Genomic DNA, 56,847 nt, shown 5'->3' with positions numbered 1-56,847 from the left:
TGACAAAGTCCAAAATTATCTTAGCAATAGAAACCAGGGGTAGGCAGTGTAGTGTTGGGGATGTTTTTTTATTATTTATTTTTAAACATGGATCTATATGCCTTATAATGCCTCACGTGGAGCTGTTTTGGAGATAATATGTAACATATCTTTTTTTTTCTTTTTACATATCTGTTGTATGATGCTGAACCATCAGTGTGTATTACTTGTGCCAGTTTTACTATGTCACAATGACTTTTTGACAGTGACACCTCATCTGTTCATATCACTTATCTCTACACTTTATTATAGATAAGGGGTTCATTTCCATTCTCTCTCTCGCCCTGCTAGATAATTTCTCAATGCTCTTATATTGCTGTAGGCCGACTTTTCTTCTCTAAACGAAGAGCATGCATGTGAATTGAGGTTGAGATTCTTGCAACAAATACCAACAACATGAAAGCTTGTCAGCCTTTCGATTTTTAGAACATCCGTTCCCTTATACTTGACATTGCGTTCTGCTAATGCATATGGGAAGTGTTCTTCCACACGACCTATTTGAAACCTCTCTACAATAATGCCAATATTCTAATATTGGCAATGGTGTTTGAACCCGCCCTTTTAGGCGCGAAGCTGTCAGTTATAAAAGCAGGCGTGCAAACACCATTCCTCAGAATTTTCTTCCTTCAATACAGCGATTCATCTCTCGTCTAGAAGCCCTCTACTTCGCTGTCGACATACACGAGCCAGCGGGCGGGATCTTCACGGCAATGAGAAGCATGGCAACTCCACTATATATATAGAGAGAGTCGCTTACGTGTTCATGTCTTTTTAAAGATGTCGTTCCGTAAGTGTTCCTTGTGCGAGAGGCACATCCTGCCATCAGATCAGCATGAGAGCTGCATTCACTGTCTGGGCTGCGCCCACACAGAGTCAGCTCTCATGGAGACAGACTGCCCTCACTGTTTGGGCATGAGTCTTAAGACGTTTCGCTTGCAAATTGCCCTCGTTCAGAGGGACAATTCAGCCTCCCACGATGTCGAGCAGGATGAATTTGAGGTGGTCCCGGCACATGCCCCACGAGCCCCTCAATCTCCATGTAATGCATCTATGCTGATACATTATGTGCGTGATGAGCTCCTGGCCTCTACGCAGGAGCGCACAGCCTCATCTCGTTCGGCGGTTCTGACGCTGGGGATGATAAAAAGATGTCATGTCTCTCACTGCATCAGGTGAGTGGTCAGTGGATGACGCTACTGCCCCTTCCCCCAACGAGGGCGAGGAGCGTGTACGCACCACTGACAAGGAGATGCTTCACGTCCTTTTAAGGGCGGTCAAAGAGCTTGATATCATGTGGTCTTCTCCAGAGGAAACTACACAATCTCGCCTTGATGAATTGTCGCCAGAACGAACTGTCAAAATCCTGGTGCACACCCTATTCAGCTCGCAGTGATTACATCATCTCCTGTGTGGATCACAGGGAAGAAAACGGTTATGCCCAACTACCCCCCCCCCCACCACCACCTTAAAGAGGCAATAGTGGCACATCTCTGCCCGATGAGTAGCAGGGCTTGGAGCTCACGCCCCATTCATCTTTCTAAGCATGTCAACTAATGTCCGCACTGGCTGGAAGAGCATACTCAGCGGCGGGCCAAACTGGTTTAGCACTCCACGCGATGATGGTGCTCCAAGTTTTCCAAGCTAAGCTCCTCAAACAAATGGACAAACAAGGCTACGATCCAGAGATGTTCAAAGAGCTCCGCACTGCTACGGACTTGGCGCTACGAGCTATGAAAGTCACTGCGCAGGCTATTGGTAAGTCAATGAGCAACCTGGTGTTTTTGGATCGTCACATCTGGCTGACCCTCATGGAAATGCGTGATGTGGGAAAAGCAACTCTATTTGATGCTTCGGTGTCTCCAGCCAGCCTTTTTGGAGGCTCTGTGAATAGAATTGCTGAATGCTATGTCACGACACAGCAACAATCACAGGCTATGAGACATTTTGTTCCAAAACGAAGCAGTACTTCACCACAACTGGCTCGCTCCCGCTCTGTATCAGTCGAGTGGCCAGCTAAAAACCCCACACCAGCTGCCTCAGCACCGCCAAATGTCGCTGCCGAGCTGCTGGTAAAGCCACGCAAGCCGTGGCCCAAATGAAGGCAGCCACCTCAGCGCAAGCCCTGCGCCGATAGGAACACCCTCCCCCCCGCACAGCAAAGCGCTCCTGACACACAATACTCTTCCCCTCTTCCCCACTGCTGTTCAAAATGTTTTTCAATATGTTGTTTTCTGTGTCTCACATTAATCACATGCAATAACATTTTCACATTATGCACAACTGCTTCCTCTTGCAAAAAGAGAACAGTGCTCGCGCGAGACGCTCACACTTTTTCAATAAGGGCTTTCCCACTCCAAAGCCCACACATTATGCACAACCGCTTCCCAATGGTGAGCGACACATTATATCATGTATGAACATACTAAGATTGTAAAAAGAGTACAGCGCTCATATGAGACGCTCACACTTTTTCAGTAAAGGGCTTTCCCACTTCAAAGCCCACATATTTTGCACAACCGCTTCCCAATGGTGAGCAGTGCATTGTATCTTGTAATGAATTACAAAGATTGAAAAAAGATTACAGTGCTCGTTGCACATGCACGAGATGCTCACACTTTTTCAATAAAGAGCTTTCCCTATTCAAAGCCTCACATTATGTGCAACCACTTCTCAATGGTGAGCAGCGCATTATATCACATTATAAACATATCAAATTGCCCTCTGTCCCGTTACGCAGATGCATGGCGAGCTCTTACTGGCACTCCGTCAGGGTGCTAAAAAAATTATCGAACATGGTTATACGATCCAATTTGCATGTCAGCTGACCCGTTTCAACAGTGTTCTGTCTTCCACGATTCTGTCTGAAGACGTGCCAGTGTTACGAGCCGAACACAATCTTCTCGCAAAGAACACGATAGAGGTTGTTTCATATGAATTAATAAGCCTGCTGTCCCGCTGCGTGAATGCGTGGCAAGTCCTCACAGGCATGTCAGCACTGGTGTTTACAATGATTGAGTGCAATCTGTGATCTGACCACACGATATGCCGGTGTTACATGCACAGACTGCAACACACACAGTGGGATTAACATAACAGCCGTTATTTCCTTGTTCTGGTGAAGGATGGCGGCCTTCGGCCCATTCAAGTTATGAGACAATTGAATCGTGCGCTCGTGACACACCCATTCAAAATGTTAACTCAGAAACAGATCTTATCGCACATCCGTCCTCAGGACTGTTTTGCGTCAATAGATCTGAAGGACGCGTACTTCATGTACCAACTGCACCGCGTTACAGGTGGCTTTTAGATTCATGTTCGAGGGAACTGCGTATCAATTTAAAATCCTTCATTTCAGTCTGCCTCTGGCTCCCCGCACATTCAAAGAAATTTATCGATGTGGTGCTTGCCCCGTTGAAAATGAACGGTGTGTGTGTTTTGAATTACCTCAGCGATTGGTTATTACTGGCCAATTAGAGACACTACTGAGCAAGCACAGAGACTTGCCATATGGAAAATCTGGTTTAATGTCAAATGGGTGAAAAGCACACTTTTCCCCAGCCAGAAATCTCCTTTTTGGGAGTTCATGCGTGTGCAGCTCATGAACGAGCACGTACCGACCATCCAAAACATTACCACTGAAGTCATTTCATTTTCTTGTGCACAGTAACACTGTCTGGCTGCTCTAGCACCATGGACAGCACCAGCCTTCTACCAACAGGGTGTTATGCTGGGTCAAGTTTTCAGAAAGAAAGTGCTGACCACAAATGCATCCAACACATGTTGGGGCGTGGTGTGTATTTGACGCCCGACTTTCGACACGGCTGTGACACGTCAACTGCCTAGAGTTACTGGCTGTCTTTCTAGCTTTGAGAGCTTTTCATTCTGATATTGTGAATCACCACATTCTGATTTGTTCAGACAACAAAACAGTAGTGGTGTATATATGTCACCATGACACACTGGCCCACGTATGCCTGCAAAATTCAAGTATGCGCTTCCCCCGGTGCGCCTCCTTCATTCTGTCATCAGCAAAGTCCGAGTGGACATGGAAACAGTCCTGTTAATTGTGCCGAAATGGCCCAATCAGTCCTGGTTTCTGGAGATGGTAGAAATACTGGACGGGCTTCTTGGGAAATGCAGCTGAAGAAAGATCTTCTCTCTCAAACACAAGGCACGGTCTGGCATCCCCAGCCAGAGCTGCGAAGCCTACATGTGTGGTCTTTGAACGGAGCATGCTAAACGCACCAGAACTGATGCATTAAGCCATAAACACCATTTTACAGGCCAGAGCACCGTCCACGAGATGCCTCTACACGCTTAAATGGAATGTGTTCACTGATTGGTGTCTTTCTTATGGCAAAGACCCAGTAAACTGACCCATAAATGAAATTCTCATATTTCTTCAAGAGCGATTAGACGCAGGATTCACTCCGTCAATGCTCAAAGTTTATGTTGCAACTATATCTGCATATCACGCACCTGAAGTTGGCGCCACTATAGGTAAGCACGATTTAATCATAAAGTTCCTTAGAGGAGCAAGACGATTAAATCCACCTCGGCTGGCTACAGTCCCGACTTGGGACCTAACTTTGGTCCTAAAAGTGCTCACAGGGTCCCCCTTTGAGCCTTTAAACTCTGTTGATTTGCGCATGCTCTCTAATAAGACCACACTACTGCTGGTTCTGGCCTCAGTAAAACGGGTTGGTGACTTCATGCACTATCAATTGACAATTCATGTCTGGAGTTTGGCTCCGGACTTTCAAAAGCCACTGTCAAACCCAGAAAAGGCTATGTGCCTAAGGTTCAAACCACACCCTTCAGAGCGCAGGTGGTTCACCTTCAAACCTTCTTCCCTGCTCCATTTAATTCAAATGAGGAACAATCCTTGAATTTGTTATGCCCTGTGTGGGCGTTACACGCATACGTTGAGCGCACCTGCCAGTTCAGACTGTCTGATCAGCTCTTTGTGTGCTATGGAGGATGCATGAAAGGAATGTCCGTCTCCATGCAAAGACTTTCTCACTGGATCGTTGATGTGATTGCCCTGGCTTACGAGTTGCAGGGTAAGATTTGCCCAACTGGTGTTAAAGCACACTCAACTAGAGGCATGGCCTCCTCATGGGCATGGACGAACGGTGTGTTTTTACAAAACACTTGTTTTGCAGCAGGATGGTCTTCTCAAAACACATTTGCAAGGTTTTACAACCTACATGTAACGTCTCTCTCTTCACAAGTCATCTCTGTTTAGAGCGCTTGCTATTTCATTTGCCAAACATTTACTTATGCCCCTCCCATTAAGTACAGGCTCCCCATCATTTTACACAACCGCCTGCATTCAAGCCATTGTAATTTACCATAAAGTCACAAGCACTTTCATTGTAAATAAACTTCCTTTCCAACTGGGTTCATGAAGGGGTTAATTCATACTATATGACTATAGTTCGTATATCCATTCTGAGTGCTCCCCTCCTGGCCCAAAATGAGGGTCACTCACTGCGGCATACTCATGTCGGTTGCCGTCCTGCGAGAATACAGCGTCATGTTTCCTCTCTGAGAGGTTATGTGGTGTAGTGCGGCATGATGGGATTCTGTTCCCCATATGCATTAGCAGAACGCAAAGTCGAGTGTACTGAGTCATAAAGGAATGTCTCGGTTACGTACATAACCTCGGTTCCCTGAGATGAAGGGAACGAGACATTGCAAATGCTGGCCACACTACAAGACTCAGAGTTCTTTGAGGTGCGAGCGATGCGCTCTTTGTCCCTCAGTCAGAATATTCTGAGGAATGGTGTTTGTGCGCCTCCTTTTATAGCGGACAGCTTTGTGCCTAAAAGGGCAGGGCTCAAACACCATAGCCAATATTAGAAAATTGGCGTCATTGTAGAGAGGTTTCAGCTAGGTCCTGTGGAAGGACACTCCCCATATGCGTTAGCAGAACGCAATGTCTCGTTCCCTTCATCTCGGGGAACCTAGGTTACGTACGTAACCGAGATGTTTGCACAAAAGTCCAATTGCTGATGGCATGCAGGTCAATCATGTTACTTTAAACATAGGGGGGTGCTAGAACACAGAGAAAAATGACATAATTCACAATAGAGCTGATGCTTTTTGTGTCGCCAGATGTGGAAGAATGTCACTAAAGCAGACTACAAAAGTAGCTAAAATTGTTGCTAGTCGCTAGATGGCTTTTTTACTCACTAAGGGGGGCAAAAAGTCACTAAATCTAGCGACAAAGTCGCTAAGTTGGCAACACTGTATAGATCTCCATTCTTTAGCGTCTGCACTGCCTAGTTCTCACTTGCTCCCTCCCTCTGTACGTAGCAGAATGGCACCTACTGTGTTTGAGCGCATGAGCAAAAAAAAAAAGCGAGGAAGAAATTGGCGCGTGATCACCCTTTGGTGTCCTGGCATTGGGTTCCTTTCACAAAGCACTATCCCTGGCCAATGATACAGCCTCCTTGTACAGGATTTATTGAGAGAGTAACTGACTAGATTATTTAAATAGCATGATAGTGGAACGTAACCAATTCCTGCTAAATAAAATAACTAAAATCAGCCTAAACTGCCTGGATGGCCAGTTTCAGACTAGAGGGGTTTAGGGCACTATTTAGCTAATCAAGCTGGATGAACAGCCACCAGAGACTGTTTAGGCAGAGACTGACCACTGGTATTAAAGTGAATGGAAGAAATTGGAACGCCCAATATGGCAGATGTATGAAAAGAAGTCCTGCCTTACAGGTAAAAGAGCCAATCACCTTTTAGATACAGACATCGCTTGTCAGTCAACTCGAAAATGCGCAAGCACATTTGCTGGACTAGCATGGCAAATAGCGTTTTACACGTGCTCTGAGCAGAAGCACAATTTTTGATACCATTGTTGTCAGATTTTACTGCTGATTTGAATTGTGTTATTTGATTGTATTGTCTTGACCAATGTTTTGGAGATTTTGGCCTTTTCCCATTAAAATAGATAAGAGCTGTAGAAAGGAGCATGCAATATGTATCCATAGAAAATAGCTGCCTATGAGCATTCCCAAGATGGCTACCTAGTGGACTGACTTGCCTTGAGAGGGACTTTACCAGCCACCCAGATAAACTAGCTGAGCACCAGCTTGGTCAGGCTGGGTAACCATCTTAAAGCAATAGTTCACCCTCATGCAATCCCAGATGTGTATGACTTTCTTTCTTCTGCAGAACACAAACAAAGATTTTTAGAACAGCTCTGTACTGCTGACCAGAACTTTGAAGATCCAAAAAGTATATTAAGGCAGCATAAATGTAATCCATGTGACTCCAGTGGTAAAATGCATGTCTTCTAAAGCGAGTCCAGTCGATTTTGTGTGAGAACAGTCTGAAATGTAACTCCTTTTCCACTGTACATCTTGCCATTGTAGTCTCTGTGTACCATCATAATTTTAAACTTGATTACATTTCCTAGTACTTGACGCATGCGCAGAGTGCTAGATGGCATAATCAAGTTTGAAATCATGATCACCAAAATGTAAATAAATAGATAAATAAAAAATTCTTTGCTGTGGCATTGCAAGAATTAATTTGCAAGAACAAATCTAAAAATAAGAAAAGATGCAAATTTGTTGTTTTATTCATTACCCAATTAGCACTCTTGCCACCTGTGATCTCATTACTGTACCTTCAAACATTACGAGTAAACACGCAACTAAAATGGACAGAAAACATGGAAGTTCTTGAAAAGGAAAACTGTCAACGATGGTTATGTGGGACAGTGGAATAGTGGTGTGCCATGGGATTTGTTTAATTGTAAAAAGTGTGCTGTGGCAGAAAAAAGATTGGGAAACACTGACCTACACAATATTTGGCAGGTGGTTTTAATATATATACAGTTTAAGTCAGAAGTTTACATACACTTACGTTGAAGTCATTAAAACTCATTTTTTAACCATTCCACAGATTTCATATTAGAAAACTATGGTTTTGGCAAGTCGTTTAGGACATCAACTTTGTGCATGATACAAGTAGTTTTTCCAATAATTGTTTACAGACAGATTGTTTAACTTTTAATTGACTATATCACAATTCCAGTGGGTCAGAAGTTAACACAATAAGTTAACTGTGCCTTTAAGCAGCTTGGAAAATTCCAGAAAATGATGTCAAGCCTAATTTAGTTTCTGATAGGCTAATTGGAGTCAACTGGAGGTGTACCTGTGGATGTATTTTAAGGCCTACCTTCAAACTCAGTGCCTCTTTGCTTGACATCATGGGAAACTCAAAAGAAATCAGCCAAGACCTCAGAAAAAAAGTTGTGGACCTCCACAAGTCTGATTCGTCCTTGGGAGAAATTTCCAAACGCCTGAAGGTACCACATTCGTCTGTAAAAACAATAGTACGCAAGTATAAACACCAGGGACCACGCAGCCATCATGCCGCTCAGGAAGGAGACACATTCTGTCTCCTAGAGATGAATGTAGTTTGGTGCAAAAAGTGCAAATCAATCCCAGAACAACAGCAAAGGTCCTTGTGAAGATGCTGGAGGAAACAGGCAGACAAGTATCTATATCCACAGTAAAACTAGTCCTATATCAACATAACCTGAAAAGCTGCTCAGCAAGAAAGAAGCCACTGCTCCAAAACTGCCATAAAAAAGCCAGACTACAGTTTGCAAGTGCACATGGGGACAAAGATCTTACTTTCTGGAGAAATGTCCTCTGGTCTGATGAAACAAAATGGCCATAATGACCATTGTTATGTTTGGAGGAATAAGGGTGAGGCTTGCAAGCTGAAGAACACCATCCCAATCGTGAAGCATGGGGGTGGCAGCATCATGTTTTGGGATGCTTTGCTGCAGGAGGGACTGGTGCACTTCACAAAATAGATGGCGTCATGAGGAAGGACAATTATGTGGATATATTGAAGCAACATCTCAAGACATCAGCCATGGAGTTAAAGCTTGATCGCACATGGGTCTTCCAAATGGACAATGACCACAGGCATACCTCCAAAGTTGTGGCAAAATAGCTTAAGGACAACAAAGTCAAGGTATTGGAGTGGCCATCACAAAGCCCTGACCTCAATCCAATAGAAAAATTTGTGGGCAGAACTGAAAAAGCATGTGCGAGCAAGGAGGCCTACAAACCTGACTCAGTTACACTAGTTCTGTCTGGAGGAATGGGCCAAAATTCCAGCAACGTATTGTGAGAAGCTTGTGGAAGGCTACCCAAAACATTTGACCAGAGTTAAACAATTTAAAGGCAATGATACCAAATACTAACAAAGTGTATGTAAACTTAATAAATAAAAGCTTAAATAAATAATTCTCTCTACTATTATTCTGACATATCACATTCTTAAAATAAAGTAGTGATCCTAACTGACCTAAAACAGGGAAAGTTTTCTATGAATAAATGTCAGGAATTGTGAAAAACTGAGTTTAAATGTATTTGGCAAAGGTGTATGTAAACTTCTGACTTCAAATATATATTCAAGCGAAAATTATATTCAAGCGATGCTTTTCACTGAAATTTCAATTGGCCTGCTTCACGGCTCATAACAGCTTGCTCAGAAGCGTTCTTTGCCCAAATATGAAATCCAAAAGAATACAATCAAATTAATTGCGTCTGTTCATTAGATCTAGTGGTATTATTTTGCTTGAAACTGTATTGCCACTAGGGCGCGCCTTTCCCCATAAAATGCTTTGAAAAACGTAAATTGCTTGTTGACGATATCTGGGCAAATGGTAACAAATATATGAATGAAACCCTTCTGTAAAACAAATTTGTGTATTGAAATTATTCTTTGGGACATTTTTTTACCTCATTGACCCGGTAAAATCAGTTGTGGATTGTAGCTCACAGTATTCCTGTGCTGTTTTTTATGATCACAGGGAAGGCTTTGGTCTTTGTTCTCTGCTAGTGCAGTGTGAATGAAACATGACACAGTCAGCCATCATTTAATAGTCTACCTGTCATTCAACAACCCCATCTGTTGGGTTCCTGCCTAAACCTGTAGAGCTTCTCACCTCAGCCACCTGGTTAAAGGTGAAGGAATCATACTGTGTGTGGTATAGCTTAGAGATCAATCTAAAATAATTGTATGCCTGTCCCATGGTTTTTATAATACTATTTGTAGGGTTTTTCACGCATCTTTATTTACAACAGTATTTGCCGTTGCCAGTTTGAATGCTGGATTAGATTTAGGCCAACTCATGAATTTTTCATGGCTGACAATGGCTGTGCCATTGCAAAAGCAGGCTTTGTTGTAGTAGCACAACCATGACCACATCTCTGATACAACTGTGATACAACTCATTATACAGATGGAAATGATGTATGGATCTGAGATATTTATGGATATAAATATGTTGGCCTTACCATGCTGGTATATAATCTTCATCTGAACGTTTCTTGTTGGTTTAAAGGAATAGTTCACCCAGAAATGATAATTCTCTCATCATTTATTCAAACTCGTTAGACTTTCTCTCTTCTGCGGAACATAAACAAAGATATTTTGATGAAGATGTGAGGTGTTTTTGTCCATACAACGCAAGTCATTGTGGTCCAACACTTTCAAGCTCCAAAAAGAACATAAATGTAATCCATACCATCTTCTGAAGTGATACGATGGGTTTTGGGTGAGAAAGAGATCAAAATGTATCTCTGTTTTCAATATAAATCTTGACATCTGCAGTCTCCTTGGGGATCATGATTTCAATACACTTCCTCATTCAAGCATGTGCAGAGGATCTTTTTGGAGTTTGAAAGTGTTGGACCCCACTGACTTGCATTATATGGATATAAACATCATATCTCTGTCAAAATATCTTTGTGTTCCACAAAAGAAAGAAAGTCATGTGAGTTAAGAAGGCATAAGGGTGAGTGAATTATCATTTTTAGGTGAACTATCCCTTTAAGAGTAATGAAGGATTGGGGAGATGCACATTAATAAAACCATTTACAACTTTGCAGGACACTGTGATCATGTAACTCCAATATAAAATAATCACATTAATCTTATACATTACAGTAAGCCCAGGGCAGTACAACATTATACTAATATTAAAATGAAATCATAATGACGAACACTTTGAGAGACAACCTAACATCTCATCTCGAGCATCATTGTATAGCAGAATAAGTTTAATAAAGAAATTATGAGAGAGAATTATTGGGGAATGTCATCATCTTTGTGTCAATTCATGATTGTTTAAATATTAGCTAACAGTGAAAGTGAAAAACCATATATTTAAACACAGCTAACCCATAACAGTTCTGTTACTGACAGATTTAGGTACAACATCACCTTTTTATAAACCTGTGTTTGATCCTCTGCAAAACGTCATTTTTTTTTCACCCCTGTTGTACCCTCTTTAAAGGTATATTTTTTAATGAGTCTTTTAGCCAAAAGTATTAATATATAACATGGAGACAAAAATAATAAAGGCATTGTTTTTAAAATACTTTATTTCTACCAATTACCTATCATTTGTACATGCATCTACAACGTAAAAGATAATGTCCAGATTTTCTCTCTAAACAGTCAAGGATCAATGTACAAAAGATGCTTACAGAAAAAGACAGTAAAAATATTATTGCTTAAAATATAAAACTGTAATATAGCAAGAATATAAAATACCTAAATGAATTTTTAGTATATTTGAGGAAATATATTTACATTTGTTGGAGGGAATTATATACATTTTTTACATCATCGAACTGTGCCCAGATGCAGAGCTATTTTTAATTTGTTTAAACATTCATGACAGGTGTAAGTTTGAGCAGAGAATTCTGAGGATGAATGCCGTTACTCTTGGAGTGGAGCTTTTCAAGGTTCTGCAGGAAAGCACGATGCTTCAGTCCTTTAAGTATGGCTGAGTTACTGGAGTTTAAACTGATATGTGTCCTGTAAATAATGAGTAAAAAACAAAATATTTTATTTAATATCTAAGATTAAATCATCAGTCAAACATTCAAATATGTAACTCCAGCACAAGTAAATGGTAAGTGTTTAAATACAGGCAACCATAAACTTTACTAAGTAGTAGTATGGTGAAGTCGATTACACTATGAATACCTTAGTAGAACTTTCAATTACATTAACATTTTACAGTGACTAGTACATTTTTTGGAACAAGCACATATGTCACACTAGGGCTGGGCGATATGGCTTCAAAAATTGTATCTCAATATTTTTCAGCCTATTGACGATATTTTCAATAATTGTGCATTATCTCAGGAATTACATAAAAGTGATACAAAATGTTTAATCAAATAAAAATCGAATTAAAAATAATGAATGCATGTTTTCAAAGTTGTTCACTAAATGAACCCAAGGAAGAATTACTTTTAATTCATATTGTAATAAATAAAATTGATATTCTCCAATACAACAATAAAATAATTTAAAAAAATCTATATTTCCCCACAAATATTTTTACTAAAACATTTTTGGTGAATGAACAGGCTGTCCAAAAACTACATCTTTACTCACTTATATTTTGGGACCTAGTTGAATTTAATTGAATAATTTACTAATTTCCATTTGTGTTTTATTATATATATTACTAAATTATTATTATAATTTTGAGGATTTGTTTTATACAATAGTAAGAGTTTTCTGTTGTATTTACTTACCTGGAGCTTTTATTTTGGCGAAACACTGAAAAATGCACTGCGGTGTCAGTGTGTATTTGACAGTTTGTAATGTTCCTCATTTCAAAATCGATGAAACGCTGTCACCTCCTCAATTTCTGTGATACTTCGTCACAATTTTTTATTTATTTAATAACTTAAATTTTAAGCAGAAATTTTTAAACTTGAAATTTGTCAAATGACGCTCTTTAAGAAATATAGTCGCAAAATCTTTGCAATGTTCACAATATTGCTTGATATTGTATCTGTAGCAAAATCATCCCAATAATGTTGTGAATATTTGATATTGCCCAGCCCTATGTCAAACTAATGACCTCAAAACATCACCACAACTGACTAACCTTGGAGAGTCAATCCCACTATCTGCTGTGTTACTTTGACTTTCTGCAGTTTCTCCTGCGCAGGCCCCTGCAGGGCCATTTATACTTGCATTGTGGATGTTGCCAACATCTTCTGATGTCTCTAATGTGTTCTGGTGGCAGTCATTTAATTCAGGGTGACATATCCAGTGACTGGATTTGCCATCAGCTTCATCTGCAGACTTCTGTATGGTCTCAGCATCTGAGTCCACTTCACTTGTCTGACAGTAGACAAAAATGCTGCTTTCCAGGGCTTCATTGGGTTCAGCATTTCCAAGACTGGTTTTATATAGTCTTTCCCCCAGACCCTGGGCTTCTTGTCTGGGGCTGGCACCTTTCTGAAGGAGGGGCAAAGACCGCTGATCAGAAGACTGCAACCTATATTCATGCTGTCTTCGTGTGGCTCTGGTGGTTTCGTAATGAGCAGTGAATCCATGTTTCTCGATGAAATTGCCATCCCAGTCTCCATCCAGACAGACAGGCTCACGGCAGTGAGCTGTACCAGTTTGTGATAGCTCACAGTCAAGCACACACTCTCCATTCAGGTAGAGGGAGCTACAACTGTCCTCATCCTCCTCTAGCTTCTGATAAATGCCATGTTGATCATCAGTGTACACCTCACTTTCAGTCTGGCTTGTGTTTCTGTGTAAGATCTGATCATCTGATAGTTGCTGGCTAATTTTCATGTTACCAACTTGCTGGTGTGTGGACAACAAGTCAGGACTGTGATGAGATTCTTCGTTACTGTTAAATAGATGGAGGGAAAGTCTACGCTGAATTGTAGGTTTGGGCCATGAGAGGGGTACTTCTGTTACGTCACATGAAGGTGTGGGATGATCTAAAATGTTCTTTTGGTCAGAAACATTTCTCAGATCTCCATCCTGAAGAGCATTATGTTTACTTTCCCTTTCTCTGCCATTTCTAAACTCTCTGCTTTGGACTTTATTCTCTCTTAGCTTAATTTTGTCCTCTATCCTCAATGTGCTGCTCTCAGGGTAGACAGAGCTGTAATCTCCACATAGCTCTTTAATTGGTTTAGCATCCAGGGTGGAGTCCACAGTCAGTGCTCTTTCGTGGAGCTGTATGCAGGGTGTGTCCATCAACGTGTGAGATTCTTCCACACAGTCAGTGATTGCTTTGGCCTGGTGAGGATCCCAGGACTTTGACCTGTGACCTGTTCTTTCACGATGTCTGGTGATTGGATTCTTGGCTTCTCTCCTTCTTTGTTCTTTATGGACAATGTTTGGTTCCATGTCTCTTCCTGGCAAACCTATAAATGGGTTCTCTATTCGTTTCTTGTAGACACATTTTGGATTCAAAATGATACCTTCTTCTTGGTTGTCAGGTTCATCCAAACCTGTTTCTGGTCTTAGGCGTGACATAATGTGATCGCCTGCCTCTACATCTTCAGCACAAGGTAGAGTCTTGCTCTTTGCCCTATGTTTCTCTTTGGATGAATGGCCTCTTTTGCTGCGAGTAGCTCTAGGGACAGATTTCTTACCCCCAGCCTTTGAGGTATGGTACCTCTGCTTAGATACAAGGGCTTCTGTGGAAATGCCCCTGTCCACAGCTTTCTCCGTGCCTTTCTCAGCTTTCTCCTCAAGCTTCATCATTAGAACCGTGTGTTTTACTAGATTGCCCACAGTCAGCTCTGGGTTGATCCGTTTGATGATGGCATGTTCTAGATCCCTGGGGAGGTTATTCAAGTCATCCTCATCCCTGACAGGCCATTCCTCAGGTGGGAATTGGCCAGAGAATGTTGCATATTCTTTTTTAAGCTTGTTCTCCTTCTTCCCTGTGTTTCGTCGAAATAGGTTAAGTCCAAATTTGCGGCCAGCTTTCTCCTTGTCCTTTCGGCTGGTGGTGGTGGATTTGCTGACCTCACTGGCCTGGTCTGCTGCTGTAGAGGTGGACTGGTGCTGAACAGAGGGCTTGTGTTCTTTCAGCCACTTGAGGCTTTTACCAGTGCACTCACTAATGCTGATAGATTGATGGTCCTGGATAGATGGCGGTACATTGGATTGAGGGGTGAAGCAGCTGCAGGATCTACAGTGGGCCATGACAGGCACCTCAGTTGAGGTCTCCATGCAACTCTCATTGCTCACCAGATATGTGATGGGAGGTGGTGATGGCAGGTCATTGTCACTGTTAATCCACCAATTCCTCTCTTTCACCATGTTGTTGGTGATGAAGTATGTTTGAGGAGTGACAACAAAGTAGCCCTCGCCAGTGTGATAGATCTTCCTCTCCTTAATAAGAGTTCCCAGTGCATTATACAGGATATTTTGAGTGGGAATGGTCATTCCTGAAACAAATGGGGATACTGTCCTCAATGTCTCTGTTCAGCAAGAAAACAGTGTGGCTTGATATATTTACTTAGTAAAAAGTTTTTTTAGAATGCATAGGTAAGTACAATGGCCCCTTTTACACCTGGCATTCAAATGCATTTTCAGTGATCAGATCGCTATCAGATAACACTTGACCACATTTAATGTCAGGTGTAAATGCACCCAAGACGCATTGTTATTGGATCACTGAAACCACATTCAAAGAAGGTTTAAATGCAAATGCATTTTCTGTATCCGGATACAACTATGTGAGTAATTAATTATGTGATGAGGTTATGCTACAGTCATCTGTTGCTAGAATGCTGTGTGGGTTCTAGCCTTTTTCTGTTTAATGTGAGATATCATTCAATTTGCTTCGGTGTCCCGAAATTTCACTTTGGTAGCTGCGAACAAAATTTAAATGCAGAAAAAACCCTGAATTTTCAAAGTGAAAGAAAGCATTTAATTATCCATCCATGCTTTTAAGATTCATTAAAAGACGGGCTTTTTGGTTACCGCGGCCTCTGATGTAGTCTGTAAGCTTTTTTTAAATTTGCGTGGATCAGTGTGATAGGATCTCTATCCGATCACAGTGGAGACACATTTGACTGAAAGGTGTAAATATAATCCAGCTAAAGAATATCCTGATACTATCCAGATATTAATGCGAGGTATAAAGTGGGCCAATATGCAATATAGTTAAAACACTGTTATTAATTACCTGGGTGTGCTTTCATCATGTGGTTAATCAATGCTTCCTGATTTACAACCACATGGGCAGCATTCATGTCCGATATCACAGAGCACAATATTTCAGACAATGGGATGAACTGTGACTGGGAGATTGGTGACATCTGCACTGGAGACAGATCACCTGTTGGGGAAAAAAGGTAATTTGGTGTCACTATCATTTCTCAGTCAGGTAAAATACATTTGTGTACAAAATAGATTTGGATGGGAAAGAAAGAGTGCGTGAAAATGTCAAACAAAACATTAAAAGGAAGCAATTAGTTAGTTTAAGGCACAAAAGGCCATCTGAAATCTGCTTATGAAGAAACCACATATAAAAATGTCCCATAAAGCTATGATTTGTTGTTTAAAGGAAAACAACAAAATCCAAAGACAACTAAACTTCAGTTCAGGAGTGAGGTAGAATGTTTTAAATTTAACAGCTAAATTACAGAGTATTTCAAACATCTTACAAAGACAATAAATATGCAGTTGTATGCCCAGGGATTCAATCCCCAAGGATAAAGAACCACTGTAAATATGCTCAAAGAATTCATTTGATCCTTCAAAGACAGGGAATGTTATGTTTCTAATACAAATTGCTTTATCAAGCTATGGATTGTGCACATTCAACGCAGTTCAAAACAATCACACTTTTCTGTTTTAACCAGTGATTAAAATGGAGTGGTTTATTCAGTTATATGTGTTTAAAGAATACAGTACATTGTAGAATTTTGTCTTGCTACCATTGACAGAGCCACAGACCATAATAACTCAAGCTTGTCAAGTCTTGATGATTAACTAGGGATGGCCACATTAAATCTAGGGCACTTACTTCCCATTCTGTTGTTGATTAATTAACCAAAGCCCAGGTTAGACTCACTCCCACCATAGTTCATCTGTAACTAATGTTTGGAAGTATCTCCAGGGCCAAACTCACTTAAGCTCCGAAACATTACAGGCTGATTCGGAGGCACTTTGCATACAACAAACTGACATAATGTAACACAATATGGTAATAGCAGACTACAATACACAGGTGAAAAAAAAAACATTCAAGACTCCCTTAAAATAGCAAACAGTAAGTCAATGAATGCAGTGGGGTCTTTCCTTCAGACGTTCAGTTGTTTGCCAGCTCACTATGTACTGCTGGAGGCCTGTTTATGTTTGCTTTTCTTAGCCGTCCACAGGCTAAAATGAAAAGCCATTTCCTTCAAATAATCTAGACCAGAGATGCCCAAACTAGGGCCCGTGGCAAAAGTTGGCCCGTGATGACCTTTGATTTGACCCGCCTTGACGTATACAACAAGAGTGGGGAAAAAAATGCTATTGACGCAGCTTTTCATTGCATTAATTTAGCAGATTGCAGAGTAATGTTTTTTGTATAATGAAATCATAAAGGAGGGGAAACAGGGTAACTTTATATTTTAATATAATACAGTTTGCAGAGCCTGAAATTTGTCAAGGGATTGTGGGTATTGCACACAATTGTAATAACTGCCGCAATTTCCACGTTCATAATGCGGGAAATTCCCGCACACTTATTCACTTTACTGCAGCTGCGAATTAGTAAACCAACAGATAGAGATGAACAAATCAAATCAATAAACTTGTTTTTGTGTCAAACTGTAATTCCAGAAGCTGCGCGAGTAAAGTAAGTCAGCAGTGTCAGAAGTGTAAGCACGCGCAGTGAGGAAGTGCTCTATCGCAGAGTTACGAGTGAACTTAAGATGTATAAAACTTGATAAAATGCTAAAAATATATCATTCCTGTTTATAATCAACAAAGCAGTTAACATTGCAAGCGCGTGCGCCTTTCATATCTTGGCGCTCCCTCAGTCATAATGCAGCACATTTGCAAGAAAGTCAGAAATAGCACAAATGCTTTGTGTAATGTACCAGCTGCATGATGAAGAGCGACAATTAATCACCTGTTACATCTCTCATCTCCATCTCTAGTTCCATCCAGGGTCGGAAATTAACGGCGGCTCAGGGCAAAAAGATTTCCCCTGCAATCTGATATAGTTCCAAAATCATACATCACGATCTTCATTTGAATTTTCGCTGAACATTATTTGTTTTGTGATGTCCGTTGTGCAGATGTTGTGTCAGTGGTGGATGCTCGCACCATAAAAGCGCACAGATGGGAACTCCGCTTCTCACACTCCGCATTAGTTCGGTGTCGTGCTCCCATGCTAAAAATACCAAATGCTACAATGTAGTTAATAATAATATGAACTAAAATAATATCTGGATGTGTTAAATAGCCTTGATGTTAAATAAAACATTATTAATGATACAATAATAATTTTACTGGGCTTCAAAGACATTAGTCATTAATCTTACAGTTCATAAAAAATCTTTTTTTAAACACTGACCTTAACAGTTACTTAGTTCACAAATTTAAAACCATGACTTTAACTGCACACAAATAACTAACATTGGCATTATATTCATGTTGTTTAGCCAGAGGGGAACTGGCCCCCACAGTGAGCCTGGTTTCTCCCAAGGTTATTTTTCTCCATTAGCCAACATCTTATGGAGTTTGTGTTCCTTGCTACAGTCGCCTTCAGCTTGCTCACAGGGGTTTTAAATACAATTATTATTTAATTGTTTATTTCATTTTTAACAGAACTATTTAAACAAACTACACAATGATGACTCTAAGACTTTATAATATCTATAAGTTTCATTTTCTGTTAATGCATGATTTTCTGTAAAGCTGCTTTGAAATGATGTGTGTTACGCTATTCAAATAAACATGACTTGACTTGTCTTTGCAGAACATTAACCACTTTTGGTGTATGAATTATATATCTGACTACTGTTCATTCTTTTATTAAATTGGCTTGAAAGAGTGCTAAGTTTTTTTTTATTTTTTTATAAGCTCCTCTTTCCAAATCTGGAGAAATGCTGCCATCTACTCCTCTGTGTCGGTGTATTTGTTTTGTAGGCTGTTAATTTAATAGCCAAAATATTTGGAAATATGTGAATGAGAAAAAAATAATTTATTCAGTAACGATGTACATTATACAATGTAGAGATCATGCAATTTTGTAATTATTGAAACATGCCGTTTTAAAATGTAATTCATTTTTTTAATTAAAGTATTTGACATAAAAGCATGACTGAGTCATAAGGCTAGAAAAAAATTACCTTTGTAAAGGTAAAAAAAAAATGCCTCACATATGAGCTGTGTAAGGAAGGGAATTCATTTTCAGAAATGAATTTCATGCCCTGAATTTGCTATAATGCAATGTTCTCTTTTGGCCCACGGATCTCAATCAAGTTTGATTTTTGGCCCTTTGTAGGAAAAGTTTGGGCACATCTGATCTAGACATTAGGGCCGTCACTCTCTATTATTTTGGTAATCAGGTAGTAATTTTTCTTACGATTAATCGAGTAATCGGAAAAAAATATTTAATAACTCTCAGATTGCATAAAGTTGTCGAGGTAAAGTCATGTTTGGCTAAAATGCATTCATTAGTCTAAGTTTTAACACACTCTACGATTGAATAACAACAACAAAACAATTGTGCACACAATATCTAAAGCCAACAGCAGATCTATAATATAAAAAATTATATAATTGAAGCTGACAGAGATTGGCTTTATACAGGTGTGCCCAACTTTTTTTAAATGCAAGATCTACTTTAACTACTCTTTAACTAGTTCAACATGACCCATTTTAGTTTAGAACTCAAATATAGGAAAACAGCCCATGGAAATAAAATATTTGATCTTTTCAGAAACAATTTGCCCAACAATCTTGTTTATTGAGGATGTTATATACATGGTTAAACTATTTTACAAAGATATAAAAGCCATTTTTTTCTTTGTTGTCCCCCCCCCCCCACTTGCATGCAAAACGGAATACAATATTCACAGTAATCGCTTGAGATAATTTTTTTCACTCTTGCATTGAGCTGCAGCAGTTGCGGGCACTGTTGTGCTTGTGCTACATACGGACTGCAGATCGCAAAAGCTTGTCACTTGCCAAGTACCGTGTAAAATGCCCTTAAGCATCTGTACATTCAGTTCCTTATTGAGTAAACACTGTTAATAATTTCACATGCAGAGACTAGCCATTTCTCCCCCTGGTAAGCCAAAGTTTTATATTGCGTCTGTGGGGTGCAAGACGTGCAGCTGTGGCTTTAACAGCAGACTCCCGTTGAGCTTTGACTGACAGCATACAGACCTGTGGTTTTATTTAGTAAAAAAAGTTCTCTGGATTCCCACATTGAGTTTTACCTGTAATAATGGCCATAAACTATCAAATATTTATCCGAAGTGGGGCATTATGTTCTATTTTTTAAACATGATCATCACAAAATATTATTTCCTTGAGGAGAAAGATCGCATTACATTCAAATGGTAATTAATTTACACATAATAGAACTCAAACTATAATTTGCTGAAATAACCTTAGATCGTCTGGATTCGGTCAGATTTATTGAACAGAATGCGTTTGTTGTGCATCCGTAACTGTGTATGTAAATTTAATGAAGTCTGATGGACGTCTTTTTCGTGATATTATTTTATGTTGCTTAATAAAAGCCTATATTGCAAATGATTGTGTAGATAATTCTCTCGTGCATCTGGATGCAGCACTGCAAATTGCATGCAGTCTCAATTTACAGTGCGTGTTCAGCAGGTTTGTGAAAACTGGATATCATCTTTTCAAGTGCTGTTGCATTGCTGAAGTGATATTATGTTTTTTTTTTTTTAGGTCCTGCTTTGTTTTTCAAATCAAAAGTGAAGTGCTCTCACACAGCTGACACCTCGTCATTATGTTTTCACCCCCTCATCCGTGGACTGCATCACTTCCACCTTATTTTCGAATTGTCCATTCGCAATATTTTAATCGAGGAATTTTTTGACTCCAGTAATCGAATTAAATCGCGTAATCGTGACAGCCCTACTTGACATCTCTCACAGCTGGATCACTTAAGTCATTTCCAGTGCCAGGTGGCAGTGTAACCAAATTTGCCACTTTAAAAAAAAAAAGTTGAGGAAAAAAAAAAACTTTAAAAATCACAAAAAGCCCCTCCTATTCCCAGATTTGCCATTTTTGCATTCATTTGCTAGTTCCCATAAGATGTGTGACACCCTGTGCGCTTAGCAACTAATCCATTCTCTTTTGTTGCAGAATGCTCAGAGATAATGTTATGCCGAAACATGCTTTCTTTTCTTCTTGATTTTCACTTTTGACACTGTTTTCCATGGGAAAAACATCCCATCTGAGGTTTTAGACGGGAAAACATCATCTCAAAGGTCTCTGACCACATGCATTCTGAGAGGTCAGTCAAGAGGAAATTCTGATGCATACACTAGATAAATCCCTCCTTGACTTCCTTTATTTTCAGGGAAGTGGCCAAATGTGACACAAACAAATCATTAGGTTGTCCTTGGGAATTTAAGGCTGCAACAGGGAAGATGTTTCTTACTTTTAAAATGCATTTCATTTACAGAAACGGTGCACGCAAACGTCTTGAACTTAACAAAAATATTTTAAGGGTAATTGTGCTTACAATAGTCTTCTTAGAGAGGAATTGGGAAGCATTTTGCACAACAATTGAGAATTCCAGCTCCGATTTAACTGGCTAGAGCATGTGGTTGTTACTAAGGACACATGAAGCCTTTCTCTCTCCAGGGAAACACTCTGGGCCCATTGTATCATGAGGCTGTTCTGACAACATTAAGACCTTTGTCACAAGAATACTTAATCGTGGCAACCAGGCAATGGCATACTCTGGTGTGGTCACACAGCAAGGAAGGTGAAGAAATGGACTGGGACAAAGTGCAACCCTTGATTTACAAATTATTATAAAAACAATTAAGGGTAACATTAAAAGCATAACAGGATAAGAAAGTAATCTGAACAAAGAAGACATGGAAATCACATGGTTGTAGTGCACATAATGTACTCTTGGCACCTCAGAAAACCCAATTTTTCCTTATCACATTTTTCTACAGCTATTGCCATTCAGAGAGCATACTGTAGGTTATAGCAGGCCACTTACATAAAACTGAACTTAATAAACAGTGTCATTAGATCACTAAACAGTCAAAAACTTCTCACAGTACACAGATACTCAATGAAAAGAGAATATTTTAGCACAACAAACTGTTGTTAGGATTTACTATAAACCAGTGGTTTCAACCTGATCTCATGACATAATCTCAAGTCGTAATAATAGTACAAGATGGCGAAATCGTAAGAAATCATTGATTCAAACAAGTTGGTTCGAACAAAAACAAAGGACTTTTACTCCCATAGAGGAAAATAAACAAACCAAGGAACAATGCTTTTACTATTTTTCCAAAATCTAAACATAGTCTAACCTCTTACCCTGACCCTAACCATGATTTTAATGGGAAAATAGGTTTTGTGTACCACGTAAGAAAGAAAACATCAGAGTTTGAAAGGAGACGAGGGAAGAGTGTTTAAGGTTATCCATCAGTCATTTGTCTTGCATAAATAAATATGAAATGAAATTTGTATTGTATCCATTTGCAATTAGTTATTTTTTTGATTGGTCTCTATGGAAATAAAAGTTGTGCCTTTTTGTACGAGCCAATTCGTACAGTATCTTAGGATTTCTCCATCTAATAAAAATTATTACAAGTTGTCATGAGATGTTGGTGGTTTTCAAAGTTTTCAGACTAATCTAATCATTAGAACACTATGCTGAAATTGTGAAGAGATCACTCAGATACTGTATATTCATTTGAAATAAAACATGAAAAATATACATATTGAAATATTTTACATTTCCAGAGTCATGTGGCATGCTACCTGGAGGCAACCCATATACCACTAGTGGTTTGTGAACCACAGTTTGACAACCACTACAATTAAGAATTCTTAATATTTTGCTAGAACCATAAAATATTGAAATATCTGTATTCTTCATCTATATTATTCATTTGCTAGATTTCCAAAATTATTTATCTTCCTTGACTGCATATTAACATATGTGCAGACTTTAAGCAGTTTGTATAATTAGCCTCAGATATTAAAAGTTCTATATGTAAGATTGACAACAAGCGTTTGAAATGGGTACTGCAGTCCAAATTCAAAATATTTGATAGTTGCCTTCCCCACCCCAGACTCGAATCTTGTGCGGTTTGCCAGAATGTTGACATGCAAATTAGCCAACTCAGCATCCGTTTTAAAGGATTTCTGGGCTTTAAGCTGTCTCCATCTTCCAAAGGCATCTCCAACATTTATCCTTGCTTTACTATGCTTCTGATGGTTTTCAGGCGGATGGCGAGGCTTTTTAGGTCGGGTGGAATCTGTTATCTCTGATCCAGTTTGTTTGCTGGCTTCCATGGTTGCATCACGCTGTATTGTTTGCAAACTTGCTCAAATTTGGCAATCTGGCGGTGTCGAAATACTATTGGGAAATGGGCAGTGGGCGGGATCACACAGGCCAAAACATAAACAGAAATTCCGGCCTGGAATGGAAACTGCAAAGTAGAATTACTGGCTGTAGCATTGTTATCGGAGAAGCCAGTATTTCAACTTATCATGTTTCCTAATTCTCTAATGACGTTTTATGGTCATTTTATGATATAGTACAGTAAAAATATTACATATAGCACCTTTAAGTATTATATTTGGTTAATTTATTAGAATTAAGTCTATAAAAGAATGCACGCACTTTCAGTGGCTAACCTACTGAAACTATTTTTCTTTCTTTTAAGAGAACCATGCAAGACTTATAGAAATTTTACAAAAAGAAAGAAAGGTTTGGCTTTTTGAACTGCAAAGGCTATGTAGAAGGCAAACAACAGATTAACCAAAACAGCTTAATTATTGTTTTGGTTCATGTTAAAACACAAATGTTGAAAAACATATAATAATAGCAGGTGAAACAGTTCACTTTGGTCCACGCTGAAAACAACCTGGTCATCTTTGGCCATCAAATCTTCACAGGGAAACCCCAGAGGTAATTAATGTGCAAGGGCAGTGTTGATTCAAGAAACACACAAGCACACACGCATGCCCACATAAGGAGCTCTTCAGTCATGCCTTTAAAAAAAATTACAAAATAAATTGCACTTGCACTTACTAATAAATACAAGATTTTAATGTGGTATGGTTCATTCCTTGTCACAGCTATAACCATTATGTTTATTATGCTCTCTGACTATGTTGAGTGACTAGAACAACAAAAACACACAGTGGGCTGTGATCCCTCTAATGAAGGCGGGAAAGAGAAAGTGAATAAAAGGTAACCTGATAATGCCACACATGTTGTTTAAACCCCTAAATGCAACTTTCTTCATCAGAGGAATTCTGTGCTTTATGGGTGACTGAAATGACATGCTTTTTCTATGTATCCAGGCTGTCACACATAAATAAATAGTGCTAAATTCTCTTAAAGCATGTTTACATTGTTTATTAAATAGTGAACCAACAGAATATACTAGTGCTTCAACACTTTTGTCCAGAATTTTGAGCTAAATACCAACTGCAAATACGGTTTGTCTAATAGAATAAACAGAAATGAAAATAGATTCTTTAAGTTTAAAATGCTTCCAGTGTTTTCAAAGTTTAAAATACAAACATGGCATTTAAGGCCAAAGTATTCCTCGGTTGTCTGCGTTGCTAATCGGAATGCTCACAGTATGCGTGATGCAAACTGCGTCATTAGTACAGTCTGTGCAGACTTTTCATTTCTCAACACGCGGATAGTACTCGTCTGTGCGCGTGTCGGCGCATGTGCCTGTCATTGTCTGTATTAAAAGAGTATCACAAAGCAGTCGTAGTGTGCATGCATCGAACACGTTCATATACACTCGCAGTCAAAAGAGTATACTTTGAAAGGCAACGCAGTCGACCGAGTGCGATCCAATATGGACCACAGTAAAACTAATTAAAACCTGGCCTTTAGAAAGACATCTCAACACAAGAAAGACCTGTATTAGCCTATATAGGGGTTGTCTGTGGTTAAACCGATTTTGACCATGTATAACATATGGTGCAATACTATTTTGCAGGTTTCGAAAGTGCAGTTATTATTTGGACACATTTGTGGTGAAGTGCTTTTTGCGCAGCAATAAAGGACAAGGTCAAGAATCTCAGGTTAAAGATTCAAGTTCATAGTCCAAGGAAATTGGAAGGAGAGAGAGGGATAATGGGTTCAGGACATGATATAGGCCAGACTCAAACCTGCGTTACCATAAAAATCAACCCATATACTAATATACTTGAAAGAACTGACTTTAGTAGACTACTAATAGAAAATTTGCATGTGATATGTTTGTTTTAGAAATAAATATGTGTTTTTTTTTCCCATTACCTTTCATGCTTAGTCATGCTTGTCAACCACCCATTAAACTGTACTTTCCTGAATCAGTTTCTCGAATGACAAAAGCCAGACACAAACCACTTCCAAAGTACTTTGAGGTTTAAAACTTTTTTAAAATTGATTCTCATAGAATGCATAACTGTATTAAGCTGTCACATATGGCTTTGCTCTGAAAGAAAGATGTGCAAAAATAAGGCAATTGATCATGCCTCAGTCAAATAACAGTTAAAGATATTGTTTCCCATGTTAAGAGATTAGATACTGTAGAGACTGCTCCTGTAGAGTGGGCCCAGTTCTCCTCTAGTTCTTTAGCTGGAACTCTTTATTTGACTGAAACATTGATCCCAGTAATCCTTCATGCGTTCAGGCCTCCATCATGCCAGTAACAGTCCCTAATGCCTTCTTTATCACTCACTTAAACCCACCCCAAATATTTATCAGGCTTGAATGCTCTATTAACATGAAAAGAGTTATTTACACTTGGTCGCTTAATGCATTTTGACTGATTTTAATGAAAAAGACCATGTGTATGCCCTGCAAGACTCATTCAAGACTCAAACAACCTCAGGGGGTGTAATAGGCATCTGGTTGTTCAAGCCACATATGTAAACTTAACTCCTCCAAAATGGAACTACGTATCAGACAGCATTCTGACTGATCAATATGTATGAAGTGACAAAGTGTACCCCCCCTAAATAACTATGTAAAAAAACAAACATTAATAACTGTGACATCCTCTTATCAACATACGTTATGTATTAATGAATCAGACAAGTAAACAAACAGTATGTTATGCTGTTTTTATCTAAATAGGGTCATTTCAGTCCAATATTCAGTAGTAGGATTAGTAAAGGCCACCTGTTTGTTAGTAGTCTAACAGTAAAGTATTGGTTTTCTTGCATGCCATGCATGCACATTCATTTTTCATTTTATTTTGTTGCATGTAGAGGGGATGTTTTGTGCCATCATTAGTGCCTGAAGGGTTCTTGGGTACACCTTCTACTATGATAGCTTTACAATCATATTGCCTGCCGTGTCACAAGTATAAAAAAAAGACTCATAAATCCACTTAAAAGAGGTTCTAAACTTATACTCTTTTCAGCCAGCAGCACTCACAAACCTGTTTAATAACGATCACACCTTTAATGCCTTGTTCAGACAGGTAGCAAAAAAAAAAAAAAGAAGATTTTTGTTGTATGTAGTGTGAACAGCATGAAATCTGAACTTTTACAAACATGATCCAAATCACATGCATATGTGAAATCCAATATCCAAATCCAAATCCACTTTATCATAATGTAACAGTTCAAGTTGAGGAAACAAGCTGAGGAAACAAATATTTAGACACAAATAATACTCACATTAAAAGTTTTCAAATATTTCCTCCAACCACCAGCACAATCTCCTGTTGCAGAGAGTTATGTTTTGTACAAGACATGTTGTATCAGGTCACACAAAAGAGGGTCATTATCAATTGGTAGCGTTTCTCAGGTTTCAAGGCGAAAATACACTGGGGACTTTTTGAAGCTTATACAAATAGGATATGTAGTCTTATGATGGCGTCAAACTAGCAGACTCAAAACAATTTGATTTTGGCTGAGGGTGTCACACATGCAGACTGTTTTGCTGAGATCTCGCTCTATTCAGTCGGAGGTATGACAAACATGTCGATAAAGAATGGTGGAGGGGTAACAAACATACCAACTTACCGCAACTCTCTCTCTCTCTCTCTCTCTCTCTCTCTCATTCTCTAGCACGTGGAACTCGCAGAAATAACAACAGGAGTACTGTGTGAGCATAAACAATTATAAAGAGGGATTTAGGAAGTGATTTACAGTATACCTTGTGAAAGTGTGTGACTGCGTATTTATCCCATCAAGGCATGCCGTAGAACACATATGTGTAAATACAGCTTTCAGTGAGTAAAGAAATTACGTTCAATAAAAACAGACTGTTGTGCATCCATTTTCTTATTTTATTAGTAATTTTAGTGTGGAAAAACGCTTGATGACAGAATCACTATGGATTACAATCAGCGTTTGTGATGATGTGCAGCTTTGTGGGATGAAACCGTTAGATCAGCTTGACGTCTTGTCAGTTCTTCAGTAAAAGAAGAAGCTCATTGCTCATTTAATCTTTTCTGGAGTCAAAGAGAACTGTTTAAATCAGATGGCCTTCACCCAAACAAACTTGGTGCAAAAGTGCTAAAGGACAAATATCTACTTCTCCCTCCTTCATCCATCTGCAACGTGCACAAATCCACTCAACCTGGATGGCACACAAACACCACCGCAGTGTCTGGATGACCACAAGATCGCACTTCAGCACCTGGACATTTGATTGACAAGTCCCTCAATAACACAGCAAAGACACATCAACATGGGCCTGAGCTCCACACACAGAGCATACTCTGTCAGACTGTGACGACTTAAAACTGCTCCAAGATACAGGACCCAAGGATGATTTCCAGGAAAAAAAACAAGGGAGCCAAGATAACAACAACATACATCAGCCTCCAGAAACACCAGAGCCAGAGTCTCTGTCACCACACACCTTCTCCCTCTTGTCAACATCCCCACTCCTGAGCTTCTCCGAGAAAATGGAGGAACTAGTGTATGCTGGTAGAAAGCTCTCTCATTCCATTGCTGCGAGCTGCCAGATACCTACCAAAAAACAGCGGGCCCCTCTACCACCAAAACCTGCAGGCCCAGCTCACCCTCCCTCTGAGAGAGCTCTCCGGCCACTGCCACAACGCAAGGATACATCTCGTCCTTCTTCTGCTCTCGAAGAACAACAGACAACTGATAACAACTCTAACTGATATGTATCGGGTCCCCGCTATGGTAGCAGCAACACTCACAAATGTTTACAGAACAAGCGGGAACCCGCTGTGCCAGTAGCTTTTTCAATATCTGTTATGTTAATTGATAGGAAGACTAAGGCTTTCTCAATACTAGGGCTGCCCCCGACCAAAGATTTTCCTATTCGACTAGTAGTCGTTAGTTTAAGCCATTAGTCGACTAGCTGTCGCACGTTTATGATATTAATTTAATTACTTAAATATTAATTTTTTGAGAGGCATCAGAAAATGGTTTGAGTTCCAGGGCTGAGAAAGAATGAAATAAGTAGCATTGCTAACACTGTTCTACATTACAGAGAAATACTAAACCGTAATAATGAACCTTTAAAATATAAATTTTACAAGCGTATGCACGAATCGAGCCGCAGCGACAACAGCAAAAGCGGTAATGATTCTGAATGTTTCGGAAAAACCAGCAAGGAGACTGTCTGAATATTTTGCTAATTTATAGAGAGAAATACACATTAAGTTAAACATGCAGTAAGCGAGATACGAATTTAGCTTCCCCACGAACACTTGGATAAGCCTAATAGCGCATATTTATCTAGGTTATCTAACATTAGAGTGAGCGGCCATGCTAAGTGTCTAACGTTAGGCTACTTACATGTTTCAAATGATAAGCCATGTTTGAGGTCGATGAATGATAGGCGAACGTTTGCCTGCAGAGTTTGCATGTCACCTTCTTGGGGTCATCTTTACCCTCTCGAAATGATCCCACACTTTGGATTTCCTACCCAACATAATTAATTACCGCATGGACCAGCCATGTAAACAATCATGACTTCGCCACTTCCTGTGGAGTCTTTTTTTTCTGCGACCAACCGACCAATCAAAACTTAGTCGACCAAGACTCTTCTCATCGACTAACGTTTGTTTGACTATTAGGGGGCAGCCCTACTCAATACGTATGGCAAACCAATCTAATCTGTTGCATATTAGATGTAAATCCAACATTACTGTGGGGCCAAAAACTGATACTGTCAAGTTAGCACTTTTAAACATCCGCTCACTAAAGAACAAGTTGTTTCTAGTCAATGACCTCATCACCAAAAACAACCTGGACTTTATGTTTCTAAATGAGGCTTGGTTAGATAACAGCTGCAGTGCAACAGTCCTAAATGAATCAGCCCCTGCAAACTTTACTTTTATGAGTGTCTGCAGAGCTGTTAGGAGAGGTGGAGGATTAGTGGCAATATTTAAAGATGTCTTTCAATGCAAGCAAGTGTCACTTGGTGATTACTTGACCATTTAATATCTAAGTATTATACTAAAAGGTGCTCCACGCATTCTATTTATAATTATTTATAGGCCTCCAAAATACTCTCCTGGCTTTGTTGATGATTTTACAGAACTGTTATCCACAACTTCCTCTGAATTTAACTGTTTTGTTATTGCTGGGGGTTTCAAAATTCATACAGATAATCCTGAACATAACATTGCCAAAGAACTCAAAACAGTTTTAAACACTTTTGATCTGACTCCACATGTAGATGGACCTACTCACAATCTGAACATTTCCTCCACTATTATTAAGGACGTTGCACTTTCTGACCATTTCTGTATTTTCTTTTAAATATTAATTTCTCCTGCTATCGAAGTTAGATCTGTCTCTGTCAAAAAGAGGTACATAAATGAGAACACTAGTGTGCAATTTATCAAGGTTATATCTTTGAAACCGAGTCTATCCACAAACTGTGTTGATGAGCTCCTCAATAACTTTAACTCAAAAGTTAAAAATGCTGTTGACAGCATTGCTCCTGTAAAGGTCCGGACAATCACTGGCAGGTGTAAAGCACCTTGGAGAAACACAACAGCAGTGAAAAACATGAAAAGAAAATGCAGGAAAGCAGAATGAATGTGGCGGAAAACACAACTTGAAGTCCATTATAATGGAATAAAAGACAGCCTTCATGCTTTCAATTTGAAATTAGGCACAGCTAGGCAGACCTTCTTCTCAAACATTATTAACAGCAATATAAACAACACACACACTCTTTTTGCTACTGTAGAGAGACTAACAAACCCCCCAACACAGGTTGCCTGTGAAATGCTCTCTGACAGATGAAGAAGATAAATTATATTAGAATGGCGATCAGCTCATCCTCATGTTGCACTGAGGTCAGACAGCACCCACCACAAAAACTTGATGGAAAATTGATGGCAAAACCCTGGAAGGAATAGTACAGCATCTTAAAACTTCAACCTGCTGTCTTGACACACTCCCCACAACATTTTTCAAAAATGCGTTTAACTGTCGGTAAAAAGATCTGTTAGAAATAGTAAATGCGTCACTCCTTTCAGGCACATTTCCGTAGTCCCTGAAAACTGCAGTTGTCAAGCCCCCTCTTAAAAAGAACAATCTAGATAACTCAATATTGAACAACTACAGACCAATTTCAAATCTTCCTTTCATAGGCAAAATCAACTGAACAAATTCTTAATCTCGAATGGCTACTTGGACAATTTACAGTCTGGTTTCCGACCGCATCATAGCACAGAGACGGCGCTCATAAAGATCCTAAATGATATTCGGCTAAATACTGATTCAGGCAAAATATCAGTGCTGGTTTTATTAGATCTCAGTGCTGCTTTTGACACTGTTGACCACAACATTCTCCTAGACAGATTGGAAAACTGGGTAGGTCTCTCTGGGTCGGTCCTCAGTTGGTTCAGGTCATATCTAGGAGGTAGGGATATGTGAACATAGGCAACTATGAATCTGAGTGGACATCCATGACGTGCGGAGTCCCACAAGGCTCAATTCTTGCACCGCTCCTGTTCAAACTGTAAATGATACCACTAGGCCAAATTATGAAAAAGAACCAAATTGCATCCCATAGCTATGCAGACGATACCCAGATCTATCTAGCCCTATCGCCAAATGACTACAGCCCACAATGGATGTGCCAAAACTTCCTTCATTTAAACACTGACAAGACAGAGGTCATTGTATTTGGCAACAATGGTGAAATTCCAAAGGTGAATACATACTTTGACTCCTAGGGCCTAAAGACAAAAGTCACACGTTGGAGTCAGACGTTAGTTTCAGTAGTCACATCAAAGCAATATATAGCCAGAATTAGATGTTTTGTATCCAGTCAAGACTTAGAGCAACTTGTTCATGCATTCATCACCAGTAGGGTAGACTACTGCAATGGACTCCTAACTGGCCTTCCAAAAAAACCATTAGACACCTGCAACTCATTCAGTATACCGCTGCCAGGATTCTCACCCAAACCAAAAAAATCTGAGCATATTATTCCAATCCTCAGGTCTTTACACTGGCTTCCAGTTACATTTAGAATTGATTTTAAAGTACTATTACTTGTTTATAAATCGCTCAATAGCCTAGGACCTAAATACATTTCAGACATGCTTGTTGAATATAAACCTGACAGATCTCTCATATCATTAGGATCAAGTCAGTTAGACATACAGAGGATTCACTCAAAACAAGGTGAGATGGTGTTTAGCTATTATGCCACCCGCAGCTGGATCCAGCTTCTAGAAGAGGTTAGATGTTCCCCAACAGTAGCCACATTTAATCTAGACTGAAAACACATCTATTTAGCTGTGCATTTTCTGACAGCATTTGTGCTGCACTTATTGATTTCACTGAATCATTTTGCTTTTGTCTTTCTTTCATTTTAATTATTCTATTTTATTCTTTTTATTTTTATATAACTTTTTCTCATTTTATTTTTATTTTTTTCAAATTTATTTTATTAATTTTTATTCTTATTTCATGTTCTTAATTTTTTTTTTTTTTTTTTATCTTGTATTTTCTTAAAAATTTATATGTAAAGTAATTACCATTGTGTATGAAATATGCTATATAAATAAACTTGCCTTGCCATTGGTCACTTGAAGGGAACACAAGAGCCCGCCACAGTGACAGAAAGATTTTTTTCTCTCATGTTGGAACCTTTTTTCCCATTGCTGGAACCATTAACTCAGCAGGGAGTCCCGACAATCAAGTAATTAACGACCTACCGCTGATAGACGCTAATACACGCTTTGTCTCCCTCCACCTGGCCGGCGATAATGTAAATTAAGCTCACACCTGAAAATCACTGAAAAAATCGGCTAGTGTGGCACCAGCTTTAAGCACACAAGATGTTTCACAAAAATATTTGTCTTAAGATGGTCATTTTATATCTTCTGGTTTAGTGTGTCAATAGGAATCATCAACTTTAGATTTCAACATCCTTTTGCAAAATGAATGGAAGAGAAGAACAAGGACTCCTCCAAAAAATGGTACGGCCCCCACAGAGTGAAATCGGGAACAGAAGATTAACTTTTCTTTAGCTAAAATCGGTCTGGGCTAACTGAAATTCGAAACACTGTTGGGTGTTGTTGGGTGTATGGGCATATGTGACCTTCATTTTCCGGGTGTAATGTCCACAGAGGGGTGCCAAAAGCGAGTTTCAAAGCAAGCTGTTTTTAGTAAAGAGGAATGCATATTTTATAAACTGTACCCCCCAACCCAAAATTAAACCTAACCATGAGTGGAGTAAAAATGTAAAGTTAGAGGGAAAAATGCAACCTCCGAATCGCACTAAGCGAATGTGATTATTTCCTGGTTTCCACAGAGTCTGAACCTGGGTCTTCCACACAGCTGATGCAATGTGCTTGCGGTCACGCCTCAAGGGAAGTTAAGCACACTGAAGCCAATGCAAAAATGTCTCATAGGAGATGGTGCTTGTCAGTGAGTCTGCAAAATTAGGCCGATGGGTACTGGAACTCTTGGAAACAGCGTGCTGACTTCCCATGTGATCATGTTGTCTCAACATCGAGTCAGTCTAGGATTACGTGAAGAGGCAGAAGCAATTCAGACAGCCTAAATACATAGAACTGTAGCAAGTTCTCCAAGATGCTTGGAACAACCTATCTGCCAACAACCTAGTAAAACTATCTGTAAGTGTACCTAGGAGAATTGGTCACATTTTAAAGGCATAGGGTGGTCATAACAAATACTGATTTAGCTTTTTATGTTTATTGCATTTTGTATGAAGTTAATTAATAAATAAAAAAATATTAATGGCATTATTTATCAAAACATCCTCAATATACAGATTCTTTACAACTGCCTAAAACTTTTGCACAATACTGTATATTGGTAAATCCCTAGTTTAAATTATTTACAAAAATAATATCCTCTGATCAACGACAGTGATGGTCAGTGTCCACCATAAACTTTCAAGAAATGTAAAGTATTCAGTACGAGACGTTTCGACATTCCAGGTGTTTCATACTAGTCTTCCTACAAGAAGCTAGAGAGCCACAGTTTACAGCATTGTTACACCACTAATCAAAATCCATGTTGTAAATTTTCACCATATGAGAACCATTTCCTCTGACCTAGGCTGAGCTAAATCAGATTTTGGGTTTGTTATCCTTTCATCTGGAGGCCCTTCACATTGTGTCAGCTCAAGCTTAATTGAACTCCCAAACACCTTTCATGCTAAAAGCTTGTTTACAGTGGGTCTTTTCCAAAACTTTGTGAGCTGCCTTGCTGTCTCCTGTCTACTTATGCAGCTGTCTTCTAAGGCAGCATCCTTACCGAAATGGATCCTCATAAGAGACCAATTTGGAATGCTCTACATAGGTGGCAACTCCGAGCATCATACAAATAGCGCTCCTGATGCGTAGGACACAGGAGACTCGACTCGCAACTTATTTCAAGGTGACGCAAGAGAAATGACAAGATCCTTTAATGAGCATAAATACGTTTAGTGTCACTGGTCCTACTCGACCTGCCCTGAGCGCTATTCGAACTGGCGATCCCCGGCATGGGAGTCGGGTGCGCTAGCAAGGAGGATACAAAAGCCATGGCCTCTAGCCTCAGTCGCTAGTGCATCTCTTAAAGCTAGGAGAGTGAGGTTTACACACTGCACAGCTATCACGTACCAGCTGGCAACCGTTACAATAGCTCACACACATTTTGGATAAATAGTCCGTTTTCTATCACATAAAAAAAAAATGGTATCAATACTTTTCAGTTTTGAATAAATGATAAGTATATTTATAATGGAAATTTCTCTCACTTCATCTGCCAGCTTGGATTTTTCTTTCCACCAAGCTCATCATGATGCATTCTGGGATCTCATACCTGGGAAAGGATACATATGATGATACCTTAGAATTTGGTAAAAACAATATAACTTAGGAGGCAGCATGATTAAAATACCTACCTTTTGGAACAACCTTTGGGCCGGCAGAGTGCCTATGATGTCTTAAAGTGCTGCCTCCAGAGAAAGCTCAATAGGTTTTGGAACAGACCCATAATCTTTATTTCAGTCTAGTAGGAGCATGTAAATGGGTTAGTGTATTTAGCATTTTGTTAAGAGTTTCCTCTCAGGTCATGTATGCTTACATCATCTTTGGACTGTAATTCCTCTATTTAGCAAAGAAAGGGAATGAAAATATAAGGGGAAATTCTTTCCACTAATTACAAAAACATTCATGGCAATGCTTAACAGGATAGTTTTTTTTTTCATTTGTTTGTACTGGCCTAGATCTACACCTGGCTTTTGACTCCCTAAATATGTCATTCAGCTCAGATTTCATAAAGGATTGACTTCCTGTGTAATGGGAAAAGGATGCTGCAAGCAATATCCAGCATATTTTTAAACAGAGTTCAGGTTCGCAACAGGGATGTTGTAACGGTCTAAAAAGGGGAGGGGAAATAATATACAACTTATCAGCTTTGCTCACGAATAGTATGTGACGTGATTCAGTAGTCCTAACTGCTTTGCTGTGATTTGCTGTTGTTGCTTATGTTCGTTCTATCCATTGCCAACGCTACCGTTTTTTTTTTTTTTTATTCTTGCACTGCATCAAAGCAATACTAAACTCTTAAAATATAATAAATATCTTACAAATAGTGGGGGGAATTAGATTTTACACCTTAAATTCAGACACAATGAGCTGAATTCCGGACAAGCACCACCACACGGTTAATGTTCAGGCATCGCATAACACATTTTTTTTATTTATTTTTTGGTTCCTGGGTAGTAAGTGTTATTTCCTAATTGCTTATGCCTCAAAAGTATAGAAAATGGCTATTATTCCCCAAAAACTTTGCTTTTGTGACCAGGACAGTAATAATTTGAAATGTACCTATTTTCCACAACATTCCAGATAGATTCGGTGCTGAGTAAACTTGGAGTAACTTCTAGAACTTTCCAGTAATATAAATAGTAGTATAAATACAGGGACCTTAAGCCCACCAGTTCAGTTTAGTTCCAGCTGCCTAAGTGGATACATATCAAGACCTTGCTGGACGCCCTGAAGTATGATGAGTATGGCTGGGAGGTCATAGGAGACTTCAAAATGGTGGCATTCCTGATGGGTCTCCAAGGCGGTTTTACCAAGTTTCCCAGCTATCTTTGCCTTTGGGACAGCAGGGACACCAAAGCGCAGTACCACAGGCGGGACTGGCCACAGCGGACCGAGTTCTCTGTGGGGAGGAACAACGTCAAGTGGGAGCCACTGTTGGACCCCCGGAAGGTGCTGATGCCACCACTGCACATCAAAATGGGCTTTATGAAACAATTTGTCAGAGCTCTAGATAAGGAGTCGGCAGCCTTCAAGTACCTTCTAGACTTCTTCCCTAAGCTGTCTGAGGCAAAGGTCAAAGTCGGTGTCTTCGTCAGACCACAGATAAAGAAGATCCTTGAGTGCAATGAATTCCCCAAGAAGCTCACTAGTAACGAGAAAGCGGCTTGGAACAGCTTTGTCGCAGTGGTTCAGGGCTTCCTGGGCAATCACAAGGCCGAAAACTATGTGGAGCTGGTTGAGACTCTGGTGAAGAACTATGGCACAATGGGCTGTAGGATGTCCCTCAAGAGTCCATATCCTTGATGCTCATCTTGATAAATTTAAGGAGAACATGGGAGCGAACTCGGAGGAGCAAGGCGAGTGCTTCCACCAGGATATACTGGACTTCGAACGCCGCTACCAAGGACAGTATAATGAGAACATGATGGGAGACTACATTTTGGGGCTGATTCGTATAATCGTAAATCTCGAAAAATGACTCCTATATCTTTGTAGTCATTTATGTATTACTTTAGTATAAATACATGTTAATTTGGATTCATATGTTGTTTTTTTCTGACTTTATGTGAACGGAAAGACACAAATTCGCCCGTTTTCTCATTGGAAATAGGTAAATTTCAAAATATCACTGTCCTGGTCACAAAAGCAAAGTTTGTGGGTAATAATAGCCATTTTCTATACTTTTGAGGCATAAGCAATTAGGAAATAACACTTACTACCCAGGAACAAAAACTGTGTTACATAGTGAAATCACAAGCGCTATGCCTTTCATGACACATCCCGAAGTTGTATTTACAAGTGGGAAACTCGGAATTCTAGATGATTCCCGAGTTGGTGAGTAGTGACGTTAAAACGGTTGTGTCCGTGTTGACATAAAAGATGATGGATTTTTCAAAGTTATTAACATTTCTGTGCTTTATTTCAATAATATGAATTTGTTATATATGACATTAAAGTACGGATTTGTCATTCACTGGTTGTTTTAATAAATTAATAATTAATTTGTTAGATATCATTCACTAATAAATCATATACGTCGTGTAAAAGTGATGCAGGTGTATTCACTTATGATTATTCGCTGGTACAACAACCGTCATTTATTGTTTTTTGTTTGAGTATATAGCTATATACGAAATCCATGTGAGAGACATGTCGAAATATCTCTGCACCACTCATGCACATAGAAAATACCCACACAAAGGTATATATGCATGCCCTTACATACTCTCACATGTTCAAAACAAACAGTGAATTCTCAAGTTGAAAATGATGTGCAGTGTTTGGACAGCATTTGGATCAGACAGCATGAATTGTTGGAGATAACTGAAGTCACAGGGAGAGATGCATTTTTGAAAAGTGGAATTAGCCTCAGCAGACAGAGGGAAGTTAAGGACAAGAGCCCATCTACTGTATCTGGCTATCCTGTCAGTGTTGTTTAACTACACTTAAAGATAGAGGATACAAGATTTCAACTGTTGAAAGAAGGTTAAGTCGGAAAGGAATACACATGGCTGCTTGTGGCCGACTTTGGTTTGGGTGTTTGGTTATCTCAAGAAAACATTCCATTGGTTGCTTTCTTAGAAACCTAATCCAGCTCCACCTTTATCTTCCAACACTGGGCATGTCCACAACATATGACTCTCAAATTCTGACAGCCTGGATTATTTTATTGACTTCAAATAAATAAATGATAAATAAATAAATAAATAAATATGAACCCACATGTTTATCCTGGAGTCTCTGCATGTGATAATACTAGGAGCCATTTTTTATTTCCTTTAATTTAATATAAAACTGTAGTTTTATATTTAACCATATGTCTTTCTCTGATTTTATTATTATTATTTTTCTTGAGTAAAACAACTCTACTTTCATGGGAATAAAAAAACCTAGCTTTTGTTCTTTTAAAAACACATGTTGGCTGAACTGTGCTTCCTCTGTTTATGGTGCACACCTGGAAGTGTTGTGGTCAGCAATGGCATCTTTGAGGAAAGCACTAGGGAGCAATGACCTTTGGTGCCTTGTTATACAAGATGGCAACTTTCAATGCATGAGAACCACAGGGTGTTGACCTTAGGATAAAAGAGTCCAGCACGATGCCATGTCAAGGCTAATGAGCTAGGATCTAAGACTAGGAGATGTGGTCTACTCTGTATAACCTCAAACAAATCAGGCTGTATATGTATATTCACAGTTATATAGATTACTGCAATACGCAATGTCCTTGCAATGCAGATAATTTGTATAAAAGTTTGAGGATAAAACATAATTTGTCAAAGTTGCAAAGCATGCTATTTAAGATAACAGTGAGGTTAATTGTGCTCAGTAATAATGAACACCTCATTAGAACTTAGCATGAATGTTTTACCCTTCACATCCCTTAGACTAATGAAAGCATGGTCCAAAGTAGAGGTCGACCGATATATTGCTTTTGCCGATTAATCAGCACCGATAACAGATTTCTGGAACTATCGGTTATCAGCAAAAATCCACACCGATAGTTTTTCCCCGTTGCGTCCAGTGCTGGAGCGGCTGGGAAGGGTCTGCTGTCGATATACAGTATGAGAGCAGAACACTTCAGATGCGGATTTAAAACATCAACAATCAAAAAGTATGTATACAGTACACTACAATACATGTTGTCCTATCATTATAAAGTAATTAATTTGTTGACTAGATGCTGCATTATTAGAGAACAGCAGTATGTTTGCCGACAAGGCTAAGAGGACGCTAACATTAAAGCTAACCTCAAGCGGTTAGAACAATGCGACAAAAATACACACAAGTCCTACCCAAATGTTTAAATGTCATGATTGTTACCATCTATTACCATCTATTGCATTAGTTTATATCCAGCTGGTCACGTTTATGCATTCGTTAGCCAGCTAAGTTGCATATTTAAAGCTAGTGATGTGAGAAAGCAAATTAGTATCTTCATGCAGCAGAGAAACGTATAAACAAATCAGAAACGCATCTGATTTCAATTCAAATTTTTCCCCTCACTGTAATACGATGACTTCAGATCAATCACATTCTTGCACTAAAAAAGGCTAGACACAGTGCAACAAATACAGTTTAACAGTATGCAGGTGTCTCAATATGCTTTTAAAGTTATTTTTAATTAGACACATCTAAAACAATATTATTTACGTAGTATACATTTTAAACACGAATTATGTTAATAGTTACGTCTGTTTGCATTTCTGTGACAACTGAAGAATGTGCACCCACTATCGATTCATTGAAAGAGAGAACTGCGTGGTGCTGAGTGTATGACTTGCGTGTGACAGTGAACAAGGAGGAAATATAGACATTTTTTTTATTTGTTTGAGCAGAAAAACAAACTTTTCTGTCAAGTAATCTAAAATTAATAAGTAATGTGAATACTTTTTGATGAAATAATAAGTGAAGTAATCTGATTAAAATGTTTAGAGGTAATTAGTCATTTGTTGTGGATTACTTTTTGAGTAATTTACCCAACACTGATTACTAAAGGCCCGAGTATACTAAGGTTGTCCGCATTGCTGATCGCTCCGTGCATAGTGTGTGGGACGCAAATTTTGTCATCTGCATAGTCTGCGCGGCCTGACTGCGAGCTGCCCAGATTTTCTCAACCCGTGGATGCAGTCCTCGTTGGTGCACATCGTTGCAGCATGCGCCGGCCATCGACTGTACTTAAAGAGTATCCGAAAGCAGCTGTAGTGGGCATGCGTCGAATGCATTTGGATTCACTCATGGTCAGAAGAGTATACTCAGAAAGCAACGTGGTTGGCCAGGCACGATCCAGAATGCACAAAAACTACATATACCTGGGCCTTAACTCTTAACTAATCTGACTTAGGATTTAGTTACTCGCCAGTAAATTTGCATTGAGCTAATTCCACAAATAACCAGAAAATACTGGGTTGTATCACGCTATATCAATCTATTTATTAGGGTTTTAGAAAAATACACTAGACATATGATTCAAAATTGAAGCTGAAAAGGTCATTTTGAGTATCATGAGCAAGAGGCCCTTGTGAATAAAAAAAAACAGTTCAAGACTGAGCAGTCCAGGCCCCAGAGAACAATACGTCTTTTCACTTAATGTATACTGATAATCAAGAGGACAGAGAGGGAGGCAGTCTAATTCATCCCATCTGCTGATAGGTAATCACGTCCCTAACACTTTCCTGCTGACTAAACAGAGGCCTAGAAAACAACAGGGCTTTGGTGAAAAAACGTAAGACCTGGCTAAAACATGCCGAATCACATTATGTAAAAGCTTTAATGATGTACTTAACCAATGTGAACAGCAAACTCAGTGACATCAGTGCCCTACATGTGTAACATGCTATATTCCATCTAAAACTATTTTAAAAACATTTTCTTTCCTAATTGTTATGCATGCAGTTTTTATGACCTCGTATTAATTGAGGTGAAATGTACTTTGTCACAGCGCAGGACTATGTATGTCAACTGCAAAAAGTTATTAAAAATTGTTAAAAATTTAATTTTTTTAAACAGCACCTAAAATATACACTTTACCATACACATATATGTACATTTTACCCCAAAATATTGATGTTAAAAAACAAAAAGGTTCATGGCATGTTATTTGTCAACCATCCTTTTATTTTAAAATTATTTAAGTGGTAAAATCCTTTTATTTTAAAATTATTTAAGTGGTAAAATCCTTTTATTTTAAAATTATTTAAGTGGTAAGGTTTAGGGTCGGGGTAAGGGGTTAGGCATTATGGTTATAGGTTTAGGTTTGGGTATGGGGTTAATTTTAAATCATAATAACATTGTTCTTTTGTTAATTTATTTATCCTCTATAGTAGTAAAAGTCAAAAATTTTTGTTTAAGTCAACTCGATTTCTTATGGGCCAACTCGATTTCTTACAATTTCAACATCTCAAACTAATTATTACATCATGAGACCTGGTTACATAATTCTTATTTACAAGCTGACATTTCATTGCCAACAGAATATGTTGGTGTCTTCTTCCGACTACAATAAAAAAGACCAAAGGTGCATCCCAAACCGCACACTTCTGCACTATTTTACATCATTTTGAAGTGTAAGTAGTGCGAGTAGTATGTTTACACTGAAAATGCAACAAAAAGAAGTGTACTACGAGTACCCGGATAATGCATCTTTTCAACTGTCAAAACGAAGTGTGGAATGATGAACACTTTGTGATTTTATTGCTGATTTGAAATACAGTATGTTCTTTTATCGTAATCTTGACCAACCATTTTTGAGATTTCAGTGTCCCCATATTCAAGTAGGTAGGAGCTGCACTGGCATGACTGGAAATAGACTTCCAAGAGCATTCCAAAGATGGCTGACAGTGGACTGACTTGCTAGAAAAACTTTGGCTAAAGCTAGCAGCAAAACAATGCTTGGGTTTGAAATGTCACTTCTGTCTGCTGTTAAATGGCGAATGCTTCCGTGTAGTAAAAAACGTTAAGTGTTCCATTTCGGATGATATTACACTTTGAAAATTCATACACTACATGGCTGAGTGCATAGTACATTTTGTAAGTGCATAGTGTATTAGTGCCCGACCGATATATCTGGAATGCTGGAAAGTAAATAAAGTCCATCTTTTACTCTCCGTAGCAACGAGCTTACAGCTAACTAGCTAACCACGTAGCTACTTTCGTACCTTGTCAGCGTGTAAACATGTATTCAACAAACTGTTTTATTCAGGATTCACAGTTTGGTACTCCCTTCAACCGAACAATTCCAGTCATTGCATTTATAAAATGTAATATTTAAAAGTCTGGTTTTCCAGACATTAAAATATGATACGTAATAAAAGTAGATTTAATAAATAGTGTATTTGCCCTGTGTAAATAATAATTTATAGGGGTGATAAATACTAATACCCTTACAAAAATAGAAATGTATTCATTTTAATATCCTATATATATATTTTGAATGTGTTGAAACTTGACACCAGGCGACGCACCCTAAAAACGGCACCATTAGATCGGTTTCATGCTGAAGAGCCGCTTAAAAGTAAGTTTTTTTTCTCTCTCATAAATGTAAATGAGTGTAAATGCCAACATCATCATATATGTCGAAAGGATTGAAGCCTGTCATGCAAAACATGAGCACATTGATGTCATTAAATGAGTCTGCTTTTTATGCCATCAGTTACTCCTGGTCGGAGGCTTCCATATATATTTAGTTTATACGTAATGTTACGTCCTACATAAATTTAATGGTGCAATGCTCAAATATTTAGTAGAGCATAAATTGTGACTTAGTGTCCATTTACGCCACAACTAGGCTAAGTTGTAACATACGTATAGCTGGTGCATATAGCCGGCCCCTGATGTTTATTTAGCTATTTATTTTATCTTTATTTATTCTTTATTTAAATGGTCAGTATTTGACTGATATTAAACAGTACTGATGTTTATTTAGTTATAATTTTAATTTATTCTTTATTTAAATGGTCAGCCATTGACTGATACTAAACAGTACTGATGTTTATTTAGCTATTTATTTTATTTGAATTTATTCTTTATTTAAATGGTCAGCATTTGACTGATACTAAACATACAGTACTGATGTTTATTAAGCTATTTATTTTATTTGTATTTATTCTTTATTTAAATGGTCAGCAATTGACTGATACTAAACATACAGTACTGATTTTTATTTTATTTATTTTATTTATTCTTTATTTAAATGGTCAGCATTTGACTGATACTAAACAGTAATACTGATGATTATTAAGCTATTTATTGTATATTTATTTATTCTTTATTTTCTCAGTGTTCATTTCTAGAATTTGTTGACAATGTATAATAATAATGTCAAATGGTCTTTGATAAAAAATATTTGTTTAAGAAAGCAGCCTTCTGAGTACCTTTGCATAGTCATATTGGTGCAAAATCCACATAGAAAAGGTCTGTTTTCATTCCAGCTCAAAAATTAGCTATATCAGTCACCATATCAGTAATCAGTGAATTTTCCCCCTCTAAAATCGGTATCGGTATCAGTCTCAAAAATCCCATATCGGTCAGGCTCTATAGTGTATAGTGTGTCATTTGGGACACAACTCAAGGCTCTATAGTAGCACAGTGAACAGACTCTTTAGTAGCACACTGAACATGAAACAAGGGACACTGGTATCAGGGGTTGAGCTATAAAATTGCCTGATGGACAGTCACTGGACAGGACATAACTCAGGACTATGGGTCCTGGTGAATGGGTAATAAATTACAGAGACACAGGGGCTGGCCCAAGATTTGTATTTGTGTGAGCTTCCATTTATAAAGAGAAGAAAAAAAATGTAACAAGTGACATAAAGCTCTGTTAGTCCTCCCAACTGCTCCCAATCCAAATGTGTGGTCCAAGGTCAAGAATTCCTCAGTTATATGCTGCATTTCTGTCTCCACCAAGGATTTTTTTTACATATACCTTCTATGGTTGTGACAGCAAGAGCAAATGGCGGCTATCACAATCTGCTTCATGTTTTTAGTGGGGCAAACCAGATGCCTCCTAGAGGCAGCAACACTTGAGGCAACAGAAAGCCACACTGTCACAAAAGGTCTGTCACCTCAACATGTGACCACTGAAAACAATGCTATCTCCAATCAAAACACAATAACAACCAACAAAACACTGGGCAAGAACTATGTACCCACACAAAATCAAGATGCCCCAATTTCGTGGAAGCTAACTTCTTCAGTTGAAACCATGCATTGGAAATTAAGTCAGAGGGGAGAGAGAGGGGATAGGCTGCTCACCAGAAATCATATTTCCTGTCATCTGGAAATAATGCACTTATATTGCACGCACATAGTTACGCCTAAAGCATGCTGAGGTCTCTCAATGACCTGCCGGTCAGGTTAGGTTAAGGGGCTACCTTCTACAGCGAACGGAAATTATGTTGTGGTTTTCTGTTATAGCTGTGCAGATACAATCTGGGGTTTTCTGTAGAGAGATAGCAGAGGTTGAGTATGTGGATCTCCTAGTCCTATAGTACTTCACAGGATAACGTTCATGATCACAGTTGAGGGTTCTGTTTTGATTCTCTAATGAAATGTGATTTCATTCGTTATGGCTGGAGGTCATTTGTGAGCTCTGTGATCACATTTTAGTAGCTTCAGATATGCTTTAGCATTCAAGATGGTAGTAGTGGTCAAATAAACAATTGTAAAGCATGTTTGTCTACTTAACCAATATCCAAATGAGTTATTCTCAACTTTTTCATTGTATGGCAACAAAGTGCTAAGGAAACAAATCTTCAACCCAGAGCCTTCTTCAGATTTCCTTCCTATGAGACACAAATCCCTACTTCTGTGGAATTGGTAATTAATGCCCGACCAATATATCGGTATTGGCGTATATGTTTACCGATATGCACAGATATGAATACTTTTCTCAGAACATATAATGTAGAAAACAACGCTTTAGAATTGGTGTCATAATGTAGTTTGTCCAGCAGAGCGTACTCCGACTCTATTGTTTACAGAGCTGAACTGACTATGGCTCTGCAGACAGGGCGGAGTTAAATGGTGCGGAGTTAAGCGGTGTCTTCTCGGTAAGCTGCTAACTAGTTTGTGAAATACATACTGTAAAGTTAATAAACAATGACCCCATCATTTTCCCTTTTCAATATAACATTAACCCTGTCCCTGACAACCATGTCACTCATGTCTGTTTGCTGTTAGCCAGCTATAGTTTGTCAGTGCAGTCAGTAATGTTGCAGATTGAAAGGTAAACATCAGAGCATCTTTTTGCAGCTCAGCAGACAACGGTGTGGTGTTTGATTGTGTCTGTTGAGTGTTGATTTCACACTATGTTGTTACCTAGTTGGTGAAACTCAATGCTGGTCCATCTTTTACTCTCTGTGACAACAAGCTTATAGCTAACTAGCTAACCACATAGCTACTTTCTGTTGTTGTCAGCTGAGTGAAAGTTAATGTGTAAACATGTATCACCAATCTGTTTTGTTCAGGATTCACAGTTTGGTACCCCCTTCAACCGAACAATTCCAGTCACTGCATTTATAAAATGTAATATTTAAAAGTTTGGTTTTCCACTGTTGAAAGTTTCCCCTGAACTTGTATAGCAGAATACGGCGTAACACCGCTGCCACTGTTTATCTCTTGACTCGGCAGTATTAATATAGTCAGCATCTGACTGATACTAAACAGTACTGATGTTTATTTAGCTATTTATTTTATTTTTATTTATTCTTTATTTTAATGGTCAGCATCTGACTGATACTAAACAGTAATACTGATGTTTATTTAGCTATTTATTTTATTTTTATTTATTCTTTATTTTAATGGTCAGCATCTGACTGATACTAAACAGTACTGATGCTTATTTAGCTATTTGTCTTATTTTTATTTATTCTTTATTTTAATGGTCAGCATTTGACTGATACTGAACAGTACTGATGTTTATTTAGCTATTTGTTTTAATTTATTCTTTATTTAAATGGTCAGCATTTGACTGATACTAAACAGTACTGATGTTTATTTAGCTATTTGTTTTATTTTTATTTATTCTTTAATTTAATGGTCAGCAATTGACTGATACTAAACATAGAGTACTGATGTTTATTAAGCTATTTATTGTATTTTTATTTATTCTTTATTTTCTCAGTGTTCATTTCTAGAATTTGTTGACAATGTATAATAATAATGTCAAATATTCTTTGATAAAAATATTTGTTTAAGAAAGCAGCCTTCTGAGTACCTTTGCATAGTCATATCAGTGCAAAATTGGTGAACATAGAAAAGGTCTGTATTCATTCCAGCTCAAACATTAATTATATAGGCTACCATATCAGTAATCTGTGAATTTCCCCCCTCTAAAATCTGTATCGTATCAGTCTCAAAAATCCCATATCGGTCGGGCTCTATTGGTAATATCAGCAAGAATCTGATTCTGATGTGACTGTGAGCTGTAAGCAATGCTGAGATGTGCCTTGCCTTTATGATGATCTTCAGGATTATTTCATGAATGAATGAGCCAGTGATGCAACTGTCCAAAATCTGGTGATCCACCTCATATAAAATTCAAGCAAATGTAACTGAAATAGCCCAACACTGATCACCTACCCACTGCTTTGATGATATATCCTTTGGGTGACCTCAGAGCCCTGCGCATCCAAGCTTCCCTGAGCACTTCCAAGTTATTGGCATTGCCCTGGACGAGAAGCACGTAGTTCTCCAGCCATCCCTGGAAGTACACTTCAACCACCGCTTTCACAAGTCTCTTATTCCAGAAGCTACGCGAATTCTGCGCTTTAAAATCCGCAAACACGTCCTGGCCGCTGGCGCTGGTCGCGCTGTGTTTGGTGTCCTCGTCCCGGCTCAGAACAACAGCGAGCGACTCGGGTGACAGTTTAACCACTCTTTGCTGCAGAGACATTTCTAATCTTCCTGAATGAATTTCCCGGTCAAATGAATCTCAGAATGCAGTCTTGGGAATAAGACCACACATTTCGGTTTACTTAACCCAAATGTATGCGACGTGGTGGTGTGTAAAACCAGTTTGAATGTGTCACATTCTCAAAGCGCAGTGCTCTGTTGAGTCTGTCCGTATTCTGCATGTGTTCTCCAGTGTCTACGGGCTCCCAAGGAAACCGCTGCTGCTAACCGATGAAACACGCACCCTGATTATAAAGGCGGGTTCGCGCCTGGGCTGCTACTGACTCTGAGAGGAAACTGCAGGTAGTAAACAAATAGTGGCTGAAAAGTTGTTGGTAAATGAGGCTTTCATTGGAGATTTTGACTGCTGCGTTTTGTCATTAAACTTTAAGAATTTATTACAGAAATTGACATTTTAAGACCACATTTTTGTGTTATGGACCTTTGTGAGTGTAGCACAATTTTTTTAAAAACAGGACTGGGTTGTCCTATTATATAAAACGCTATTGATCGTTTCCAAAAAATCTTCAGGAGACAAAAAAAACAAAAAAAAAAAAAACACAAAAAACAAAACAAAACACGGGTTGTGAAAATTAGATGTGATCCAAGACCTTTATACTACATTATACAGTGCATGTCATTGAAGAGACTCACAGCCTCGTTATATGGGGCTCTGATTAAACTGTATATTTATTTTTATTTTTTTTTTTGACATTTTTGTTGTTAAATTTTTTTTTACATATGTATGTTTTAAGTCCACATAAAGGTTAAATCTTACATTTAGATTCAACATTGAGATTTACAGTTAGAATCATATTAATATATAGGTCTTACTCGTTTTTATAATAAAATAATACAACAAATTTATTAAACCATAAAAGTTTAAAAATGAGGCATATGAAACCTACTATATTTTGTAATAGACATAATTAGGTAAATCTGTAAAAACTGAGCAGTTTTTGTAATATGCTTTATTTTACATTTGGCAAGCAAGAGTGATGTTTTTATTATTATTATTATTATTATTTGATATATGCAAATTTTTCTGCACCATTCAGACTTTGTTTCTTTTCTGCAACTTAATGCATCTCACTTATATTCAGGGGTGTAACTAGAGGGAGGGCAGGATGGAGAGCCACCCTAGAGCCCGGGGTGGTAGGGGGCCTGCAACGGTTGACCAAAAGAAACCATAAAAATGACAGCGGCCCGAGGGGTGATGAAAACGACCAAGGCCCCCCAATGAGAGAGCCCGACAGTTTCTTTGCACTGGGGCCCGCAAGATCCAAGTTACACCACTGCTTATATTACTCATTAATCCATGCTTTCATTTATGTTAAACATGTGATATGTTAAATAAATAAAAAGATACATTTGTTAATAGACTTAATAGAGACTGCTCTGTATTTATGTATGCTGAGATCAGCACACAATTTGGTGGGAGTGCCGATGGTAGTCTGAATACTGAAACTGAAATATCACAAATTACACTGTACAAATCTTCTCTGGTCAAACCTGTAAAAGCAAACATGTTGTTAGCAGCTGGTGTGGGTAAATCTGAGTCCCATACTGTAGCCTATATTACTGACTTAAAAATAATGTTTTCATAACTTCATCTAAAATATATTTTGTGCCATTTCTCCACCTCTGACATATGAAATCCTGTGAGCAAGTTTAAACTCAAGCTTTATCTCATGTATTATACCACTGAAATCAAACCTGGAGGTCTGGCATAATGACAGACAGATCAAAAGGCTGAAATGTATGTATGGCCGTAGGGTAAAGGTCTGGCAGAGCAACAGGATATTGCGTTTCCTCCGTGTATGTAAAGAATACATCGCCTCTTCCCACCATAAATCATGTTAGTGGTTGACGTGCACGACCACATTCTCTTTGGAAGATTGCCATGCAACACACTTCAAGACCCCCACAAGTCCACATGTTCAAAGAATAAGACCCTGTGTCCTCATACATCTGTATTTTAAAGTGAGTCAAAGCATCTGTTCTGACCGCAACCACACCAGGATTGTTAATTTTCTTTGTATACAGTATATCCAGATTTGCCTACTATTTTCTTTATCCATGGTCAGTTTGATTCAGTGTTGTTGTTTCTCTCTCTTGTTCTGGCCAGGAATTCCATTAAACTCAAACAGCATGCAGTTATTTTACAATTTACGTTTATTTCATCATGCATTAGGAATGAAAATAAAATGGGCCTATATTTTATAATGCCAGTGCATGTTCCTATCACCAAGATTTTTTCAAATTGTTTCTTCACAGATACTCTCATGACCTTTTCAGGCATATTTTAAACTTTACGTGTCCACAGGGGAATCACATGGAGTAAATTGAGCACTAATGAGCTGTTGAGCATTGGCCATTTTTTCACCTATTCTGAACATTTTAATATCATCTTTAGTGTAATATAGTACAAAGTTAGTAACTTTTATATTCTAGAACATTTCATTGCATTGGAACTTTACCCAGAATTAAAAAATCTCTCATTGCAAAAAGGTTCATACTATGTCTACCCACTTGCCTTTGACAGTGATTTTCCTTTGCAAACTGAAATGTGACTCCATTACTCTTTCATTGTGAGTGCATGTATAAGTATTCTATTGCTGTAAACTGGATCAAAGCTACCCTTCATTGCTTCCTGTTAAAACTTTATGATGTGAGCTGATGGATAAGAGGCAGTTAAAAGTGCCATTAGGCATTAGAGAAAAATCAATGTGGTACTGAGTAGTGCATAAAAATTATGTTTTGACTGAACAAATGTGTTTGGTGATTACTTAACGTCTATTCCAAAAATTCATAAAGAAGCCTTACAGAACTGTTTTCTTTTACTTTTACTAGAAAGTGGATACCCTGCTAGGGTCTCACCATCTGTAAAACCATTTCAAAGTGTGATGCAGGATCCCTGTTTGCTTTCATCTGCATAAATATAATTACACTTATGGGGAATCTAATACATTTTGTGTTCTGTGATGATCAGACTATCTGGGCATAACTATTTTAGAAATCTTTGATATTTGTAACAAAATAATAGTGTTTGCCAATAAATTTACTTGATGTATAAGGCTCACTTGAAAAGAAAAAAAACTCTGGCTGAACTTGATTTAATCATGGACAGTGGTTCCAAATGTATAAAATTAGTTTGCTTAAATTAAAATTACAATGTAATTTCAATTTAAAAATGATATGTCTGGGAACTAAAAGAAAGCAATGTCCCAATTGTTTTGTGATTTTCTGACCTGTCTTTAGCTAGCAGTGTTTACATTATAAAGTTCCAAATAAATCTAGTTCAACAAGACAGATCTATGTATTCTCCGCTCCCTGGTGAATGTGTGCAGAGAGTAGTCCAATGCTATACACAGAATTCTTCACAACTGTGGGGGGCTGTTATTCAAACAAGTGTCTGAACATGGTGATGTTCACAGTAGAGTGAGAGATGAGTAGATGGCTGCAGTTTAAACCCAATTGCTAGAGTAATTGCAGGGTGTACAGCAAGAAGACAACACACAAGGATGACCACTGCAGGTGTATTTGATGATGTCTGTTTTACACCAGGGTTATTAATGTAGGCTATACGGAACTTAGATGATTATTGCATGAATTTTGCATAAAATTGCATGAATTTTGCATAAAATTCTGAAAATGGAAATCTAAAATGTAGCAAAATTACAACTGACATAAGACCACACTTACCACAAATAAAAAGTGATTGAGCAGTCATTTGATTGTCATCAAACAGTCATTGAGCACTTGAGGTTGAGCTGCCAGTAAGGATACAGATACTGATAACAAAGATACAGATTTACTATCTTCCAAAGTATTGGTTATTTTAGATCTAAACTGATCGGACTTACGGTTTTCCCATAACAGATTTTTTAAAAAATCGAATCTAAATAATGGTTAAACTACAATGAACCAAGCCATTGCTGAAACTTAAAAAGAAATGTAAAGTACATTTGAAAATAGTATTTATACAAAAACAAATTTGAAAATGTTTACGCAATGTATTGAATATTAGAAATTATGTAAAAGATACAGAAGTTTTGTGTTACATACAGTGGCATAAGTTAGAAAAGATCTAGTTTATGACATACAAATTAAATTTCACCCATGTCAGATTTCTGTGCAGTGTCATCTGTCACCTCATAACTAGTATCAGGACAGAATTGATTTATTTTTGCTTTAATGAAGAATTCAAAATGACTGCCTCAAGGAAAGAAACCCTCCAAATGCCTTGTAAAAGAGCAACATCAAATGTTTTGTGTATTGGAGGTTACTTAGGCAAATGCTGGCATGTTAAAACACCTCCTGCTGATTCCAGTGACCCTGCACCATGCAGGAAATTCCTCCCTTGGACTTCCTGTTCTGTTTTAGTGCTTTTCAAATCAATGAGAGAGATGTCCAGGTCAGTGCAGAGTAGTATTACACTAAAAAGGGCAGACGACTTTCTAAATAGCATGACAGAGTTCCAGAAACATTTTAATGTGGTTAGGAAAAGGACACAGACATGGTGTTAGTAAAAATTTATAAAATCTGGACTTGCTTTGTCTGATGATCAAATGTCTGGAGCTAATTCTTTGGTATTGTTCATGCCGGGGTTTTAGATTCCCTGTTGAAAACACCAGCATTGCTGGTGTCTGGCATATGTTGTGATTTGGATTCTGGTTCCTAGGATGGGATCCTGTTATATGCCTACCAGGCTTCTTACCGTAAATAGATTAACAAGTAAGCCTCCTTCAGTCAACTTGGTTGATCAGCATATTTGTTTGTAAAAAACATGGCTGTGCTGATGCACTAATCATCATAAATAAAACCAACATATGTACATTTAAGCTGGTCTTCAGTAGGGTTGTGTGAGAAGATGGATTCCTTCATGATGTTTAGATTAAGCAATTGTCAGTAACTCTCAGAAATGGCGTACAAACTAGCAGGAAAGGAGTTGTGTTTTCCTGTGTTTGTTTCCATTGCTGCTTGTTGCATAGACAGAAACATGCCAGAAGAGTTATTGTAAATAACACTGGGGCGGTTGTTTCCCCAAAGTGAATGCTGTATAGTATTTACTGTATCTTTTGGTGGTATCGCCTTCCCACACTTAAAGGGATAGTTCACCCAAAAATCAAAATTCTCTCATCATTTACTCACCCTCATGCCATCCTAGATGTGTATGACTTTCTTTCTTCTGTTGAACTCAAATGAAGAGTTTTAGAAGAATATCTAAGCTCTGTATGTTCCTCACAATGCAAGTGTATGGGTGCCAAAATTTTAAAGCACTAAAATGCACATAAACACAGCACAAAAGTAATCCATTAGATTCCAGTGGTTAAATCCATACCTTCTGAAGCAATATGACAGGTGTGGATGAGAAACAGTTCAATATTTAAAGCCTTCTTTTGTTTTTGGCGATTTGTATTCTTCATCGCCCCCTACTGGGCAGGGAGGAGAATGTATGGTAAAAACTGACTTAAATATTGATCTGTTTCTCACCCACACCTATTATATCGATTCAGAAGTTATTTAACCACTGGAGTTTTATGGATTACTTTTATGTGCATTTTGGAGCTTAAAAATTTTGGCATTGTATGGACCTACAAAGCTGAGATATTCTTCTAAAAATCTTTGTGTTCTGCAGAAGAGAGAAATTCATACACATCTGGGATGGCATATGGGTGTGTAAATGATGAGAGAATTTTCATTTTTGGGTGAACTATTCCTTTAGGCCATCAGACAATCATGATGACTGCAAAATGTTTTTTAAGCTGATGAAATTAAGGTATTTTAACCTTTAAAGTTAATTAGAAGACAGCATGGTCTGGAGCATGTAAGGTAGCTCTCTGCCCATGTCAGCATCTGGCAAAAGCCAAGTAGACAACACAGGGGTGTGGCGTTCCCAATGGGAGATTACAAAGGGCCAACCAAAAGCAACCGTACAGGTTTCTCACACTGTAACCCAGTATTCCCCTGCCTTAGAGCCAGGAAAACAGATAATTTCCTCAACAACTGCTCCACTTTGCTTGTCCCTGGGGCTGTCAAGCAGACTAAGAACTGCACATAAGTGCCCTTCACACATTACCTGGGCCTGGCAGCTGATAAGAATGGCAGTGGTTAAGATGAATGCTTTCTCTTATGTATCAAAGACGGTTTCACTTAAGCATCACAGAGGTCGGTCTTCATGTTTGTTTAACTTCTGTTATGTAGAGGCTGCTGGCAAAGATCAAGTGGAGAGAGAATCATTGATGAAAAGCAGAATCCTGAATACTATGTTACGTTACTGATAATGAACGCAGGCAAAGGAGATAAAACCATTATGGAGGATGGCGTTACTTATTTTGAATCAATTTTAGGTTAAATTTAACACAACTACGCGGTATTCTGAGCCACGTGAAGTTGAAGAAAAAAAGTTTAGGACACTTGATACAACAGTTTTGGTCATCTTAGTCCACAATAATCTATTTTCATGTGAGAATTGGAATTGTGTTCCAGAGTATGCATAACGGAGAGCGTTTTTGAAACGGCCCATTTTGGATGAAAAACCCACAGGTAACCTCAGGAGAAATACAGGCTGCTCTGGAAAAAGATGGTGTGGTTGTTTCAAGGAGCACTGTCTTCTTCCAGAGCAGCCTGTATTTCTCCTTAGGTTACCTGTGGGTTTTTCTTTGTATCCTGAACAATTCTTCTGGCAGTTGTGGCTGAAATCTTTCTTGGTCTACCTGACCTTGGCTTGGTATCAAGAGATCCCCGAATTTTCCACTTCTTAATAAGTGATTGAACAGTACTGACTGGCATTTTCAAGGCTTTGGATATCTTTTTATATCCTTTTCCATCTTTATAAAGTTCCATTACCTTGTTATGCAGGTCTTTTGACAGTTCTTTTCTGCTCCCCATGACTCAGTATCTAGCCTGCTCAGTGCATCCACGTGAGATTTAACAAACTCATTGACTATTTATACACAGACACTAATTGCAATTTAAAAAGCCACAGGTGTGGGAAATTAACCTTTAATTGCCATTTAAACCTGTGTGTGTAACCTTGTGTGTCTGTAACAAGGCCAAACATTCAAGGGTATGTAAACTTTTGATCAGGGCCATTTGGGTGATTTCAGTTATCATTATGATTTAAAAAGGAACCAAACAACTATGTGATCATAAATGGCTTCATATGATCACTATCCTTAAATAAAAGACAGTTTTTTGCATGATCAAAATTGATTTCAAAATCAATGCCAAAATTTCACAATTTCTGCCAGGTTATGCAAACTTTTGAGCACAACTGCATGTGCACTACACAGCTGTGTCTATTTATATTTATCCAACATACCCTTCTGCCATACATTCCCTTACATCTTTATATAACAGATTTGTATTTGTACACGCACACAGACACACACACACACACACACACACACACACACACACACACACATATATATATATATATATATATATATATATTTGACTTATTGTGTATTTCTATATATACTTATATTTTCTATTAACTTTTTATTCGGTTTTTTTAATTATTATCTCTGTCTTGTTGCTGTATTGTTTGTGCACTGGAAGCTTCTGTAACCAAGACAAATTCCTTGTATGTGTAAGCATACTTGGCAATAAGCTCATTCTGATTCTGATTTGCAGTGTGGGTGGGGCAGCTGTACAGGGGCCCACTTATATAAAGTTCTGAAATGGAGTCAGTGTTGCGCTTAATATAATTATTATTTGACAGGTAGGGTGGTAATTCTTTAAGTCATGGATGCAAGGATTATTCTTATTTTTATATTATAATATGGCCTGTGGGCTAAGCCCTGGATGTCACTGAAGTCTAGCGATGCCTCTGGCCCACAGTCTAGGGGAGCCTGTTATGACTGGGACTTCCTTAAAATTTAAATAAATTCAGTTATTATCTGAGTTATAATAATGATAACAATGGAGTCTCTATCCCTCAAAGCTCGTCATTTCCATGAAAGCTAATCATATTTATATGTATCTCATCCATGGAAACAGGATTTTTTTTTTATTAATTTTTTTATTAAAGTCTAGTATTAAACCTAAAATCTTACTTCAAAACTCATTAAAATATAAAAATTACTCATTTTATTTGATGTATTGAAATACTATTATTCTTGGAAAATTCTTCTGAGCCAGTGTTGTGCATCAACACTGATGTTGTGCATTGAGGTAAAAAGAGTGTCAATTGTTTGAAATCATTTGTGGCATATATATATATACACACACACACACACACACACACACACACACACACACACACACACACACACACACACTACCGTTCAAAAGTTTGTCACTTATTCTTTATTTTTAATTTGTTTTGTTTTCTCACATTTTAGAATAATAGTAAAGTCATCACAACTATGGAATAATAGAAATGGAAATATGTGAATTATGTAAATAAATCAAAACTATGTTATATTTTTGCATCTTCAAAGTGGTCACACTTCGCCTAGAATTTGCAGACATGTACTCTTGACATTTTCTCAACCAACTTCTTGAGGTATCACCCTGGGATGATTTTTAAACAGTATTGAAGGAGTTCCCATCTATATGTTGGGCACTTATTGGCTGCTTTTCTTTATCATCCATTTCAAAAACTTTTTTTTATTTTTGATAAAATTTTAGTTTTATAATTAAATAAATGAATATGTTGGCACAATTATATTTTTGTCTACAAAACTAATTTCAAACATTTAAGCATATGACTTCAGATCAAAAGATTTTTAAGATCATGAGAAACATTTCAGTCAAGTGACCCCAAACTTTTGAACGGTAGTGTATATATGTGTGTGTGTGTGTGTGTGTGTGTGTGTGTGTATATATATATACACACACACACACACACACACACACACACACACACACACACACACACACACACACAGGCGGCCAAAAGTTTGGAATAATTTACAGATTTTGCTGTTTTGGAAGGAAATTGGTACTTTAATTCACCAAAGTGGCATTCAACTGATCACAAAGTATAGTCAGGACATTACTGATGTAAAAAAAACAACATCACTATTTGAAAAAAGTCATTTTTGATTAAATCTAGACAGGCCCCATTTCCAGCAGCCATCACTCCAACACTAACATTACAAATCTGGTACTAGAAAATCACTTGCCATTATATCAAACACACCTGAAAGCTCTTTAAATGAAGCTTAACATTGTCTTTGTGTTTGTTTTTGAGTTGCCACAGTATGCAATAGACTGGCATGTCTTAAGCTCAATATTAGGTCAAAAATGGCAAAAAAGAAACAGCTTTATCTAGAAACTCGTCAGTCAATCATTGTTTTGAGGAATGAAGGCTATACAATGCTTGAAATTGACAAAAAACTGAAGATTTCATACAAAGGTGTACACTACAGTCTTCAAAGACAAAGTACAACTGGCTCTAACAAGGATAGAAAGAGATGTGGAAGGCAGATGTACAACTAAACAAGAGAATAAGTACATCAGAGTCTCTAGATTGAGAAATAGACGCCTCACATGTCCTCAGCTGACAGCTTCATTGAATTCTACTCGCTCAACACCAGTTTCATGTACAACAGTAAAGAGAAGACTCAGGGGTGCAGGCCTTATGAGAAGAATTGCAAAGAAAAAGCCACTTTTGAAACAGAAAACCAAAAAGAAAAGGTTAGAGTGGGGAAAGAAACAGAGACATTGGACAGCAGATAATTGGAAAAGAGTGTTATGGATCTTAACCCCATTGAGCTTTTGTGGGATCAGCTAGACTGTAAGGTGTGTGAGAAGTGCCCGACAAGACAGCCACATCTATGGCAAGTGCTACAGGAAGTGTGGGGTGAAATGTCACCTGAGTATCTGGATAAACTGATAGCTAGAATGCCAAGGATCTGCAAAGCTGTCATTGCTGCACGTGGAGGATTTTTTTATGAGAACTCTTTGAAGTAGTTTAAGAAGTTCTGAACATTTAAAAAAAATTGTAATAGTAATTTTTCACGTTATTAATGTCCTGACTAGATCAGTTGAATGCCACTTTTGTGAATAAAAGTACCAATTTCTTTCCATATGAGCAAAATCTGTACATTATTCCAAACTTTTGGCCGCCAGTGTGTATACAGTATATATATATATTAGGGCTGTCAAACGATTAAAATATTTAATCGTGATTAATTGCATAATTTTTTGTAGTTAATCATGATTAATCGCAATATCTTTATAAACATGAGTGGACAAAATATGCTTCATCCAGATGTATTTTTCAGTCATCCACACAAAACCTACCTTACCAACAGAGTTGAAACAGAAAATGAACACAGCACAACTCAATTCAAATTATGTATGAAATATGGTAGTTGTAAGTGTATTATGACATTATGACATTTATTTGCTTCAGTTTTGAAAGACATGCTAAAAAGTCAGTATTTTCATTTACAATTTACAACTCTGTGCAAAATACATAAAAAAATCCTTTTAGACCCCGGACACAATTGTAACCAGTGGGATTAAATGCATTGGCTAGTGCACTATCAAATAGAGACACTGTTACACAACCTTGGAGAGAGCAGCCGGGATTCCTCCCTATACTCATATTACGCAGTCTGCGTAAGGCACAAACTCCCTAAGGGGGCACCAGAAACTCCACCGGCTGCCTTTA

General features: G+C 38.2%; 1 protein-coding gene across 2 annotated transcripts; it reads right to left on the bottom strand.

Annotated features, from left to right (window-relative positions):
- Positions 1-11,456: 11,456 nt before the first annotated feature.
- On the bottom strand, positions 11,457-46,499 carry LOC127413653 (storkhead-box protein 1-like). 2 transcript variants are annotated; one of them, XM_051650947.1, is made up of 4 exons: positions 45,900-46,499; positions 16,070-16,222; positions 13,004-15,359; positions 11,457-11,913 (listed from the first exon to the last, which is right to left on the bottom strand). In XM_051650947.1, exons 1-4 carry the CDS (start codon positions 46,210-46,212, stop codon positions 11,760-11,762), a joined length of 2,976 nt encoding a protein of 991 aa, XP_051506907.1. In that variant the 5' UTR covers positions 46,213-46,499; the 3' UTR covers positions 11,457-11,759. The 2 variants fall into 2 exon arrangements, with proteins under 2 accessions (XP_051506907.1, XP_051506908.1); XM_051650948.1 differs by having other exon boundaries at positions 13,004-15,326; positions 45,900-46,498.
- Positions 46,500-56,847: the final 10,348 nt, after the last annotated feature.

Source organism: Myxocyprinus asiaticus, chromosome 23, assembly GCF_019703515.2.
Source record: "Myxocyprinus asiaticus isolate MX2 ecotype Aquarium Trade chromosome 23, UBuf_Myxa_2, whole genome shotgun sequence".
Taxonomy (NCBI): Eukaryota; Metazoa; Chordata; class Actinopteri; order Cypriniformes; family Catostomidae; genus Myxocyprinus; species Myxocyprinus asiaticus.
This window is presented reverse-complemented; position numbering and strand designations above follow the sequence as displayed.

What these genes read in the sequence shown, in the direction of transcription:
- LOC127413653 (XM_051650947.1), bottom strand. Translation starts at nt 46,212, where the DNA reads ATGTCTCTGCAGCAAAGAGTGGTTAAACTGTCACCCGAGTCGCTCGCT. An exon ending in ATATATCATCAAAGCAGTGG is followed by an intron (nt 16,223 to 45,899) that starts GTAGGTGATCAG and finishes TTTCCCCAACAG; the next exon opens with GTGATCTGTCTCCAGTGCAG. An exon ending in CATGATGAAAGCACACCCAG is followed by an intron (nt 15,360 to 16,069) that starts GTAATTAATAAC and finishes CTTGCTGAACAG; the next exon opens with AGACATTGAGGACAGTATCC.